General features: G+C 37.7%; 4 protein-coding genes and 1 pseudogene across 4 annotated transcripts in view; 3 read left to right on the plus strand and 2 right to left on the minus strand.

Annotated features, from left to right (window-relative positions):
• LOC136265099 (collagen alpha-1(XI) chain-like) overlaps positions 1–7,366 on the plus strand; it is an 18,985-nt gene extending 11,619 nt beyond the window's left edge. The window contains exons 7-8 of the mRNA XM_066059886.1: positions 2,113–3,255; positions 6,641–7,366. Of these exons, the coding sequence (XP_065915958.1) occupies positions 2,113–3,255; positions 6,641–7,164 (1,667 nt within the window). The 3' untranslated portion in view covers positions 7,165–7,366. The remainder of the gene's footprint in view (positions 1–2,112; positions 3,256–6,640) is intronic.
• A 1,243-nt stretch (positions 7,367–8,609) lies between these two features.
• LOC136264927 (bone morphogenetic protein 10-like) lies at positions 8,610–9,434 on the minus strand. Its single transcript, XM_066059693.1, has one exon. It carries the CDS (start codon positions 9,432–9,434, stop codon positions 8,610–8,612), a length of 825 nt encoding a protein of 274 aa, XP_065915765.1.
• Positions 9,325–21,629, minus strand: LOC136265102 (RNA-binding protein 8A-like). The gene is given in 6 exon segments (XM_066059889.1): positions 9,325–9,463; positions 14,222–14,358; positions 20,429–20,458; positions 20,460–20,569; positions 21,033–21,122; positions 21,525–21,629. Coding segments are annotated over 5 exon segments (363 nt in total). The 5' UTR covers positions 21,115–21,122; positions 21,525–21,629; the 3' UTR covers positions 9,325–9,459.
• An 11,266-nt stretch (positions 21,630–32,895) lies between these two features.
• LOC136265103 (collagen alpha-1(III) chain-like) lies at positions 32,896–46,443 on the plus strand (annotated as a pseudogene).
• Positions 46,444–50,762: 4,319 nt separating this feature from the next.
• On the plus strand, positions 50,763–59,223 carry LOC136265100 (short-chain collagen C4-like). The gene is made up of 5 exons (XM_066059887.1): positions 50,763–51,049; positions 52,794–52,923; positions 52,983–53,018; positions 57,917–58,096; positions 58,406–59,223. The coding sequence occupies exons 1-5, from the start codon at positions 50,771–50,773 to the stop codon at positions 58,927–58,929; spliced, it is 1,149 nt and encodes a 382-aa protein (XP_065915959.1). The 5' UTR covers positions 50,763–50,770; the 3' UTR covers positions 58,930–59,223.
• Positions 59,224–72,089: the final 12,866 nt, after the last annotated feature.

The following is a 72,089-nucleotide window of genomic DNA, read 5'->3' on the forward strand; positions in this document are numbered from 1 at the left end:
CTTCATTGCTTCCAGGAATTGGTACTGCAGCAAAGTTTATAATAGAAAAATATAAATCACACAGTATGGTAGTACAGTATATTAGGGATCTGGAAGATTTTGGTTTTTCTGGCCAAAAATATCACCCAAAACCAGCTTCAGAATTGCCTTGGCAGTGTTGGTTAGGTACATGTACGTATAATCAAGCCCAAAAGTGCCTTCAGATTGCCTCCATTAGATTGTTATGAAATTTAAAAAATTATTCAATGAAATTGTCTACTGACTAACTGCCTGATGCCTTCAAGCAAGCATAACTCGATAACTATTTCACTGTTTGACGTCGCTTTGTTTGGAGATGTGCCTTTTGGCATACTGCAGTATGTACAATGCACACATCATGGACTTACCTTTGTCATCCTTGTGTCCCATTTCTTTGACAATTTGTGGTAGCATGATGCATGACTTCCCATTTGTAAACAGGAATCGTCCGTATTTTCTGTGGCGACTGGATTGATTGCAGAGGTGCTTCTAATACTGTTCTTCATTTTCAACACTGTGTAATGGGCTGAAAATAGTTGAAAGTGAAGCATAATGGACACTCCACTTTTGAGTCAGTAATTGATAGCTGGGGCATGTGTTCAGACCACAATTTTACCTCTGGCACCATCCTTTCTTTTGATGTGATATACATGGGTTTACCAGTCATAATATTATTGCAAAAAAAAAGTAAACAAACAAGTATAAGGAAAATTAGGAATTGTAAATTCGATTAGGGATCATAGCAAGAAAATAGTAAGGAAACAAGGGAGTTGCCTACACCTGCAGAGATACTAGTGAACATTCAATCCCTAATTCAGTCTATATTTATACCCATGACCAGGGGTGGATCCAGACTTTTTAAAAGGAGGGTTCCACTCTAACTTCAGAAGACCTAAAAAAAAAGGTCATCGCCTGCTGACAATAGCTGCATGCCCCTCACCATAGATACCCTCACTAACTATATTTCCTTATTTATAACTCCACACATTGCTCCTCTTAAGAATACTGTAACTGCTTTATTAGAGTATCTCAATCTTGACTGCTCTATTAGAGTATCTCAAGTAAGAGAGGCTCTTTCAAAAGGGGGATTCCATGGAACCCTTTGAACCCCCCTGAATCCACCCCTGATGACTAAATTAGGAATTAAATGTTCACTAGTATCCCTGCAGGTGTAAGCAACCCCCTCCCATTTCCCAACTTTTTCTATGATTCCTAATCAAACTTAAATTTCCTAATTTTTCCTTAACTTGTATACAATAAAAACAAATTGAAGTTGTGCTTCTTCTAAAAACCAGGCACCCATACAGTTAATGCTATCCCTTATAATAGGCAACAATGCATATAATTAAAATAGTAGTGTATTTTGTAATACATGAATTAGTTTGTAATTTGGTAATTATGTTGCTATGTACTGCTAAGGAGCGTAAGCCAACGTAAGACCTTCTCAACTGTTTTATCATGTTTTCTCATGCAAACTGTTTAGAGAAAGTTTCGAGGCTGCCCATCATTTTCGTTCATGTAACTACAGGATATGTCCCTCTCATCTCAAAGGAATTCGTTACTTCTGGTTACCTACAAAGTTAGATGTGTCATTTATCAGTTGTTTTACTCCCATATAGCCCATTGTGAAAGGTATTCATAATGTATTCTTCACCCACATTTCAAGCTAACACAGATAAAACCACCTCAAAGTGAAAGCTTACCTACCAGGAAGGTTTATATTGACACTGTACAGACAGTACAGCCTTCATTTCTAGCATACAGGCTGCTTTTAGCATTTGCTCATGTGGGTACAGACAGACAAGCAAATATACAAACAAACATACAACCACAAAACCATGAAAATTATTTACCACAAGAATTTCCAGGTATACAGTAAAATATTAGGAAGTACAGTGTTAAAACAAGGAAGCTAAATCTTTACTGACATGGTAATTTCTAGGTGGTTTTTATTGAAGGCATGGGCTTAAGTAGGAACTAAATTTGCATGTCAAGTGATGATCTTTTCTTGTTCCAGCACTTTTTATTGTCTACTGGCATATAAAATTGCTATAATTAAAAATACTTTATAAGTAGTCAAATATTGTATTTCAGGACCATATGGGCCACCAGGACAAGATGGAATGAAGGGTGCTCTAGGATTAGAGGGTCCACGAGGATCACCAGGGAAACGTGGAAAGAGAGGAGAACCAGGATTAGTTGGGCAAGATGGGTTACCAGGACTTCAAGGAGACCAAGGGATTCCAGGACTAGATGGTCCACGAGGATCACCAGGGCAACGCGGAATGAAAGGAGAACCAGGAATAGTTGGACAGGATGGCTTACCAGGAGCAAAAGGAGACCAAGGAACTCCAGGACTAGATGGTCCACGAGGATCACCAGGGCAACGTGGAATGAAAGGAGAACCAGGAATAGTTGGCTTACCAGGAACAAAAGGAGACCAAGGAACTCCAGGACTAAATGGTCCACGAGGATCACCAGGGCAACGTGGAATGAAAGGAGAACCAGGGCATGATGGGGTACCAGGACTTCAGGGAAAGAAAGGAGACCAGGGGACTCCAGGACTAGAGGGTCCACGAGGGTCACCAGGACAACAAGGAATAATAGGAGAATCTGGACCACAAGGAAAAAGAGGAAAACCTGGTGACCCTGGATTAGAGGGAGCACAAGGAATACCAGGAACAGTTGGAGAACCTGGCTTACCAGGGCCACGAGGGTCACCAGGGGGACGTGGGTATAAAGGGGAACAAGGTGACACAGGACCAGCTGGACCACAAGGAGCTAGAGGGCTGAAAGGAGAAACTGGCTTTTCAGGACCACGAGGAAAACAAGGACTACAAGGACCACTGGGTCCACAAGGATTGCCAGGATTGGAAGGAAAAACAGGATCACAGGGACCTACAGGGAGACAAGGATTGAAAGGAGAAATGGGTCAGCCAGGACCCCAAGGAATACAAGGACTGGAAGGAGAACCAGGACCTGTAGGGCCACAGGGAGCTACAGGGGAACAGGGATTGAAAGGAGAAATTGGTGCTCCAGGATCACAGGGTCTGCCAGGAAGCCTAGGGTTACAAGGACCGCCAGGACCAGTTGGAGTGCAAGGTAAAAGTGGTCACCCAGGCCTTATGGGGCCAACTGGTCCTCCTGGAGATCAGGGTCAGCCTGGAGAACAGGGTTTACCTGGAGAACAGGGTTCATCTGGTGTTGTTGGACCACAAGGCCTTGTTGGTAGTCCAGGTAATTTATAGATAGTGTAGTGATGTGCAATATGTACCATGGCCATGAACAATTTGCCTAATATGCTCAAGCCCAAGTGCCACAGGCCCAAGTATATAACAGGAAACTCTCAAGTGACCATTGTATAATATATCCACACAAAACTGTTACAGTCAAGGTGTGAAAAAATGGTGCGGCGGCTTTAAAAGCCTGAATGAAAAAGTTGGGAAATCAAAGGTGGCGGCCAAGAAATGGCTGCATCGATGTTAATGCTAACAAATTTTTAACATTATTTGCATTAACATCATTGCAGCCATTTCTTGGCCGCCACCACCTTTGTTTTCACAACTTTTATCATTCAGGCTTTTAAGGCCACACCATTTTTCACATCTTGGGTGTTTTTGTGTGGATTTCACTTCTTTTTGTACTTTATAGGGTCCTAAAACCAGCGTATGGCTGACTTTGAGGTTTGTTTTTACTCAACATTTCTTTTCTATGCAGACACGATGATTATTGAAGACAGATTTATAGCTAAATGTATTGCATTGCATGATTTAATTCAATATTTGATAATATTATTGTAATACTCTAATAGAATGCACATTTTTTGAGGACTTTTAATAGAACATTCATAGAATGTTCTAAAACTCTAGAAGTTCTATCTATGAAATTACAAAATTAATGCTTGATCATAAGCTAGAAACTACATTTATAAGGCAGAAATTAAGTGAGGTGATCAGCCAAGGTAGCAGTGGTTCAGTGGTTAAGGATGCAGGTGTTAGGTATGGAGGTCCCTGGTTCCAACTCTGGTAAGGTTTTTTTTCGACATTTTTTTGCACACCTTTTTAACCCCATGGTGACTGCTCTATTATAGTATCTCAATCCTGCGATTTTACACTTGTTTTGTTTTTTGTTTTATAACTTTGTCACTGTGACTCTGTTGCTATTCAAACTATCAAAAGGTATTGCTACGATGATCAGCCTATCTACACACCAATTTCCAAGTTGTTCCTATACTCAATTTACCCTGTAGCCATGACAGAAGTTTGATCTTTTTATGTAAATAAAAGCTCATAACTCCTTGGATATTCCTCAGATTCACAGCAAACTTGGTACGTGAATCCACTGTTACACGCTCTTCATTTGTGCCAATGATCAAGGCAATCGAGTTGCATGTTTGCGTTTTACAGCAATTTTTACAAAGTGTGCGAAAATAAATTGAAGCCTCATAGCCTCCGTACTGCATAAGAAGAAAAAATGAAGAAATCAAAACAAAACTTTGAACGCCCATATCTCGCAAATGGCTGTTACAAATTTAATCAAATTTGCTGTGTGGCCTACCCTACCTGGTGGACAATTACAATGCAAAAATGGTATGCTTTGGAGAAGGGGCCATGGAGCTATGCATGCGTGCAAAAGTCGATTTCTTTCTTCCTGTCAATATACTTACGGTGCGGTGTACCGACTTTCTTGGCCGCATGACACACTACCATGTCTTGATACCACTCAGTGTGCTTACCTAATAGGTGAAAAGCAAACCTATATCCACCACATTTGTTTCATACAAAGGTATGTAAACTTCAATCATGGGATTAAAGCATAGAATATGGTACTCTGACTGGTTAAGGCACTAAGGTAGAGTACTATTCAGTAACGTCAAAATTATCAGCCATTCATTACTATGTGCATGTAAAGGTCTGACTGAACAATATTGTTGGCAATTTAATTAACATTTTGTGTGGGTTGCATTTGCAAAACTGCATTATACATTAGCAAAGCAGTTTTAAGCTTTTGATAACCTCTAATCTACAGTAACTCAGACCCATTGAAATATGTGGCATAATGTACCCATTTGCTACGTGAATATGTTTAGTGTAAAGACCGCCAGCATTCATTAGCACGTGAAACCCTATACACTAGTTTTAAAAGAAGGCCAAGCATTGCCAAGTGGGACAACACATTGTTGTTGTTATAATTGAGCTAGTAATCCACACACACACACACACACACACCACACACACACACACACACACACACACACACACACACACACACACACACACACACACACACACACACACACACACACACACACACACACACACACACACACACACACACACACACACACACACACACACACACACACACACACTGTGATACAGTTTACTCACCCTTGAAATTGAGTTTTGTGCCTATGCTGCATCCATATCATCATTTTCTATGGATTATTTTCCCTTTCTACTGTGCTGATTGGAAGCCCTCTTATATATCAAATTAAGTTAGTTAACAAACGATAATCCATGCACAAAAGGAGATTTAGATCACCAAGTTTCACTCCTCTAACATGTCTCGTATCATTTCCTTCTACCCCTATTCTACTGTTTTCAACCAACCTTAATTATGAACTGGATGGCAAGTTTAGTTTACTGATCAACATACAACAGATAGAATATTATAATGCTGCCTATCAGAAAAGCTCAAGGCTCGGTGTAACAAATCACAGCTACATAATGCTCTTTGTGATCTACAATCATACCTCTGAATGTACGTTTTACCAATGTGTCGTCCTCTTTCTGCATATTCAGCCTTACACAAAATCCATTCTTCTTTAGCTAGCATTATGGCCTGCCATGCATCACTACGGGCAACAACAAACTTACTCCCATATCTCTTTGTACTCAACCACAAATATATAGCTTATTTTTAATGGTCTGATTTTTGTAGCACCATACTGAAATCAATCAGCTAAATCTGCTCCAGCCGCTTCACATTATGCACGTTTTAAAGTACTCCACCTTCTTGAATGGTGCCATCATCAAACCATTTTGTTTCTAGCATCTCACCTATAGTCATCAGATGCCTACCCTTAGCTATAAACTTGCCTTGGTCATCCACACTCTCATCCTGAAGACTCGAAACATCCCTAAAATACCTCTTCGTGCCAACTACGTGATCACTATTATAGCCAGTTCCACACATCACTTTCATTAATCATGTCCTTGGGTTGTAAATTATCTGTGGGTACTGGGCAGGTAAATTAATGGGTAATATATAAAGCTTGGAATGAAATCACCTTTCAACAAGACCTTTTCATGTGGTACCATCACTAACATGTTTAGAAAATTAATTAATGCCACAGGGAGTTAAAGACATAAAAAGATTAATATGGCCATAAGAAGGCCACCAAAGGTCAAATCTGTCATGGTAGTATATCCTGTCATGAGAATTACTATAATTTATGTGGAAAATTTCATGGTAAAGTGTACAATATTTTGGTTGTGTCGCTATATACTTCCACTGTTAACATATAGGTTAATAGAAATTAATATGTATGCTCTGAAATTGAGTGAAGCAGAGATGATGCATGCACCTGTCTTATAAATGTGCATTTCTTAATATTCAGGAAAAACTGAAGCATTGTACATTCGCTGGGGCCACAGTGAGTGTCCAGAAACTGCAGAGGTGATCTATTCGGGTAAAATGGCTGGTGCTAACCATGCAGAGAATGGAGGAGGTAGTAATGCTCAGTGTCTACCAGTAGATCCAGAATACTCAAATGATGTCAGTATCACACAGAAGAGGGCTTACATATATGGAGCAGAGTTTGACAGTGCTGCATCTGTTGTAAACCACGACATCCCTTGTGCTCTTTGTCTTGCTAATCGTTCAACTACTTACATGGTGCCAGCTAAAGTTAATTGTCCCAGTGAATGGACCAAAGAGTACAAAGGATATCTGATGACGTCACTTGGATATCAGCCAAAAGTTGACTATATGTGTGTGGATGAGGCTTTCAAGAATGCTAAACAAAGTGGTAAAACTGATAAAGGCTTGATGCTGTACCCAGTGGAAGTCAAGTGTGCATCTCTCCTTTGTCCTCCTTATAGTAAATCAAAAGATTTAACTTGTGTAGTGTGCAGTAAATAACTATTCTATATACCTTCCCTAGACTTGGTGTGTACTAGTTGCATTATGTAGTGTACTAGCTGTGAATAGTAGTAGCTTCCTTACTATACAGATATAGGGTGTGTGAATTTATGACTGCATGTACTGCATTAGCTATATGGACTAATGTATACTGTTCAATGGATGTCTGTACTGTTTTTAATCAATTTTGTTGTTGTTTTTTTTTTGCTAAATTTTACTGTGGGGGCCTAATTGTGATTGATTTCACAGTTATGCACTATACAGAAGGAGAGTGTACTGGTATCAGTGAATATGATTATTACTATAGCTGTTTGCTATGCTTTTTTTAAGTGTGATAGAGTATCTATTAGTACTGGGCAATTTAGATTTTTCTTATGTCATATGTCATGGCAAAATTTATTAACAATATAAATATTTATCATGATATACAGTTAGTACCCGTAACAGTTGATAGCTTACAAGTTACAATACTTAGTCTTAAGGTTGAATCTATGATACCTTTTTGTCATCTTTATCTATTACAAGTGTAATTTGCATTGGCTCTTTGAACTATTGTTTCACTGCCCACTGCATTGCATCGACCATTGTAAACATATCTACTTATGCATAGCACCTTCAAAATGGTAGAAAAGCTTTGACCCCCAAGCGTTGCACTGCACCCTTATTGAGAGTGTATTTGATACCATTAGATGTTCTGGTAACATGTACATCCAGTCTAGTATCCTTTCTACCATTTTGGCAAAACTAGAGACACCATTTTGCAAGTTTACATAGTACATGGTTAGGTCACATGAGTTCCATCACGATAATAATTTCTAGCTAACATAATAAATATATCATGGTACAAAATATATTTGGTATATTACCCAGCACTAGTAATTATAATTATATGACCAAAAGTTTGCTAAATTATGAAGAAGTTGAGTTAGTTTCTGACTTCTGAGATCTATACTAAGCTTATTAGAATTACAACTGAAATTGAGTCATATTGAGTATGGGCTTTGAATTTGATATTTGTAATTACTGGCAGTGGAATACTTTATTAGTCACAGCATCTGTACAATGTATGTACCAGCATTTATAGCGTTATATATGTATAACGAATACTGATCAAGGTCTTCTGTATAACATGGCTAGTACATGTGTATAAACATGACTTCATGTATGACAAGTTTAGTGCATGTAACATGCTGCTCATTGTCATTGGTGGGTGTGTGTGTGATGAAAGTTAACATTATGTGTGGTGTGCGATATAGTTTAATCAATTTAATATAGCAGAGTCTAGTAATATAGTATAAAATAAATGAATCATGAATGTATAAATAACCAGTGCAAAATTCTATTTGTAACTTCACTGATGATATATAAATAATTCATGACAATTAAAATGTTTTTTAGCATATAAAATGTTTTTTATCAGTTCAAATAAATCATTTGTTCAAATATTACATACAGCCACATGTAGCAGCTTTAATCGGGACATCTTTCTTAACAATGTACTCATGAAGCTCATCATTGTAGAACACCATACTGATCATCTCATAACTGTCAGGCACACAGCATCTCTTGGGTGATCCATCCAGACCCTTAGTCCTGTAGTTGTGTAGAGAAACAATTATTGCATGGTCAGTAACTGATTTTACTGGGAGTCTTATACAGTGTCCTGCACACGTTCCAGCGTTGAATGATTCTGGGAGCACGAGGTGCATACTACCAATGCTTACCATAGTGTGGTTGACTTCTAGATCTTGAAGATGACATGATACATGTGTTGTCTTTATAGCATTTTCCGTTGAGTTAGTTTCAGTTTTATTTGCTTCCTCAGTGGGTTCTTCACGTTTTGCTTCATGGTTCTCTCTGTGGCTAGTTGGGATTTCTTCATCCAAATTCAATAATCCTAAGAATTTGGAGCTGTATTCATATGCAAATACAACAAGCAGTGGTTGGGTGTTTGGTATATCGTCTTGTTCCCCTTGAGAAAAAGTCCCTGTGCAAGATAGTTGCTGTCCTCCACTAGACAAGACAACTAGCAGCTCATGGTTTACCCATCCCTGCTTCCAGTTTTCAACTAATGAAGTGAGGTCAAAGCTTTTCCATCCTGGATTGGACTTGATTTGTTTGAAGCTAAGCTTGAAAGATGGTTCAAACTCTTCATCACTCAACAAATAATAAATATCAACATCATACTGATCAACTGCCATTGGGCTCTTCTGCAGTAGACGAAGTTCAGCATGAATCACATTCTCTTCATCCACCTTGTCTTTGTCCATATCAAACTTGTAATAACCACAGCCATCATCTGTAAGGAATAGGTAGTTCATCATTTGAATGCAAAATGTGTACACTCAACAATAACATGTCTCCCTTATACACAATTGCAATTATTTTTTTGGGTACTGGTATAGATGTGCACATGTACATATACAGTGGTGCATTTGCTTTTGGATTGGCTGACTTACCCTCTGCTCTGTTCTCATAGGATCGCATTGTGTTGGCTTCAGTCATCTGGTAATAAAATGGTAATGGAGTTGGTCCATTTAGCTTCATGTAGATTTCATTCACGTAACCATGAATGGGACTGGTCCAAGTTCACAGAACCACTGTTAGCAGTTGGATCTTGATTGGCATCTCTGCGAAAATCCTTCACTATATGATTCTCTTTGTCCAAACCCGAAATGAGTAGTGAGTAAGCTTTTGGACAGCTAAAAGCAAGAAGCAGTTGCGGTACTACAACCAGATATACTGATAACTTCATGTTTCCCTGCTGGATCTCTTCTTTGTAGAACTCCTGAATATGTTGAAGTAGATATAGTTCACTTCTATCAAGCTGCTCTCTTTTATACTAATTTATTAATGTATCATATTTCTCTGATGTAATGAGGTATGTAATTACAATTGACTGATTGCTATAAGTTGCAAGCATTTAGCTATATTGTGCCTTCTCTGAATTTTACACCCAAAATTGCAAATGGTTAATTCTAATATAGAGATCTTTCCTAACAAAAACTCAGCCTTAAACACTTGAATTTAGATACTCTTAAAATTTACTTGCATTATTGTATAATTAATATATTTTTAGCTATAGCAAATTTTATTAGATGTGATGTACTCTTACTACATTGTCATGGCATAGTACGTAATAGCAATAGCCTTAACCATTAGTAATAACTGCACAAATTTGTTGAGAAGCAATAGTAGTGGTAGGATGACTGCATGACTTATTACTTGGTGCTATACTTAAGTGCTAATGGTGGAAGAACCCAGATGGTGCATACCATATTTTGCAATAGTTCCAGTACTTCATTACAGGATGGGGTCCTAAGGATGACACTAGCAGCATGCACACATTTAGGAGAAATAAAATCGGAAGGTACCTACATACATTGTAAGTGCATTTTTGTAACGTAGCAACTTACGTAAAATACTAGGTATAGTAATGAATTACTGAATGGTGTCATTGATAGCAATTTAACACTTCAGTTAATGCATGTCTTGTAGAAAGGTTCAAATGGATTGGATTACTGCTTTTTTAACTCCTATCAAGAGTAGTGATTACATACCTATACACTCTGGCTACACATACATCAAGGCTGGACTGCCACAATGAGCCAATAATAAAAGGGAGTGCTACCACCTACACTGTATAGTGCCATGTGTGAGCCGGTGTAAGCACTACAGCCACTGCCGTAGCAGATTTTCACAGCCCAAGCCAGTCATGTGAGCGCATGCCTAGCTAAGCTAATATAACTACACACTAATAAGGTAGCTCCGTATAGTAGTTACGTCGTCATGACATACACTAATTTATATGTTTCTAGACAGACACCAACCATTCTAACCTTTAATGCAGTAAAAGGATGTGCAACCGACTTCACGTTACCACTTGCTTATCCTCTATTATATTCGTGCGTCTAATGATCGAAGCACGTGATGACCAGTGCGGTGGACGTTCTTCCAGCTCTACTGAAAGGTAGGTTATTATTATTATTGGGGTACAGGTAAGAAGGCAAAGCCTGTAAAAACCTGATCAATTGTATAAACGAAATTAGACTTTACAACATATAGAAAGGTAGTGTGACAGCTAGGGAAGTTACACAAGTCAGTGTATGTATGAAGCAATATCTTAAAATCAACTCTTGCAAAGTGCTAAAATTGCTTCAGAATGTGGTATACAAACACTAAAAGTTCAAAATTTTCCTGGGGGGGGGCATGCTTCGCAGCACAGTCACTCATCGTGCTTTGCACACTCATCACAATCCCTGAATCAAAACCTGGCTTGTTGCCTGACCAGCCACTAAAAGCTTCCGCCAGCCCTGCACATCCATGACAGTGGTGACTGTGACATTAGAAAATTTCATGACACACCACCACACTGTGATAGAACGGACACACTTATCAAACTATTTTAAATGAACAGCCACTTCATTTCATCAAATATAAAATAGTGTCATTTAAATGCCACGGCATTAGTTCTAAAAATCAATGTGGCGACTATTTTGACCATCACTCGATGCTCATAAACAATGTTGAAGCCCTTATTTTCAAAATCAATTGTTGCATCACTCAAGTGCAGCTACTACTGAAGATGTGGCATCAAAGGAGGGTGGAAACATTTTAGGCATTACTTGAAAACATTACATTAATTGCATAGTTTGCTTGGAATATCACATGAACACCAATACATAACCAGCAAATGGTGGGGATCACTGGGGATCATTAGCTCTTTTGATTACGTTTCATGTAAGGATTCAGATGATGTGCTTTGCTTTACAAAAACACTTAGTTTTCTACGTAAAAACTGACGAAACACCTTCACGCATATGGTAGCAATTCTAACACTAGACAAGTATGTATATTCAAAAAAGATGCCAAACCTTGCTACATAATCCACACATTTTAGTTCATCCCAAACCAATGGTTTTGTATAATTCATTTTATTGGCACTTAACCACTTCCACCCTCTCCTGGTGCGGCATTTAACCAAAGCACTCCAGTATTTTCATGCATGCATGAATGCAAACCCTACATACACATGGATGCGCCTTTCCACACAAATTACGCATGTACGCACGCTCTCGCTCCCTCCCCACACAAACGTACACACAACCACACACATGTGCAGAGAACCAGTTATGTATCCAAACAGATGGTCATCTGTAGGCATACAGTTGACCTCTTTAAACCGACACCTGCATAATCCAGAATCCTCTCTAATCTGACCAAAATGTCATTTACCAACACTTTCGTATAGAAAACAACCTCTGTAATCTGATACCTCTGTACTCTGCAATCCAACACAAATTTGATTCCCTAGACTTGGAAACACATTGTTTTCAACCTTTGTAATCTGAGAGAGAATAGCAGCAGCATTAAAAACAAATAGTTTTAAAGCAACCAAAGCATTTAATTGGTTCACAATAATAGGGAAAAAAGTTGCAATACTTGCAAACTCGAAAATTTACAAGTATAAGGAAAAATTAGGGATTCTAAGTTCAATTACGGATCATAGAAAAAAAAGCAGAGAAACAAGGGAGGTCTCCTACACCTGCAGATATACTAGTGAACACTTAATCCCTAATTCAGTCTATACCCATGACTATATTGTGGCTTATGGACTCTACTACACACAGTGACCATACAGTGTATGCCTCAAGTGCACATCACAAATGTTGTGGTCAGATCTCACTACAGACCATGAATTAAATGTTCACTAGTATATCTTCAGGTGTAGGCGACCTCCCTTGTTTCCCAACTTTTTTCTATGATCCCTAATCCAACTTAAAATTCCTAAGTTTTTCTTCATACTTGTTTGTTAACTTCTTTTGTAACATTATTATGACCATGCATACTGCATCTGGTGCCTAAGCTACAATTTTCACCTGAATGTGCGCCTTGGTTATTAATTACTGACTTGAAAGTGGAATGTCCATTATGCTTCGCTTTCAGCTATTTTCGGCCCATTATACAGCGCTACAAATGAAGAATAGTAGGAGCTGCAATCGATCCAGTCACCATGAATAATATGGATGATTCGCGCACCCCAACTATCAATTACTGACTCGCAAGTAGAGTGGTTAATACACTTCACTTTCACCTATTTTCAGCCCGTTACACATTATGAATGAAGAAAAGTATTAGAAGTGCCTCTACAATCAATCCAGTTACCACGGAAAATACGGACGATTCCCATTTACAAACGTAGGGAAACCATGCATTGTGCAACCGCGAATCGACACCTTGGATTGTCAGCAAAAAGAAATGGGACACGAAGGAGGACAAAGGTAAGTCTATGATGTGTGCATTGTACGTACTGTGGTATGCCAAGAGGCACATCTCCAGACAAAGTGATGTCAAATAGTGAGAAAATCCCTTGCTGTTACTAAGTTATACTTGCCTGAAGGCATCAGACAGGCAGTTAGTCATTAGAAAATTTCATTAAATAAAATTAAAAATTTCATAACAATGTTATGGAGGCATTTAGGATCGCACTAAAGGCACTTTTGGGCTTGGTTATACCTAAGCAATACTTCCAAGGCACCAGAATGGTATTCTGAAGCTGCCTTTTCTAACCCTTTGGCCAGAAAACCCCAAATCTCCATGATCCCTAATATACAGTACTACCTTACTGTATAGTGTTGCACCAATATGAGATTTTGTTGAAATTCCGATAACCAATATTAGATAATATTTTCAAGCTGATAAACGTAGCTGATCCGATGTAGCACAGCATGTCTATTTTGTAGCAATTTTTACTAGAAATTTGATTGTGAAGGACCATTATAGCAGCAGTATTGCTACAATAACAGCTGACAGTACACCAAAGCAGTAGTAACACCATTGTAGTGCAGGAAAATGTGACTCAATGCATTTGTAAACATAATTATAGATATTGTACAATGTCAGATTACAAGAGATGACTTGATAATCCAATAACCTCCTTAAAGTTATGGCTCCCATTGAGTGTTGGATTAGGGAGGTTTGACTGTACGGCTGATTTAAACAGCAGTACTTGACTATATTACACATCACATTATACAATGTAGGGTATTTAACTAACCTTCTTCTATCTTGTGCTGGTGGTTTGACAAAGGCCCAGTCTACTGCAATGATTTGGCCTAACAAGTCGGAGTTATTAAGATTATCAATAGCAGCTTGTGCCTCCTTGTATGTCTCATATTCTATCAGAGCATATTCCTACAAGGAAGGATGGTACATTATGGACATGATAACGCAGCGAATATTGTTGTACTGTTGGTGAACTATAAAACACAAAAATGGCCTCAACTGTACAATGGCCATTAGTATAGTGGCCATGTCAAGTAGGTCCCAAACATACCTTTTCATTGTAAGGTTATATGGACATTTTTTACACAACTATATACAGTGCTCCCTTGGTTTTGCAATAGAATTCGTCGCGTTTGCATTACAATTCGGCATAAACAAAACGGCTCCAAGAAACCAACCGTTCATTAAGAGATGAATTATTTATGCCATGGAGAGTTACACTTGAGACACTAGAAGGTAGTTGGAGCTGGTAGTACGTGAAGTTGATAGCTGTCTGACAAGTTAATTAGCTTGCTCGAGAGTGAACACACCCATCACGAATGTTGTAGTAGAGTTTGGAATGTTGCTGGATAGGCTGTAGAGGAAGAAGTACTACCTTATAAAGAGTTGTTTACTACTGTTGTACTTGAACAAGTTCTTGTAGCAGCTGCTACACCATGGTTTCGTGTTTTCTCCAGCTGTCATTCTTGTTACGGACAAATTTAACTGCAAAAGCGATGAATTCTATTGCAAAAGCGACGAATTCAATTGCTTTCAATTGCAAACGGGACAAATTCAATTGCAAAAGCGACAAATTCAATTACAAACGGGACAAATTCAGTTGCAAAACCGACAAATTCAATTGCAAACGGGACAAATTCAATTGCAAAAGCGACGAACTCAATTGCAAACGGGACAAATTCAATTGCAAAAACCTGTATTATAGCCTAAAACAATGCATTGTTCATAGTGTTGTTTTAGTCTATAACTAAAACTAAAGTATTTTTAGTAAGACAAATATGTATTAGTTAACTAAAACTATAACTAAAAACAAATCCATATTATAACTAAAACTAAATCTATAACTAAAAAAACAGCAGAATAATTTACTAAAACTTAATCTAAAACTAAAAAGAATAAAGAAAGATAACTAAAACCATAACTAAAACCAAATGGTTTTCATGTTTTTAACTAAAACTATGACTAAAACTAAAACAACAAAGACAATATAAATCTATAACTAAAATGAATTAAGAAGGATTACAAAAACTAAAACTAAAACTATTGAAGAAACTAGCTATGACTATAACTAAAACTAAAACTCTTTACTAAAACAACACCATGTTGCTCAGACCATTGCACATATAAGCTCACGTACCTTCTACAGGTGGAACGAAGCACAGAATGAAACTGTACTGCTATATGTAGCATAAACACATCAATATCTGCTACAGTTTGTGACTTGATGGTGGTTTAGTTAACTATCACTAAAACTAAAAGTACTTTTAGTAAGACAAATATGTATTGGTTAACTAAAACTATAACTAAAACTAAATCTGTAACCAAAATACAACAGAATGTTTTACCAAAACTAAATCTAAAACTAAAATACAACAGAATAATTAAATCTAAAACTAAAAAGAATCAGAAAAGATTACTAAACTATAACTAAAACTAAAACGTTTTTATGAATGTTAATAAAACTATAACTATTATTAATAACTAAAAGATTTTCACATTTTAAACTAAAACTAAAATAACACAGAGAATATAACCATAACTAAATCAATAACTAGAAGGAGTTAAGAAAAATTAAAACTAAAATTATTGACGAAACTGACTATGACTATAACTAAAACTAAGTCCTTACTAAAACAACACTAATTGTTCAAAGGTTTGTTTACTGGGCTACTTGGAGAAGGTTAAATGAATGCTATAACTACATCACCTTACTTGTTATGAAGCGATGAACAACAGCAAGTCTCGTCTTCGTGTTTCGACATTCTTGCGACGTTTTTCATTTTGATTGTGGGTTTACTCACATGATTCTTATATGACCTAATAAAAATTTTATGACAAAACAAATGGAACTTGTTGCAAGGTGATAGAACAACCACCATCGAGTTACAGATGATTTTATAAACATATGTAAAGGATTTGCATGTTTCCTTACCAAAAAGTTACTTACACGGCTAGTTTTGGATTTACCATTTAGTGTTAGAGCTGGGTGATATACCGGTACGTACCGTAGGAGAAGGTATTTTAATGATACCGTTACTGCACTGGATGAATTTAGAAATACCGCTATACCGTGTAGAGTTAGATGGCAGCTGATTCATAGCATCATCCTATTATTTCCTGCTATTACCAATGTGAACATACTTTTCCATTGTAAAAGATAACCTTCTAATTGCACTAATGCCATTTTAGCATGTTTCACCAAACTTCTATCACCCTTTCCATAAGAAAGTTTCACTTAATATTACTTTATTTCAAAAATATAACCCATACCATGGTATGTATTTGTACCATGATATTTTCTATAATACCGTACCAGCTTTGACAAATCTCATACCGCCCAGCTCTATTTAGCATTAGGGTAAAATGCTAGGTATCATTTTAATCCTTGTTACATCACAAGTAGAATGATGTAAATTGCATAGCCATAGGATGGATGCTTCAAAAGTTACAGCACTTTGTGCAAGGCACGCGTATTTGGGCCAGTTTTCTGGCCTATGCGGGTTTAAGGGTTAAAGTAATTAAGCAAGGGTCTGTATGAGGTTTGGATTTTTCTGGCTAAAAATATCACCAAAGCCCAGTTTCACAATACCATCCTGGTGCCTTGGCAGTATTGGTTAGGCATATTCAAGCCCAAAAGTGCCTTCGCATGACCCTAATGCTTCCACTACAAAATTTTAATACTTTTTTATTCAATGGAATTATCTGACTGACTACCTACCTGCCTGATGCCTTCAGACAAGTGTAACTCGATAACGGCTACAGCTACAGGCTTGACTTTTCACTGTTCAACATCGCTTCAGCTTGACAGGTGACTTTTGGCATACTACAGTACATACAATGCACACATCATGGACTTATCTTTGTCCTCCTTTACGTCCCATTTCTTTTTGCTGACAGCCCAAGGTGACGATTCACAGTAGTATCATGGCTTCCCTACATTTGTAAACAGGAAATGTCCATGTTTCCATGGTGACTGGATTGAATGCAGAGGCACTTATCCTACTATTCTTCATTTGTAATGCTGTGAAACAGGCTGAACATAGCTGAAAAGTAAAGTATAATGGCGACTTCACTTTTAAATCAGTAATTGATAGTTGGGGCCCGCGTTCAGTCAAAAATATTACCTCTGGTGCCATTCCTCTTTTTGATGTGATATGCACGGGTTCACCAGTTGTAATATAATGTTACAAAAAAAGTATACAAACAAGTATAAGGAAAAATTAAGATTTTTTAAGATTGAATAGGGATTATAGAAAAAAAGCAGAGAAACAAGGGAGGTTACCAACACCTGCAGATATACTAGTGGACATTTAATCCCTAAATACCCCTAGGGATTAAATGTCCACTAGTACATCTGCAGGTGTAGGCAACCTCCCTTGTTTTCCTATTTTTATCTATGACCCCCTAATCAAACTTAAAATTCTAATTTTCCCTTATACTTTATAAATGAATGGGCTTCGATTATCCAAACTTTTTGACTACCTGAACAGGGATTTGACTTGAAAATCAAATTATTTACCCATATGGGCATGACTAGTGATCAAATTCCCGTGTAGCATGGCTTTAGGAAACAGGACATTATTATTATCCAAAAATGTGCAGCCTCAGCTTGAGGATTAATGTACATGTATAACATACATACAATATAATTTACAATACGATTGATTATGGAGATACTGATTGGACTCTCCTTACTTTGGGCCATATTCGTAGTCAAAAAACTGAAAGGAAAAGGAAAATCAAATATACGAAGCTTGTCTTGGGTTGGGTAATCGAGGAAGCACTGTGCTAGCCAAACATAACGAAACATTAACTTATTGTGGTTTACTGCCATTAATGCTGTTGCTGTTGGCTTTCAACTAGGACACATGAAGCATCAAAGAACATGGTTTACTGTTGCTACAAGTCATGTGTTGCAGAAGATAGAGATACTCTAGTGATATGGTGTTGTGTGCTAGTTGTGCTGCTAGGCTAGACATATATATGGTATTTGATATTTAATTAAGTTGTGTATCAATGGTTTAGTGGTGGACACAAGCCAAGCCAAAAGTAAACTGTGAGATTTTAAGGTTTCTGAGTAGTGTCAGGCTCAGCCAAGGGGTAGTTGGTGGACACATACACGGACGCAGACATTTTCAAAAAGCATTTTTACATTTATATAACAGTTAGTTTTCATACCTAACGCTGTTTTTACAGCAGCATCCGCTTCCAGACCCAGGAGTCAATCTTGTCATAGCGCTTATCCATATATAAGCGCATGTGCGAAGGATACACTAGCACATTAAAGACCATATAGTGTTGTATATGCGCTCTAGAAATCTAATTCAGAGCCACAGAGATTAATCTAGCATGTCCCAACCTAATCTCGTAGGCCAGGTCCTTGAAACCCTCCAAACTTGGTATAAGCGCCTGTGCCTTATGCTAAAAGGGGTAAGATTGTGGATTTGGCCTGCTAAGCTAAGTTGCATGGGGCATACAAGCTAATCTCTACAACTATATAACCCTGTATTAGACTTCAGAGCATGTGTACAGCACTATGTGGTCTTTGGCATGCTGTGGAGTGCTGGTCTAGTCCTTCACACGTGCGCTTATAAATGGATAAGTGCTATGACAAGATCGACTCCTGGGTCTGGAAGTGAATGCTGCTGTAAAAAAAGCATTAGGTATGAAAAATAACTGTTATATAAATGTGAAAATGCTTTTTGAAAATGTCCGTGTCCGACCGTATCCACCTTTTCCAACTACTCTCAGCCAAGGGTAGGTATAAACAGTGAACATAGGATCCAAGGACCCGGGGAGATTCAACTTTTCATGGAATTTTACATACTTCACAATGTTAATATACATTTTGTGCTTTTACTACTACACACCTGCTAGTAGTCTCAGTGGCCAATCTCACATGGTCAATCCACTTTCTGTCCATTGCAATTGCATACACTGTGTTAGAAATAACAAGCGCCTCTGAAATTTGACTGCAGTAAGCTACTCGTGCTGCACAAAGAGTGCACTAGCCACCAGTTAATATAAAGTTCAGTGCACATGAAAATGGCTTCAGTGAAGCAATTACTACAAGGTACACCAGCAGCTCGATAAACCACGTAGCACACGAAAGTAACAACCTGTTAGAAACTAGCCCTTGATTAGTACTACAGTTACTGAAGGTGTGAAGAATGAGTGGCCTACGAGGCACTAATAATTTCTGAGTGCAAAGAACTGACGTGTGGGTTGACTGTGCACACAACTGTTTGGTCCTTAAAGGGTTTAGAGCGGTGACAACTAATTTAAGTGTTTGCTGTAGGGAAATACTGCCAAAATGGGAGACTCAGCCAGATCCTTTAATACAACAATCATTTATTGAGAACGTAATTCAGAGTTATAATGATAGTTGTTTTCCAGGAATAGAACCCAAAATACAATGGAAACAGAATATATGTTTCAATCAGCTTTTACACCATTCAAAACCATGAAACATTTGCACTAGACTTGTACTATAGACATGTTAGAAACCATTTTTATAACACCTAGCAGAAAGTTTTATTTAATACTCATCGAGCAGCATGCATACTTTGTTGAATCCATCTACTGTAGCCAAATCACATCTTAGAATTGCTTCTAGTTATTGTGTTTGGAATGACTTATTGTACTCATCAGTTGTAAGCGGACCGACGTGTTAATACATGTAGTAACCATTTTTCACAACAAAGAGTAGTGTAGACGCACAATGAAAACGTATGCTGTGGCGATTAAATAAAATGTTGGCATGAATAATTTCTAAAATGTTTATAGGTATATAGAAAGGTCTACTATAGATTTGTAATGGCCGTGAATAGTGTATTAAAACAATTTTAAAGTAGGTGTGCATGCTATGTAATTGGTTCTGTTATAGTATACGAGTTTTCCAGACTGTTTTACAGAAGCAATAAAGACTCCAGGCTTGGGATGGTCATTATTATGTAATGTTACAATAATATTGACTTACTTTAAGGTAGCTGGTCCTGAGGTCCAGGTTACAATACATGTATATTCTTAATCATTCCATACTCTGAGAACTTGTCGTACACATCATCTTCCTGAGCTTCCTCATGTACTCCAGTGACAAACAAGATCCAACCCTCTATTGCTACGATGAGAAAAAGTGTTAATAGTGGCCACATCTTGTTAACCCTATATTGTTTATTTGTGAATTTACCTTAATGGTTTCCTTTATACTATTGAACTTGATGACTTATAAAATACAATGGTACATAGCGGTTTGTCTCTTAAGTCATTGCTATGATTACAAATTACCTGCATGGGCAGAGCACCAATATTTGTGGAGCTACAGCATATCATTAAGGAATATTTCAAGGCATATTTTGGCATTGACTATGATTAAATGTCTGCATGAAGATTGTTTTGTGCCTGCAACTGAGACAAGTCCCAGCTGTAACAAGCATTGTCAGTATTGACGTCAGTATTGACATACATGTTGCAAATATTTGTTTAGAAACAGTATACCATCAAGGATGCTACAGGTATACTACTGCAATAAACCATTTACTGCTACTTAACAGACAAGCACAACAATTATAAGATCAACTAACATCTCAAGACTCCACCAGTAGGTCCTTCATCAACTACATCTGATACACCTCGACCCTTCTTCCTAGTAGCCTTAGCCTTCATGGCTGATACTACATAAAAATACAGCCAACCATATGTAAAGTACACATAACACAATCAATGACTCATTTCTGAGCAGTTTGTCAATATCTAGTTATGCAGTGATGTATGATAACCACATCCCATTCTCTCCCAATACATTGAATGGCAGTGTTATGAAATGGTGTGCAAGTATTATAATGTGTTGTCAAATAATAAACTTTCTTCACCTTCCAAGTTCTTAAGAGTTCATAAAAAAATTAAATTTTTAACGCTAGCATATAAAACACTTAGCTATGCACGATCATTCTGCATAGACTGATTACAATCTATGCATTTTGCAATACACGTGCGCTTTGATAATTCCTACAGTATAATCTCTCTACCAGAGTTTATTTTGCTACTCAAAAAGTTTTTAGTTTATAACGACTAACCGTCATCGTAATCGCCTTGCTTGAATTCATCGTAGTTGGCTTCTAGTCTCGCGTGGCCAGACCCTTTCCGCGCAGCCGCTCATCGATAGGAAATTATAAGCGCCGCTCTACTTGTAGCGCGGCGCTTATAATTTCCAATCGATAAGCGGCTGCGCGGAAAAGGTCTGGCCACGCGAGACTAGTTGGCTTCTACTTCTAACTCGCCCGCCATTTTTGACTACACCACTACTCTTTCTAAATAACGCATGTCGATGAATAAATTTTGATATCACGTGGATAATCACGAGACTGTCACATCAGAATCATTGGGAGAGTGGCGATGTCTGATAACAAGGGATATTCGGTGCTGCCTTATACGAATACATTTCTGTCGCTGCTTGGTATTGCTTTATTCGTGGTATCCAGTTGGCATTTCCAGTCCTCGATAAACGCACAGAAGAAACAGCTGTTGCAGCTGACTAGCCGGCAATATGTAATGGATAATCGGGTCACTATGTTGTCAAACATCCTCGTGAAGAACGGACTAGCGACACTGAATCGAAGGGTAGTAAAGAAGGAAGTAGAGTTACCATACGCTGAAGTAAGTAACCGCTTTTGATTAGTCTGCTTCATACAACTCAGTGAATAGCTAGTCATTAGCTAGCAATTGCGGTAGAGTATCATCATTGTGTGCAAAATTACTGACTGATTCCTTCAGCCAAGCAAAGCTGTAGTAGGGTAAATACTACAGGCTTGCTTGGTTTCAGAATCTCTGCACGCTTGTTGCTTTTACAATTGCAGCAGCTATAATGCATGCATCATGGACTTACCTTTGTGTCCCATTTCTTTCACTTGTATGGTGCATGGGCAGATCAAAGGCTGCTGCCAGTGTTACAAATCAGTTGTATTGCAGTTTACAAATGGTTGTATGTAAATGCAGCTTAGTACCTCCTTTTAGCCACAGAGTCTGGCCACTAATTAGTTCAAAGATATTATCAAAGGAAACCATACCACCATAGGAAGTCACAACCAAGGCAATGAATTTGCTGATGCATTAAACTGACAGATCTCTGTATTACTGCTTTGCTTCTGAATGAACGCTGGGAAGATTTTTGCTTAGGTTCCTTCGCTTGTGGCAATCACTTCGTACAGGCTTTGTGTTCAGCCTCCAGTGGCTAATTATAACTGATAAAGCAGATGAAAACAACAGCAACAAGCAGTACAATGGCTGGGCTGAATCAGCATCAGCTAGCTAAGTCTAGCTTGCAAAGTCTGGAATTAGCTAACTATCAAGACAGTAAAATTGTTCCTTGGACAGTATCATACAGTACGGTAGTACTGTATATTAGGGATCATGGGTTTTCCTAGCCAGAAAATTTATCCCAAAACCAGCTTCACAACTCCATCCTGGCACCTTGGCAGTATTGGTTAGCTATAACTAAGCCCAAATGTGCCTTCAGTACGATCCTAAAGAAATTGTTATGAAATTTAAAAAAAAAATTATTTTGTGGAATTTTCTACTGACTGCCTGTCTGCCTGCCTGCCTGCCTGCCTGCCTGCCTGCCTGTCTGCCTGCCTGCCTGCCTGCCTGCCTGCCTGCCTGCCTGCCTGCCTGCCTGCCTGCCTGCCTGCCTGCCTGCCTGCCTGCCTGCCTGCCTGCCTGCCTGCCTGCCTGCCTGCCTGCCTGCCTGCCTGCCTGCCTGCCTGCCTGCCTGCCTGCCTGACACCTTCAGTCAAGCATAGTGGAAAAGTGGCTATAGCTACAGCCCTAATTCTTTTGCAGAAATGTTTCTAGTTTGCTTAAGAAAAAACCTATGGTATATTGATAAGCAGTGTTGGGCCAGTTACTTTTTACAAGTAACTAGTTACATATTACATATTACTTGCACCTGAACTATTTAGTTACAGTTACATATTACCTATAAAATAAAGTAACTGTAATATAATATTACATATTATATTACTTTGTGTCCACAGCCTTAAGCTGTCATGTGTGAAACTACCACCTTATCACGTGACACGATTGCGTTGTTGGACAATGTGCAAATCTTGATTATAAGTAAGAAGCTGGTGAATAAGCCTCATTCAGTAGGCTTCATCACTTCGTTGTGGCTAGGTGTTACTCAGTGAATTACTAACGAGATTAGTAACTTCGTTACTTGTAGTAATAATATTACATAATATTAGATTCGTTACAGTAACTATATTACTTAGGTAACGTGTTACATTTGTAAGTAAAGTAACTTGAGTTATATTATCTGTTTTTATAGCGTATTTCGTTATATTACTTAGTTACCACAAAAGTAATAATATTACATAATGCCTTACACAAGTAGCGTTATTCCCAACACTGTTGATAAGCATACAATGCTTGCGCTATTGTCTTACCTTTTATCCTTCTTTACCATGGCCATCAGTCAAGGTTCTACCGCTGAGTGTTAATAGACTACACTACAGCTTCCATACCAGTGTATATTGCATCAAACTATTCGAATACACGTGGTCACCGGTTGTACCAAAAACACACGCGTACGTGACTCACTGTTGATATCGATCAGAGAGAGCAACTCGAGGCTCACGGCGAACTATATAGCAATGTGTAAGTCAACAAATATAGTTTATTTAGTAACAATGTTAAACCGAGTTGGGTCATCCAGGTCCTGCTTTACAGATTATTCAGGTCTGATCCCACGTGCTAAATTAAATGTGGACATGTTACTACACGTCATGGCATAGCTCTGCTTCTTTTGTGAGCCACGCCCACTTACGTAAATTATTTTCTAGATATATGCATAGATTATCTATGATATGGTAGCCACGTCCATTCATCAGTGTGTAGGTATGCACGAATCCACATTGTTTGCAGGCTTATGTAGAGCCACGCCAACTGATCAGTTGTTATTGTATGAGTCATAATCTCATATAATAGTGCTGTGAGTAACTCAGCAGATATTTAGGGATCATGAACTTGCAAACAAACTTCACAAACAAGTATAAGAAAAAATTTGGAATTTTAAATTAGATTAGGGACAGTGTATAATGCTGCAATAAAAAGTACTGGATTGGAGTAGTACGTAATGTCCAATAAGAAGCGAATATCTCTACTGTACACAGTAGAGATATTTGCTTCGTATTGTTTTACAGTATTTGGACATTATGTACTACGTACTCCGATCCAGCTTGTTTCAGTACTTTTTATTGCAGCATTATACACTGTCCCTAATCTAATTTAAAATTCCAAATTTTTTCTTATACTTTTTCTTATAATTGCTTTTCTTGTTCAATAATTCCTGTAAAAATTCTTATAATTGCTTTTCTTGTTTAATAATTCCTGTAAAAACTCTTATAATTGCTTTTCTTGTTCAATAATTTCTGTAAAAAAGTTATAATTGCTTTTCTTGTTCAATAATTCCTGTAAAAAAGTTAACCCAGCTTATGGCTGGCTTTGTGACTTGCAATACAAAAGGAAGTGATATCTAAACCAAAATGGTCAAGCTGTAAAAAAAGTGTGGCCCCCAAAAAGGCTAGGGCGACAAAAGTTGTGAAATGAAAAGTTGCAGCAAAGAAATGGCTGTGATGGTAGGTTAATAGCAAAAATTTTAGTGATGACAATTCAGATGATAGGTTGATGGAAAATTTTTAATAACAACAATTCAGGTGAATTTGTGTTGCCTCCTCTAAGTTTCACTAGAATTCAGCTCAAAATTCACCATCACAGCCATATCTTGGCCGCCACTTTTGATTTCACAACTTTTTTCATCCTGGCCTTTTTGGGGGCCGCACTACTTTTACAGCTTGGTTGTTTTGGTTTAGGTATTCTTAGCAGTTTACTAAATGAAGAATACATTGTGGCTTTCAATTAATGCTAATTATAATTTCTGTGTACTACTTATAATTGACCGGGTGGAATGGCAAATTTAATGTACATGCAGAAAAATCATTATTCTACTACAATAAAGTACCATGCGCAAAAGCAGCCAAGCTGTGAAAACAGGGTATAGTCTTCAAAAACCCAGTGTTTAAGATAGGTGGAGGTCAGGAAATGGTTAAATGGCTGCAGTGATGAAATTCAAGACACACGGGTGACCAAGAAAGCTAGCGTGCCTGCAGGGTAAAGCAGTCACATGAATAACTTGAATTTGGTCTGTACATAGGTTAACCATCACAGTCAAACCTTTTATGACTTAAAACAAATTGCACTGACAGCTACAAAGATACAAGGAGAAACTAAAATCACGAGGTCCGAATACAATTATGGAGAATCAAACAAAGGCACAAAATAATTTGTTCAGGGTTCAAGCCAAAGACCCCCATATCCATTTCCCAAGCCCTGAACTGCTGCTGTCAGCTGATCGGCTCACTTAATCTTTGTAGCTATTTGTTGGCTGCCACCTCAAATTTTTTCACCCGGCCAGGCTTTTTAAGGCTGCACCTTTTTCACAGCTTGGCTGTTTTTGTGTGGATATCGCTTCTTTTTGTAATTGCAAGTTTCAAAGCCAGCCTATGGTTGGCCTTGATACTTCCTTTAACTTTTTTTCCCTTTAGTACAAGAATCGTCGAAGACTGTGGCTATATGTATTTACAAAGAACCGAAATAGACGAATTTTGAAGGTGCACATATCCCAACAGGAGCTCATCGAATCCTATGGACAAGGAAGCGTGTAACTCCGTACACTACCAATACTACAGGTGAAATTCAAACATGGCGTCCAGTGTTACTATGTACAGTATATAATTAGTTGCATCATTCTTACATGCAACAAGGATACACCGAATGGTCCGGGCTGCTGCTCCATCGTCTTATGTAAAGCTGCTTCGATAGGAAGATCATTGAATTGAAGGTAGAGCTTGGAATAGCCAAGTGGCATGTTTCATGTGATTAGTTACTGTAGAAAGACTATCCTGCTAAGCCTGTGCTACTATTCCTCCGCCATGCCATAGAACTTTGTTTCCATAGCTTCACTTTGTCACAGTGGAAACGTGACATACTCAAGTATCCGCCTCCACATAATATCCTAATAAGGAAATTTAAAAAAGTTACTTATTATGTAGTACACGGCAGCCATGTTTGAATCTCACTGTTTACAGAGTTACATGCTCCCTTGTCCATAGGATTCAATGTGCTCCTGCTCCCAATGATAGCTGGGCAGATTCAACTCCAACTAGGAATGGGAGATGCCCTACCCTGAGGAAGCGTCCACAGCAGAAATGGTTAATTATACTGTTTGAAACTGCTGTGGAGCGTGAGAGGTGAAGTCAAATTTGGATGATTTAGCTGCCTCTCTTAGTGCAGAGCTTATAAAGATGTGTAGAAGCTGTGGATGAAATAATGACAACCGCCAGTATCAAATGTCTAGGGACATCTTTTACTATGGTTCTAGTCAATAATTGACCACTGTTGTGGCTGCTATGCCATATCATTGGCTACTATTACCAAATGGCTACTATTAGAGTATCTTGATCTCACTTATGCTACACATACTTCACTTTCGAATCATAACTCAGTGGTTTGTAATCCAATTCTTCTGTACTATTGTAAGGATTTTCTTTGATGATTATTTCAGCTATGTACTGATTTTCAGCTCATTGCTCTAAGCGGTTTGCCTGGTAGGTGTAAAAACTAATAGTTTTTTATTCACAAAATTCAATTGTATGATTGTGACACAGGTTAGGTTTTTTGTCATATCTCCATGATCTTTATCTCGATTCCTTTCAAACCACAAAGAGGCACTCCTATGATGGTTATTCCATTTACATAGCAATTTTCAACTCATTCCTCCAAGGGTTTTACCTTGTTTGAGTGACAGAATTTCGACCTTATTTTACACAAATAATCAGTCACAACTCCGTGAATATTCATCGGATTCCTACCAAACTTGATGCTGAAATCTGCTTTAATGAGCCCTTTAAGTGTGCCATATTTCAACTTGATTATAGCACACATTTGTTTTATGGCAGATTTTGTGAAGTGTGCGAAAAGAAGTAGTAGAAGAAGAAAACGAAGAAATTTTGGTGCTCATATCTCGGAAATAGCTGGAGAAATTTTCTTCTAATTTGGTATGTAGACTCCCCTAACTGGCCAGCACTTCAGTAGCAAATGTGATTCCAATCGGATAAGGGATCACAGAACTACATGTGTGTGAAAATCGTGTTTTCTTTCTTCCTGTCAATATATCACAGTGTGGCACGCCAGTTTCTTGGGCCGCACAACACACTACTGTGTGTCTTGATTCATATAGTTGTGTTCAGGGTGAAAAATCATACCTGCAGTCATGGGCGATAAGGTCAGTTTTCCCAAGGCTCCACATCAACATTTAAACTCATGTTCTACTGTTAGACCCACCAGTGTTGAATGAAGGGTGTTAGAACAGCATGTAAACAAAAAGTAGTTAAGGAATATATATAGAAATCAAATGAATATATGTTTTTGTGATTTGACTTTTTCCTTTTGGTAATTATAACAAAAATATACCGTATAGCTGGTAATTTTCGAAAGGTTTTATTTTCGGATATTTCGAAAAGGCCCTCCTCTTCGAAAATAAATTCCCACGTCTGGTTGTTTTTCGAAAATAAATTCCCACAAGTGAAAGCAACCGTCCAATTTTCGGCGATTTGTTTGTGTATTCCTTGAGTTTTAGCTCAGTATTGCTGATGATAATGGATTAATGGGTAAACTGTATCATCACTGTACCAATAACCAGAAAACAGGTGATACAGAATGGGAATTGATGTTGTCTGCTCTAGAATCTATGGTAGGATAGCCAGCTATGCCGGATCGAGCGGCGTGATCGTGTCAGTGAATTTACTCCACTCGAGTCTTCTCTCCAGTACACAGGAATGAGGATTATTCCATCAGTAAGTCAGTTTTCAGCAAACATTCACGCATCTTCATAAGTTGTGACACGAATTTCCGTTCATTTGAAATCCATCCGGACTTCGAAATATGCACTCTTCGAAATTAAAATCTTTCGAAATTCAGATTTTGCTTCTTGTGCGAAAATTTCTATTTCGAAAATAACCCGCTATACGGTATACCACTGAAAAAAAATCTAACGAGAGCTTCAAGAATTTAAACCAGAAGTTTTTTAAAACAGAAACTTAGTTGTCAAATGAACCAAATTTTGGTGTAAAAAATTTACTCGATATAGGGTCCATGTTTGTATCAAAATCAAAAGGTGCCCAATTTTTTGTTGATTTGGCATGGAACGACCCAATCCACACAAAAACAGCCAAGCTGTGAAAAAATGGTGCATCCTTGGTAAAAAATTTATGAAATCAAACAAGAAATGGCTGCAATGATGTTAATACTAATAAATTTTAACACAGCCATTATTAGCTTAACATTATTGCAGCCATTTCTTGGGCGCCACCTTTGATTTCACAACTTTTTTCACCAAGGGATTTTAAGGCCGCACCATTTTTTCACAGCTTGGCTGTTTTTGTGTGGATTTCACTTCTTTTTGTACTTGATAGGGCTCCAAAATCAGCCTATGGCTGACTTTAGGGTTTGTTTTTACTCACATTTCTTCTTATCTATACACACACGCAATGATGATTACTGAAGGCAGACTTATAAATGCATGCTTTAGTTCAATATTTGGCAATATTATTGTAATCCTCTAATAAAGTGCACATTTTTTGATGACTTCTAATAAAACATACATAGAATGTTCAACAATCTAGAACTTCCATTGGTAGATCTGTTGCATGCTTTACTTCAATAACAATCTATGTAGTACTTCTACTGGTAGATTATGAAAATTATAAATGTATACTATAAGCAGAATTTTCATTTATAAAGCAAAAATTAAGTGAGGTGGTCAGCCAAGATAGCAGTGGTTCAGTGGTTAAAGATGCAGGTGTTAGGTGTGGAGGTCCCTGGTTCAAACTCTGGTAAGTTTTTAAACCAGGCGCGCACCCACAGCCGGCCTTTGGTCGGCTGTGGGCGCGCGCCTGGTTTACTGAAATTGTTTTCGTAAAAGTGTGTGTACCTATCTACCTATGTTTGTCCGTACGCACCCACATGAGCAAAATGGTTAAATAATGGTAAAAGCAGCTTTTACGTAAGAAGTAATAGCGAAATGAAGTCTGCATTAAACTTCTGCACAGGTGAACTTTGCTCTGAGGTGGTTTCTTTTCGGCGGACTGAAATACGGGTGTGGCGACTTTCCTCAGACTACCTTCCCCTTGAGGTTTTCAGGCGTTTAGCAACTGAAAAACAATGGTGCAGGTCTCGTACACTACCAGGAATAGCCTATCGCTTCAAGCTGAAAGGGGGCATATCCCTTAGGTACGCGAACGAAAATGAAGAGCAGCTTCTAGGCTTTGTCGAGAGAATTTGTGGGAAAAACATGTTAGTCACAATATAAAACAGTTTAGAAGATACTTCTGTGCGTAATACGTTGGTAAAAGCGCTTTGTTTAACAAACGCTTCCTTAGCAGTGCATAGCAATGTAATTGAATGAATTACGAACATTTCGTGAATAACAAAATACGAGAGTTAGCTAATAGTATTATTGTACAACCCAAAACTACCTTATTGTAAAATGGTAATACATAGTTGGTTAATTCATAGTAGCATATACTGTCTATAGTTAATTCCAGATGAGTTAGCTAGCTAGCTAGCTGCATGGCGCCTGGTTTTTAGAAGTAGCACAACATCAACTTGTTTTCCGACATTTTTTGTGACTGCTCTATTAGAGTATCTAAATCCTGTGGTTTTACAATTGTTTAGTTTTTGCTTTATAACTTTGTAGCTATAATTCTATTGCTATTCAAACTATGAAAAGGCACTGCTACGATGACCAACCTATGTACACACCAATTTTCAAGTTATTCCCATACTCGGTTTACCCTGTAGCTGTGACAGAAGTTTGATCTTTTTTACATGAATAAATGCACACAATTCCTTGGATATTCATCAAATTCACAGCAAACTTGGTATGTAAATTCACCTTTATATGTTCTTCATTTGTGCCAAAGATCAAGGCAATCGAGTTACATGTTTGTGTTTTATAGCAAGTTTTGCAAAGTAAATCGAAGCCCCTGTAGCCCCCCTACAACTTAAAAGAAGAAAAAATGCAGAAATTAAAACAAAGCTTTGAACACCTATATCTTGCAAATGGCTGGTGCGAATTTAATCAAATTTGCTGGGTGGTCTACCCTACCTGGCGGACAGCTATAATACAAAATGGTGTACTTTGGAGAAGGGGGCTATGCTAGCGTGGAAATACTGTTTTATGCAAGCGTGAAAATACTGTTTTCTTTCTTCCTGTCAATATACTCACGGTGTGCCGCACTGGCTTTCTTCGCTGCACGACACACTACCATGTGTCTTGATATATAAGTTACAGGGTATGAATTAATATTGGTGAAACAGGTATTCCCTTATGTGACTATTATGGCTTGAGCCTATTATGCTTTTGAACAATGCTCCAATTTTTCCCTATTATGTTCCAGTTATGCCCTGTTATTCCCCAAATCATACAGTATGATAGTATCATACAGTACAATAGTACTGTATAGTAGGGACCACAAAAGGAGTAGGCGTGGCCCACAAAGTAACATCACCCAAAAACCAGCCTCAATTTTTCCTGACGATGATAAGGCAGTATTGGTTAGGCAAAACTAAGCCCAAACAAGCCTTCAGATTGACCCCAAAATGTTTTCAACAAGTTGCTATGGAATTTTAAAAATGTATATATTTAACAGAATTTTCTACTGACTGACTACCTGACTGACTGACTGATGCCTTCAGACAAGCGTATCTCAACAATGGCTACAGCAATTCAAAACCCTGTATCAGTCATTGTACTAACTGTACATGTGTAGGTAGATGTAGTCTATTTAATTACTGTATGTATGTATGTTGAGGGCACTGCCAAAAAGCAGTATTTTTATACTGAAGTGCCTGACCACATTCATAAGCCTAGAGGCCAAACAAAGCAGCGAATGGCCACCATTTTACGCCATAATAGCAAACTCACCAGTGGGATGTGCCTTTTGGGGTTCCAACGAGTGTAGGCCCTCTGTGCTTTGTCTTTTCTTTTGTCCTCAATCAGGCTATACTTGTCTTCTTCATCCAATGAAATCATATCGAGGCGTTAATTTTCCATATCAACACTTTCTTTCAGCAACATTTAGATGCCACAGAATTATTTCAGAGCTGTATTTCAGAAGTGCTTCAGTCCCCACAGCACTACTATAAGATATATGTAACTTGGTGATTGGGATCCCGTTCATGATAGGCTCACAGGCACACCCACCAATTAAAGATCTAGGTGGACTAATAGCGATAGAGTACGGAGGCCACACCTCTTAACAATCTGACTATTTACTTAGTAGTATAAGCAAGATGACCTCACCCCTCATTGGTCTAGCTATATAGCTAGCTGCACACCCCTTGGCTGACTCAAGATATACTAGCTAATATCCACAACTTCATGATTGGGATCTCATTTGTGGTAGGTTTGTGACCACACCCACTAATTAAAAATCTAGGTGGACTAATAGTAATAGAGTATGGAAACCACACCTCTTAACAATCTAGCTATTTACTTAATAGTAGCAAGATGACCTCACCCATCATTGGTCTAGCTACGTAGCTGCACACCTCTTCTATACTTTAATACAACAGTCATGTATAAACAGTCACAAGTTCATTGTAGCTAGCTGTGCTACAACAAAAAAACTAAACAAACTAGTATTTTTTTAAAAATTGTTAATTTAAAGATGAAGTAGGGATCCATGCAACAAAAGCAATGAAACAAGACATGATTGATGTTCAGCATAGCTCGGTGGGAAGTCCCTACTTTGGCATTGAACAAAGTAATTGTTATAGATAATGTGCCAAAGTAGGGACTTTCCCACCAAGATATGCTGTAATACCATCATTCATCTCTTGTTTCTCTGCTTTTTATTGCATGGATCCCTACTTTATCTTTAAATTAACTATTTAAAAAAATACTAGTAGTTATTAATTCCTGTACTTTCACCTCCCATATCATTAAAAATACTCCATCAGACCAGTGAAGTAACTACTCTAATAGAGTAATCAGAGATACAGTTTAGGACAGTTGAAAGCAGTGGGCTTGCTGTAAAAATTAAAGCAAAATGCAATGTTAGAGAACTGTCATTTTGGCTATATATTGTAGCTCGCACTAATTTTCAGAAACTCTTTATAAAATCTAGATCTACCAGTGAAGATGGTTACAAAAATTAACTAGCTGTTCTCTTGTTTTCATTACCTGTGTATAGATTGTAAATGAAATTTTATCAATTCCACCATGCTTTTGTCTTATAGGTTTATAAAAGCATGGGTAGATATGCATGCATGTAGTGGACCTAGGCCTACTCTAATTTTTACAGGATCAGGCTCACGGCATGAAGGGAGTGATATATGACCGTTACCCTGATTACCGATCTTGCACATGCATAGGTGCATCTGGAGCTCGAGGACCTCCTGGTCCAAAGGGTGAATGTGGATTAACAGCAAATATGGTTATTTGATCTTCATGTTTTTGTAGGTTCTAAAGGTGAACGTGGTTACTATGGATCTACAGGTACAATGTAAAAGTGCATGTTTATGTAATCTTCAAATTGTATTAGGTTCTAAAGGGTCTAAAGGAGAACGTGGTTACTATGGATCTACAGGTACAATGCAAAAGTCCATGTTTATGTAATCTTTTTTATTAGGTTCTAAAGGGTCTAAAGGAGAACGTGGTTACTATGGACTTACAGGTAACCTGCTTCATAGCGTGGTCATTCTATGGTTCTTTATTTCATATAGGCTCTACAGGTAGATGTGGACGTGTAGTTTGTATTATGTGCATTGTTTACATCATGGTATGAATTACATTAAGTTGTGGTGAAATCTGTCACTACAGTGGAACCTCAGCTATCCGGACCCCACTTATCTGGATTCTTAGGTAACTGAACCATGGAAATGACTGCTCTATTAGAGTAGTGATTGTTCTATTAGGGTAGTTGAAAAACTGATAATTAAAAAAAAATCTTTATGCTGTTTTAAGTTATTTATACACAGTTTCAGAGATACGGACTTTTCAGACCTGTGGACCACCACTAGTCCCAAGGAGTTTGGATAACTGACGTTCCACTGTATTGGGTGAAAAACTGTCAAGAAGTTACTTTGTACAACAGTGCATACTGTATAATTATTATACCACTGGCTACACAAGTATAAAATGACCTGGGACTTTGTTTATCCAAACCTATTGGGTCCAAGCCCTGTTCTTAACTTTGGATATTCTGTAACTTTGAATCATTAGTCCATGCACGAAAAGCAGTCATTACATAATGTGGTATGTAGTAACTGTATAGTAGTGATCATTGAAACTTGGGCTTTCTTCCCAAGAATATCACCCAAAATCAGCCTCACTTTTCCTTTATAACAGCTTGGCGGTATTGGGCAAGTATAACCAAGCCAATAAATATCTTCAGAGCAACCCTGGCCCAACCAGCCCTTCCAACAAGTTTCTAATTTAGCTGAATTTTCTGCTAACTGACTACCTGACTGATGCCTCCACGCAAACATAACTCAACTATGGATAAGACTATGGGCTTGATTTCTTCACTGTTCGACATCACTTTGGCTTGAGACACCAACCACAGCAGCTACAATACACGCATCTGGATACCTTTGTCCTCTTTTGTGTCCCATTTCTTCCTCCACTACCACATTGGTGTTGAGTGGTAGTAACTCATGGCACAACTTCAATACTTTATTTCTATAGAGTGGCTGGATTGATTATAGAGGCACTTATCATACTGTTCTTCACTTGTAATGCTGTATAATGGGTGGAACATACGGTAGCTGAAATTGAAATAAAATGGTCACTTCGCAATTGATAATCGGGATACTTGTTCAACCGTAATTTCTGTAGTGAGTGGATTGTTTGCAGAGGTTCTTCACATACTCCTCTTCATTTATAAAGCTACAATATAGATAGCTGGAAAAGGAGTGGTGATTGATAATTGGGAAACATATTCAGTTGTGTGGTTAATGTTTCCAATGCTATTCTTTTCTTTGATACAGTATGTGATGGTAATGACAACAAGTATAAAGAAAAAAATAGAAATTTTACATCAATTGTGTAAGGATCACAGATAAAAAAGTAATGAAACAAAGGAGGTCATCCACACCTGCAGCTAACATTTAATCCCATGTAGCTAAGCTATATAATAACTATTGACATTTTTAAGTAGGAATTAAATGTCAGCTATATAGTATAACTGCAGTGTAGATCGTTTCATTGCTTTTTTTATCTGTGATCCCTACTCAAATGTAAATTTCCTTACACTTGTTGTGCGTACTTGTTAACTGATGGTGGAGCTTAGAAATACCTTCCACAAATCAATGGACGGTCAACAGAATACAAGAGGATTGTGTACTTCAATGCAATGGTTATGGGCCGTGATCACCACCAAAACTAACCAATAGTTACCACCAAATCATCAAAGTAACTAATCACATTCCCAATCCTTTGAATGGCTGCCCTTCAGCAGTACTGCAGCTGTCAAGCCAATAAATTGCAACCATTTCCCTTCAATTATTAGTCATGTGCAGAACTTCAGACTGTTTGGTTAGCTGAGTACTTTGGATATTTTGGGTCCAGAGAAATAGGTCCTACTGTATGCATGATTTCATTAGTGTGGATAATGAATAATATTTATTTTACGTCTTTACACAGGTTCTAAAGGTGAACGTGGATACACAGGTCTTCCAGGTAAATGGCTGTGTTTCATGCATGGATACATATGTAACAAAACATAACACAGCAAATTGAACTACTAAACTTGCACAATATTTCTAGAACAGTAACTTATTATTAGTTTACTTTTTAACCTCAAATATACACTGGTCCCCCAAGGTATAATAGTTATCCACACAAAAACATCCAAGCTGTGAATAATAGTGGGGTCTTTGGAAGCTTGGGTGAAAAAAGTCTGTAATTTAAGGTGGCAGCCAAGAATGGCTGCATTGGCGTTAATGCTAATAGTGGCATTATTAAAAATGTAGTAACATCTATTTCTTGGACACATGACACACTACCATGTGTCTTGATTGTCTTGCAAATAATATAGCTTGTATTACGATACATGCGGGTTCTAAAGGTGCAGGTGGAAATGATAGTCTTGCAGGTACGGTACATGTTTTATTACATACACAGTATAAGGCAGTTGTTCCTCATTAAGGGATTTAAATTGTTCTCATTCCAATTGCCAGACTGAAAAACCCGCATTGTTATTTATTGTCACCCTCTCTCCCCGAGTCATGCAGGAATGGGTAATTTGCATGCCTGCTGCCTTCCTTGGATGCAGTAGCCATCTCTTAAACTCCCTAGTTTTTTTAGCTTCTATGAGATTCATTGGCTTTTTTTCATGCTTGGAAGTTTTTGTCATTCTTTTGAAAAATCATAGTAGTATAATTTAAATAATGCTGATTGAGTGCTTGTTTATTAAGTGATATTATACTCCAGTGTTCTACTAACTTAAAAACTGTTGTGTAAACTGCTTTACATTAAAGGTATAGTAGAATCCCCCAAACAAAATGGCATCCCATAATGCTGCCACCAAAATTATCATAAAAATAATTTGTATGATGAAAATTACTTTTATGGAAGAATTTTTGCTTTTCTAAGATAACCTCAAATCTGCTGTTAAAAATATAAGAAAACACGCAAGGCCAGATATTAAATTGATAAAAATTCACCCAAACCCATTTTTTGTTTGCTTGCCAGCCTGCCTGACCACAGTTGAAAGGCTAGTAGCTAAGCATCACATGTAATACTTAACTTATGTCTAGTATATGTCTTGGATTCTGACAAGCGTCTGCCGTCTGCGTGTTGCCTTCCCATCAAGCTAGTTGTCATGTTCTAAACAATATTTAGGCATTAATTTTCTGTATCCACAGTTCCTTGAAACGTGTGTTTAGATGCCACAAAATTGATTGAAGCGCTTGTACATTTGGTCACTGAAAGCAGAGCATGACAACCGTGCCCCTAAATGATTTTAGCTAGACTTAATCATTCAGTACACTGCACATCAGCGTTGAAACCGGGTTGGGTCATCCGGGTCATCCGGGTCACATTTTCTCCGGGTCATCCGGGTCTGACCCGGTTTACAATTTATCCGGGTCTGACCCGGATTGGATCACGTGAGAAACGAATGTTGTTGAAACCATCATAATAAATGAGACATGTATATACATTTACAAATTCAGTAACCCTCGGTCACATGCGACCACAAGGCTGGTGATCAAGTGATACCAACGTGGGCATGGCAAGGGAGAAAAGTAATTACAATTACAAACAAAAACAGCAATTACGAAACAAAACAAAAATATTAAATTACAAGTACATTATCACAACCACTCTCGGCAATCCCTTGCCATAAAAATCCTCTGGGATGCAGTCATACAAACCTTCGAGGCATCATCCAGCATCCGTCGAACCAGTGACCTTGTGATATTGATGTCCTTATCAATAAAATGTAGTACATTGTAAGTGTTAGTGACTGAAAATTGCTGGAAGTGACCTAAAACGCTGATCTCAAGAGTCTCATAAAAGTTGGTAACATTTAACCGATCTAGCTCTGATAGAATTTGGTGGTATTCAGCCTTATTTTGTTTGCGAGATTGTTCGTTTGACGACGTGGAACTTATAAACACTATCGCGTAGCTCTTTCGTGAGCCACGCCCACTTATCGCATTACCACATATGCTCAGCCATGCCTATTTGTTAGTAAGTGCAGTATGTAGCACGAAACTGAGGGTATCTATGGTGAGGGGTAGCTATTGTCAGTATGTGAAGACCTTTTTTTTTTTTTTTTTTTTTTTTGGTCTTCAACCTACAGCTAGGCTGAAATTGCAATATTTACTCAACACGAATCGAACGCTCAAAATGTAGACTCGTTCGCTCACCCGAGACTAGCCGAAACACGTCTCGGCTTTAATTAATCCGGGTCACATCCGGGTCACATCCGGGTCAGTGGGTCATCCGGGTCAGCAGTAGTGACCCGGTTTCAACGTTGCTGCACATGCCTGTTCCCAGGTAAATAAACATAAGCTATACATATTTTACCATCACAAGAATTAGGAATTTTAAGTTTGATTAGGGATCATAGAAAAAAAAGTAGGGAAACAAGGGAGGTTGCCTACACCTGCAGATATACTAGTGAACATTTAATCGCTAATTCAGTCTATACCTCAAGACCAAGACTGAATTAGGGATTAAATGTCCAGTAGAATATCTGCAGGTGTAGGTGACCTCCCTTGTTTCCCAACTTTTTTTTTCTATCATCCCTAATCGAACTTAAAATTTCTAATTTTTCCTTAAATTTGTTTGTTTACTTTTTTTGTAACATTATTATGGCTATCGAACCCATGCATACCGCATCAAAAGAAAGGATCATAGTGGCACCAGAATTAATGGTTTCGTTTGAATGGCATGCGCCCAAGCCATAAAATACTGCTTTGACAGTGCAGTGGCCATTATGCTTCACTTTCAGCTATGTTCAGCCCGTTACACAGTGCTACAGATGAAAAACAGTAGAAGTACCTCTGTAACAATCCAGTCACCATGAGAATACGACGATTCGCGTGCCCCCAACTATCAATTACTGCCTTGAAAGTGCAGCCACCATTATGCTTTGCTTTCAGCTATTTTCAGCCCATTTCACAGCATTACAAACGAAGAACAGTGATAGAATCGTCTCTGCAATCAGTCCAGTTACCACGGAAAATATGAACGATTCCCGTTTAGAAACGTACTGTTGGGAAGCCATGCACCGTGCTACTGCGAATAGACACCTTGGGCTGTCAGCAAAAAGAAATGGGGCACAAAGGAGGACAATGGTAAGTCCATGATGTGTGCATTGTGCATACTGCGGTATGCCAAAAGGCACATCTTGGGACAAAGCGACGTCAAACAGTGAAAAAAAAATCAAGCCCATAGCCTTAGTCGTTAATGAGTTATGCTTGCCTGAAGGCATCGGGCAGGTAGTTAGTCAGTAGAAAATTCCATTGTATAAATTTAAAAAAAAAATTTTTGTAACAATTTATTGGAAGCCTTTAAGATTATACTGAAGGCACTTTTGGGCTTGGTTATACCTAACCAATACTGCCAAGGTGCCAGGATGTAGTTGTGAAACTGGTTTTTGGGTGAAATTTTTGGCTAGAAAAACCCAAATCTCCATGATCTCTAATATACAGTACTACCGTACTGTATGATTACTAATTATTGGTTTTCAATTTTACAAAATTCCCACACTCATCTTGGCATCTTATCATCTTGATAATATCCATTCATCCAACTTGAGGCGAAGAACTGTTCATACTTGATGACACAGTGAAAATTGCTCTCTTAAACTCAACAAATATAGTCATTCTTCCAAATATCCCAGATATCATTACTTGCTGCTGATCTCCCTTCCAAGTAAATTTGTCACAGAATCCTTGACAGGATATAATCACTGTTAGTTACATTCACATCAACATTTGTCATGAACTGGGATTAGAATAAACCCTGAATCGAATTCATCATAAACATGTGTCAATGGATGTACATGCATATGTTAATAATTGCTTCCACTTTGTAATAAGTTGCTCCCAGACTTGGTGTCAAATACATGAGTATTGATTTTGTATTTAATTGCATTTAGATGCAAATTTTGAGTAATTGTATTGTAGTTTGGAAACTGGATGTATTTGTATTACATACTTTCCTAATCTATTTAAATACTTACAAATAGATTTTAAAATCAAATGAATCTTTGGTCATGAAGAGTATCAAATCAGTTATGCATAGCTTGACAACCAGCACTGCTTTTATGGATTCTAAAGCATTTACTTTCCTGTCACCTTGCTTACCACAATGGGAGGATCCACTTAAGAAACTAAATTAAGTTAAATATTCCTAGCACCCAAGTGTGCCGGCTTTGTCTGTACCTGTTGAGAGACTTTTGTGTATTGCAAGGAAAATATTTCGACTGGAGAGCTGCAGGTTAATGAATAAAATATTTAAAGAAGTGATGTTTATATTAGATCATCAATAGAGGATATGTGTGTATTATTATTTGAATGAAAATAATAAGATATGCAGCGTGCCCAAGAATTTTTGATGGTGAATGACTATAGTGAATCCCATTCAAAAGTACGGGTAACAAATGCAGCTTGGAGAGTAACTTGCCACATGAACTACGGATGGGCTCCTCCTTCCAGTTACCCTGTTATACATGTAAAGGAATCTGTCGCTCTGGAGAAACTTTCATAACCGGTTTATTTTCTGCAATTTGCACTTTCTATGCATATCTGTACCTACAATTCATTCGTTTACCGTCCCGATGTAAGAAAACATCACATTTTTATTATAATGTTTTTGGTTGTAAATTTAGTGGATATCCTCTATACTACTATAAGCATACAATACACATATGTGGTCTGGTCTGACAAAACCAGGCTTATCACCTATTTACAAGTATTGAAGTACGCCGGTTTTAAGTTTTCAAAGTATTGTAGCTCACCAATGGCTTTAGTTACGTGTACAAAATTTTCACGTGTTTTTCACCAATTCCTTACCTTTAATACCATCCAGTGAACAAATAGCCAACAGCCAAGTTTCCCAACATTTTAGATAGATTTTTTTACCGAGGTTGACTGTGGCTCGGCTGTATCAGGTGAGCATTACAATGGGTGGTGGTGGGGGCGGTGGGAGGGCAAGGGGTTAATCAAAGAAAACGGAAGAGGAAGGTGAAGGGATGAATAAGACCAAGTTATGGGCCATTCAGGACTTAAACTTGGCTAAAATGAAATTAAATGAACAGTACTAGTCTTTATCCAACACCACGGAGTTGTATAGCCACACACAGCCATCTACTTGTTGGCCAGAGCTCCATTTAGGCCCAAGACCACTCGTACAGCTTGCCACTGAGCTTGGAAAATGCAACCAGCATAAGCAGACCAGTTAACCCAGGCTGGTTGTGACAGTGAAATCTGATAATGTGGTCATGTAGCTTTGTGTTTGTGACGAAAAAATCAAACCTGTTGTTGTGGGTGATAAGGCCGGTTTTGCCAGACCCGAGTCACATATACCCCTGTACTTGCACAGTGATAGCTTGTTGCCTTACAACTTATTTACATTTACAGTAGTTACATTATGTGTATAGATTAGAAGATAACATACATACAGTGTAGATAGACAATCAAATATTTAGTTGAGTCAATTGGTAAACCTAAGTATTTAAAACTGTATTTAAATACTGTCCTGACGAAAGTATTTAGATGATCAAGGCCATTATATTAGAAAGGCTTTGATTAAGTTACTGTTTCTTTAGGCCATGGTGGCATTCTGGTAAGGCTAAATGGTAGTCATCCATGTTACTGACACACCAAATAATGAGAAAGAACCATCCATGCCTTGCATTAAACTCATAACGTGTATTAGTAAAGATTGTAACATACTGTTGAAGAGACCTTCTGAGTAATGGTACAGTCATAAATCTTCTACACATCATGACTGCAAATCATACTGCTCCAAGAGAGCCAATCCATGAACACAATGAGATGTTCTTATTAGGCGCATGCACTTAACAAGGTGGGAAGTTAATAAGCGTATGTGCTAACAACCAGAGTTTATTTCAGTATGTTTTATAGTAAAAATAGAATTTTGCAAGTACAATTGATTTTCGGGGTCACATACACTGTATACACTTGTGACTGTTCTAGTTAAATATCTTGCATACATTGGGGTGACTGCATTGTTAGATAGCCAAGATAAATTTCCATTGACTTTATTTGGTTTTGTGGGATCTGTAAACCACAAACACCTGGTAACATTTCTCTCATGCACTTGCACTTGCACTCCAATCTAATCTTTCTTTATTTGCAGTTACAACATCTCCAAATGGCTATTAATAGAATTGATCTAAATATAAATATGTTGAAAAAATTCTAAGGCAATTGGAGGCTCAATGTGAGGATACAGTATTAATAATCTATGGAAACTTGTTCAGTAAATAGCTACTGTCTAAGTTTCTGATGCAAGTTATTATTAAACTAAAGCTACCAATATTTGGAGTACAGTTGCTATGCAAATCCTTTGTGCGGAGCATGATTTCCATGCTGCAGAAAACCATTTTGTTTTCTTAAGCATAGTGAAATCCATGTTGTTATTGGCCATGTACCACATGGAATTTTAAGCCTAGCACAGTTGATAAACCTCTAGCATTTTTTCTCTTTTACAGCTGCACCTCATGTTGGAGATTTATGTTTGTCCATGTGCACTTATAATAAATAATATACCCCTGTATGCTATGCACTTATCAACCATGATTAAGCACATGAAATAACTATACACTTAATGAGTATATAATAATTATATATACATGCAGTTAACAATCAGACTCTACAGTATGCATGCCAGACAAGTTTACATCTTCTCAGCTGTTTTATACTTTGTCAACTGGATAAGCGGTGTATTGTTAAGGCCATACAGTTCATTGCATACTGTATTTTCATGCCCACACTTCCAAGTTAGAAGATTTTTACAAATCCAAATAAATAGTCATTAATAGACTGCATTGTTGCTGAGGATCAAGCCACCACTGGGTCATCAATCTCCACCTGCAACTGTACTGGTGGACATTTAATTCCTTCTTTTGGCCTGACAATTATGTGATCAAATTTGCAAAATGGGTAACATCTAATTCTATGAATTGGAAGACCATAACTCCATGATCAAAAGGCATGAAGTGCTGAAATTTTCTCTATCCCTTAAGCTATGATGGTGCGCACTACTGACCAAATTTTAAGTCAATAGTATTTTTCAATCTGAAGTTATGGATTGTCAAAGTCAGTAAATTGGATGTGTGTGGAAGACCCTTTTTGCAAATCCGGTCACATATAGCCTTGTCCAAAGTAGAGATAAAATGTCTACTAGTATAGTTGCAGGTGTAGATGACCCCTTGTTTTATTGTTTTTTATTTCTATCAGGGGTGTAGGGAGGAGGGGTTCCAAGGGGTTCAAGAACCCCCCCCCCCTGCAACATTTAGACTTTAGAGTTTACAGTGGGACCCTAATATACCATTTAGTGTGGCAAGACAAAATGAATGAGTAATAGTGCAATTGATAAAGCTTGCATTCATCTCTCAGAGAAGTATTTACTAAAAACTTGTTAACAAGATTGATATACTCTAATTGAGCAGTCAGGTAGATACTCTAACAGAGCAATCACCTATACTCTAATAGAACATGCATGTAAAAATCCATAATATGTTAAGGAACTGCAGGTTTTCAGACATTCTAACATTACTTATATATACTGCTATAGCTTTGGTGTGAAGATATAGAACTCCAGTAATTTATCACTTGGGCATGCAAAATGAATCCATCATGTGCTAGCTACATTTTGATTGTAAGTCATTCCATTTGTATCAGTGGATTCATGGTTCTTATATCAATGTACAGATGTCTATATGTGTTATACTATCTGTTTCCACTAGGTAGCATTATCTAGTACTATAGCTTCAACCCAGGGACACTTATATGCATTATAATTAATGTACTATTTGCATAATATTATAGCAATTTGCTGAGTTTTGATTCATTAAAATATTGAAAGTCTCTCAGCAGGTGGAACTCGATACTGCTGTTGGAACCTCCCATCAAAAATCCTGGCTTACACTCCTGTCTGATCTCTATTGTAATATTAATTGTGCAACTGAACATATGCCTCAACTATTGAAAAGTAAAGTGGCCATTCCACCTTGTTTTCAACTATTTCCACTCATTATACAGCATTACAAGCAATGACCAGTGCCTCTGCAGTCAGTACAGAAAATTGCAGGCAATTCTCATAATAGCCAATACTTAAGCCAAGATCTGATACCACAATAAACACCTATATGAAGTAATGGAGGAAGAACTAGGACACAAGTGAGGGCGAAGGTGCGTGCATTGTACATGTGACTGCTGTGGTTGGCAAAAAAACAACAACCAACTTTGAAAAGTGAAGAAACTAAGCCCATAGCTTTGACCATCAAATTATCCTAGGCAAAGACATCAGTGAGTTAGTAGAAAATTCAGTTGAAATTAAAATAATAATTGAAGGGTTTGGGGTTACTCTGCAGACATTTTTAGGCTTAATTAAGCCAAATCAATACTGCCAAGCTGACATGAAGGAAAATTGAGGCTGGTTTTTGACTGATATATTTGGCCAGGAAATCCCAAACCTTACTATAGAATTAAGGTCAATACACTTGTGCTGGTGTAATCATTAATGGCAAAAGGTATTTTTATGAAGATGTTTGGCATAGATTTTGAGGGTGTCTTTTGGATTACTATTAATGGTTAGCCAATTAATGTTTTTCAGGACCATATGGACCACCGGGACAAGACGGAATGAAGGGAGAGAAAGGTGCATTAGGACTAGATGGTCCAAGAGGATCACCAGGGAAACGAGGAAAACCTGGGCAAGATGGGTTACCAGGACTTCAAGGTGTGAAAGGAGACCAAGGAGCTCCAGGACTAGATGGTCCACGAGGGTCACCAGGGCAACGTGGAATGAAAGGAGAACCAGGGAAAGATGGATTACAAGGACTTCAAGGAATGAAAGGAGGACAAGGTGCTCCAGGACTAGAGGGTCTGCGAGGATCACCAGGGCAACGAGGAAAACCTGGGCAAAATGGGTTACCAGGACTTCAAGGTGTGAAAGGAGACCAAGGGGCTCCAGGACTAGATGGTCCACGAGGGTCACCAGGGCAACGTGGAATGAAAGGAGAACCAGGACAAGATGGATTACAAGGACTTCAGGGAATAAAAGGAGGATGAGGTGCTCCAGGACTAGAGGGCCTGCAAGGATCACCAGGACAACGTGGAATAAAAGGAGAGCCAGGACAAGATGGATGTCCAGGATTTCGAGGAGTGAAAGGAGAGCAGGGGGCACCAGGACTAGAGGGTCCAAGAGGATCACCAGGTCAACAAGGAATAGTGGGAGAATCTGGACCACAAGGAAAAAGAGGAAAACCAGGACAAGATGGGCCACAAGGATTACCAGGACCAGAAGGAACAGTGGGAGAACCTGGCTTACCAGGACAACGGGGGTCACCAGGGGGACGTGGGTTTAAAGGAGAACCAGGTGATACAGGACTAGCTGGACCTCAAGGAATTAAAGGATTGAAAGGAAAAATTGGCTCTTCAGGACCACAGGGACTACAAGGAGCAATGGGTCCACAAGGATTGCCAGGTGAACAGTTAATTACTAAAACTAAAAGTACTTTTAATAAGGCAAATATGTATTAGTTAACAACTACGTATAAAATGCAAATTCGTATTACAACTAAAACTAAACCTATAACTAAAAACAATGGAATAAAACTAAGGAAATATCTAACGCTACAACTAAAACCAAAAAATTTTCTTATGTACAACTAAACTAAAAGGTTTTTATATGCATAACTAAATTTATAACTAAGAGATTTTCATGTTTTTAAAACTAAATCTGTAACTAAAAGAAATAAAGAAAGATTAGTAAAATTATTAATGAAACTAACTAGCTATGACTATAACTAAAGCTCCTTACTAAAACAATGCTGTGTAACAGGTGAACAAGGATTAAGAGGAGAAGTTGGTTCTCCAGGACTACAAGGAGAACAAGGGATAAAAGGAAAAACAGGCAATCCAGGAACTGTAGGGCCACAGGGAGTTACAGGGATACAAGGATCAAAAGGAGAAATTGGAGCTCCAGGATCACAAGGTCCGCCAGGAAATCAGGGATATCAAGGACCTCCAGGAGCAGTTGGAGTGCAAGGTCAAAACGGTCATCCGGGCCCTATGGGACCAACTGGTCCTCCTGGAGAACAGGGTCTACCTGGTCAACATGGTTTGCCTGGAGAACAGGGTTCACCTGGTGTTGTTGGATCACAAGGCCTTACTGGTAGTCCAGGTAATACATAGATTTAGCTACGAGATATGAATACATCTTGAGAGGGTGGTGATACTTATGTAATTAGTTTCTTTAGTTTAACCACAAAACATGGACACCATGCATTTATATACCACTAGCATGAAGCTATTAATATGATTGCTTCAAAATTGAGTACATATAAGTACTTACACATGCAGTTCTTACTAATGTGCATACTGATGTTGTACCTATATATCAGGGAAAACTGAAGCATTGTACATTCGTTGGGGCCACATTCATTGTCCAGAAACTGCAGAGGTGATCTATTCTGGTAAAATGGCTGGTGCTAACCATGAAGAAAATGGAGGAGGTAGTAATGCTCAGTGTCTACCAGTAGATCCAGAGTACTCAAATGATGTCAGTATCACACAGAAGAGAGCTTATATATATGGAGCAGAGTTTGACAGTGCTGCATCTGTTGTAAACCATGACATTCCTTGTGCTCTTTGTCTTGCTAATCGCTCTACTACTTACATGGTGCCAGCTAAAGTTAATTGTCCCAGTGGATGGACCAAAGAGTACAAAGGATATCTGATGACATCTCTTGGATATCAGCCAAAAGTTGATTATATGTGTGTGGATGAGGCTTTCAAAAGTGCTAAACAAAGTGGTAAAACTGACAAGGGCTTGATGTTGTACCCAGTGGAAGTCAAGTGTGCATCTCTTCTTTGTCCTCCTTATAGTAAATCAAAAGATCTCACTTGTGTGGTGTGTAGTAAATAACTATTCTACATAATATACCTTCCCTAGACTTGGTGTGTGCTAGTTGCATTATGTAGTGTACTAGCTGTGAATAGTGGTTGCATTCTTTCTTTACAGCTATAGGGCGTGTGATTTTTATGACTACTACTACATTAGCTATACAGAATAATGTATACAGTTACATAGATGTTTGTTTGTGCTTTATTTCAAATTTTTTTTTGTAAAAAAGTTTTTTGCAAATTAACTATAAATTTTACATGTGGGGACCTAACGTGCACATCTGTGTTACGTACATAATACAGGAGAATGTGCTGGTATCAGTGAATATTATTACAACAGCTGTTTGCTATAAATATGACCAAAAAGTAACCTGTTTTGTAGTGTGCGTTATATGAAATAACATGGCTTTTCAGGCACCAGCACGAAAATGAGTAAGTGTTATACGTTTATATATATATACACCAAGTGTTTATAGCGTGCATATGGTATATCTAATGAATACTGATCATGACTTTCTGTAACCTGACAGACCGTGGCTATTACATGTGTAAAAATACAGCATTTAAAATGACAGGTTTAGTGCTAACATGCGACTCGTCATTGCAGTGCATGTGTGTGTGTGTGGAATTGTGGATTAAAACTAGGTCGTAATGCTGCTAATACGCCATTTCTTCAATTTCCAAATTTCTGTTCTGCAGCCCAATGTTCTGATTGGAGCTTTTCTAGGCCTGAAGAATTCAATACAGCACAAATGACAAGAAATTTAGCTTTTATTAGTTAACAAGACCAATTTTTGCAGGAGAAACATTCACCTATAGTATTTTTAGTTTTTAAAGAAACATTTGTAGCCCCAGAGCAGTGCTGTTTAAACCATACACCTCCTTGTACAAGAATTTTTAAGGTATTGAGATATGATTCCTGTGATATAATGACAATAAAAAAGGGCTACTTGTGGCTAGTTGTAGTTATGCATGTGTGCATTTATTTACAGTTCACCATTTGACGAAAACACAGCATAATTCATATATAAATTCTGACTGTATTTATTCCGTCTATGTTTAGGTGTTGGAGCTAGTAGTCCAAAAATTCTATCTTGGCTCAAATAAAAACAGACCACAGCCCCCAATAGTGAATAACATTAGAGTCATTTATAAATTTGAGGTTTGTTTAGTCTCATTATAGGGAGTTTTTAAAAATAGTTGTTCCAATACTGAATAAAGACGGGGTTAGAATAGGTAGTATTGGAACACTATTTTTGCTGTGAAAGTACCTCAAGATTTAATATTGTGATAGCTATTTTTCAAAAATTTCCACTTGTCCACTTTGGTGGCCTGTTGCATTATTGGACTTCAACAATTTTAATCTTGATAGCAAATTGTAATTATTTAACATAGGAATGTAAGGCAACTTTAAACAGTTGTTTTTCTTTTTAAACTTTCAAGCTTATAATCTTATAATATATATATATAACTGCTTCCAGATCTCAACTCTTTTTACAATTTTTAGTCCAATGTTTAGTTTAATACAATCTCATGGTATCTATTAGACATGAATATCCCTGGGTACCATCCTCCTGACCCTCTTTGCTGTACATGCTGACTGTATACTTCACACACTGGTGAGAACTCTCTGTATACCACTCCACTGTCACTATATATAACTCCTTGGACATTACTAGTCTAAATCATGACAATAATTTATACAGAACAATAGCAGATACTCAACTTCCCAGTGAATTAATGTAGATCGATTAACTACATGCTTACATTTCTAGTACATCATACCTTAATACATGCACATTAATTTCCCAAGTAAGAAATTCACACACTAATTTACCTGCTGACTAAAGCCACCCACAGTTGTCCGTAGCCCCATAAATGAGCATGCCCGCATAATCAGCTTTTAGATAATTTATTCTGTTGTACCATAAACCTTAATTGTGCCAAAAATTCTTGCTCTGTTAAATGCATTACCACAACAGTCACCTATCACTAGATGATGATAATAAGCCATATGTATAGGCCTGCCGGAGTCAAATATACTCAAAATGTTGCTTAAAATGCTTTCAGGAAATTTCCATTCAGTATACCCATTATATGCTTGCATTATGCTTCTTGGTTAACAACATTTCTTGTACTTATCTTGGAGCATTAGAGTATTTCACTACAAAGTGACTGTTCTATTAGAGAGTATCGATCTAAGGAACTACGTACAATGCACATTGTTGTAGTTTGCAGTTTCCTCTGACTGCTCTATTAGGGAGTATCGATCTGTTTTCATGGAATTAAGCTCCATATAGTTTAAAATATCCACCTAATATGCTAGCATTATGCTGGCATAGCACTCCCTGACTCCAGCCTATTATGCTTTTTATTATGCTGGCATATTTAACGCAGGCCTAGCCATATGTCTAGTAAGCATGATAAAAAGTTCACTATAATCATAGCCATGCACTCAGGGAATTTTATGAACACACGTCTATAGCTAATGCGATATCTTATAAATTAAATTGTCAGTCATAAAGCTGTTACCCCACGGTACTTAGACTAACTATCATTGTATAGCTATAATCATTCTGTTTGAATTTGACATAAGTGGCATCTGCAGTATTCTGCACTTCCAGGGGCATGCTAGGATAGGTTTCAAATTGCAGTATATAATTATACTCATTATATTTTAATGTTGCAGGGTAATTCTCAAGGCACACCCCTTAGTCACCGAAAAACCTCTAACAATAATATTGTAAATTAAATTTGTCAAATATAAGAAAGGAGTGTAGCCATAGATAGTATATTCTACGGTATGTAGAATATACCAGGGGCGGATCCAGAGTTTGGAAAGAGGGGGGGCACCTTTCTGAAAACCAGTTGAAGACCAAAAAAAAAAAAAAAAAAAACAAACAAAAAAAAAAAAAAAAGGTCACGACAATAATAACTAGTTATTCTTACCATCTATATCACGTCTGTTATGTAAAATAAAATCCTATTTATAGCTTCATAGGTAAGCTACACTGCCTCATGAACATTGTGACTGCTTTATTAGAGTAATTGACTGCTCTATTAGAGTATCTCTATCTTGTATGCAATTTCTTGAAGGGGGGGGGGGGCATTTGCCCCAAATGCCCCATCCTGGATCCGTCATTGTATACTATCTGTAGTGTAGCTAAGTTTTCTTCAAAACCTAACCTTGGAGCTACTGTATTGTTGTCTTTTAATTCCTCTCTTTTCAGTTTTCTTTCTTTAAAATGTTTGTGAGTCTCAATCTTTATCATATTTTTTGGTTACTAGTGAGATTCTATTTGATCTATAGCTGGGGACTCAGGAGAACATTACCCCATGCAATACCCCTTATAGCTGGAATGTGCTATGTGTGTTTCACACAAGAGAAAACTCTGCAATTGCACCCTTCACTGAAACTTTAATTTACCACACAAAACCCTTTCTTTGCTATTATACTATTCAGACATTAAGTTTCAATCATAAGACTATAGAGAACAAAGTACCTCAAATTATATTATTATGCTCATTTATTAACCAAAACATTCATCTCTTCCCCACCTACTTTTCTTTGTGTTAGCTAGGGCTATAGTATTAAAAATAAGTTTTTAGCCAATGATTTATACATGAAAAAAAGGGCCAATCTTATTTTAAGAGTTTAAAAGTAGCTATGACTATAGATTGTGAGGCAATTTCATTCAATTCAAATGATGAACCACAAAAAAAACACTTTGTCACGGTGAGATAGAATAGCTATTGTAGTTGAGGCAAATAGTAGACTGTACAAGACTTGTATACAGTCTACTATTTGCCTCGTACAGTCTACTATTTGCCTCAACTGAAGACAAAGCATACAACTTTATAGATTATCCTGTGGTGTATGTTGCCCCACAAGATGTATAGTATCTTATATTCCCTGACTTTTCTTTTAATTTTACCTAATATATTAGATGCTACTGTGCTCAAAAGTTTAACCCATTATTATACCCATAATTATGATACCTTATTTCCCATGCTTTTTGAATGGATATAATAGCTACTTTACTTTGACTTGCATGGAACTGTGTAAAAGTATAATTTCCAATGACTTAATTCAATTTGGCTGCTTTGTGCATTACATGCAGTGTAATGTGTATAATGTGCTCTAATAAAACAGCCGTATCAACGCTATCTGCATGCATGCATGCATGTCTGCTGTATTACATGCATGCAGTTACTGACTATTGTATTACAATAGATTGACATTAATTTTTACAGTGAACTAATACAACTGGTTGGTTATTCTGCCTATTATTGTGCTTGCATGATGCTTCAAATTCAAAGCACTTAAGATTATGCCAGAATAATTAGGCTGCATGGCCAGTATATAGCTACTTCATCACTTGTGGCTAATAGCCGCTTTGAAAACTATTAGTGCTTGCATATAGTTTGGCAGCTATAACTTGTATAACTTAGACATTTCATAGGAGATTCCTGAACTCCCTGATCTATAATTCATCCACATTATGTATCTCTGCACTACTGTATTGCACAATAATGCAAGGCGTGCTGTGCACGTGAGCTAGGTCGCACTGAGTCACGAGACTTGTTTATGAATAAGCTTAATAATTTGTGGGCGATGTCTGATAAGAAAGGATATTCGGTGCTGCCTTACATGAATGCGATTCTATCGCTACTCAGTATTACTTTGTTCGTGATGTCTAGCTGGTATTTCCAGTCCGTGATAAGTACACAGAAAGAACAGCTGTTGCAACTGATTGATCGCCAGATTGAAATAGACAGTCAGGTTGCCATGTTGTTGAAAGACAGGCAGTCAAGTGTAAGGGCCGCTAAGAGGGAAATTCTGCCAGAAATACCTACCGATGCAAAAGTAAGTGTTAATAGCCAGATCCGAGTCAGTGCCAGCATGCCACTGTACACAGGTTCTAATAGTTCTTGCGCGTCGACAGTTTTAAAGCAGAAGTCACGTGTGGTAATTATAGTTTGAAGTTCAAAAATGAATTGATTTGATTGGTCAAAACCCTATGCACGTGATTTCACTGGTTTTTGTTGTCGTGCAAGAACTATTAGAACCTGTGTACGTGCAATTGAATCAGGCGGGTAGGGGTCACGTGTGGTATAGGTAAGAAGTCAAAAGCCTGTAAAAACATGTCCTCATCATGTGTTTACTAACTTTACTGAACCCATTGTCTTAAAAATTACATTCAGAAATAGTCTATGGTAGGAGTTCAATCAAATATGTGACCAAATCTTGGAAAACCTACCTTTTGGGCACAAGCAAACTTTTTGGGAAAACTAAAATGAAAATTTTTTAAATTAATTTTTTTGCATATTTGGATAAAGCAACTATTAAACCTTAAGCTTCTTGCTGTGAAGTTTCACACCCATAGCTTCTTTTTCCTAGGAGATATGGATGGTTATATCAGACCATGTAGTAATTTCACATGAGTGGGACAACAATTAACTTACAAATTGGGTGATTTGTTCAGGTGTTGGAATGGCTAAAATTTAGTCTTAGACAATGATATGAGCCATTTAATTGTAGAAAAGCACCAAGAATATTTCATTAAACTATCAGAAATGTCTTTTAAAGTATTTTAGATGATAAGAATGGAATTATTGGTAAACAAAGTGATTTGTCACCATTTGTCACCCTTAATCACTCACAGAACCATAAAAGTTAGTTTGTAATGTATAGGACAGAAAATTATCTATATCTCAGGAATGCTATTAAGCTGAAATTTTAACACAAGATAGATGAGCACCCAGTACCTCATTTAGGCTATAAAACAGAAAATTGACCAATGTGCCAAAAGGTAGGTTTTCTATGCAAGATCAGGTCACATATTCAATCCCAGATCTAGAATGTTAATTTCCTTTAGGGGGTGCATTGCATGCCCCCCCCCCCCCCTAGAAATTTCATGCTTTCCATTTTGCATATTTATTCATATGTGTCCCTATGAAATGTAAAATTTGAAATGTGTAGTATTCACAGTTGGGATAGTTACTTCAGAAAAGTACCTAGTTACTAGTTACACATTACTTTTATCCCATGTAACTTCGTTACAGTTACAGTTACTTTTCAAAAGGTAACTAAGTACTCTAGTTACTAGTTACTTTTGTAGTATAAATTATGACTTGTTTTTAGCTTTTGTAGCATGAATTTTGCACATAAATGTATCATTAGAGATGCAATACATATGTGCTGCACTTAAAAAAAACAATTCTGTTGCTCTTTTAGGTCGGTTTTAACTAATGCTACGTCTGTTACTCAAGCTGAATCATAGAGAACAGTACACAGAATCTGTCTACTTAATGTGGCTGTAGCATATATGACACTAAAATTGAAGTGCACTTGCTTTTGAAGCATAATTAGTTATAGTTACAATGTGACTATTATAATTAGTTATTATTGTAACTTAGTTACTTTTCAAACAATCACTCCTAGTTACAAGTTACTAGTTACAAAGCAAATAACTAGTTATATTACTAGTTACTTTAAAAGTAATCTGTTACGTAACTTAGTTACAAAAGTAACTAGTTACCCCCAACTCTGGTAGTATTGCAGGTATATGTGAACAACTACTGGTATGAAAAAATTTTTAATTACACAGATGCAGGCATCTTTCTCAGACTTTTTCCCTACTAAACCACCATGTTCATGTAAAAATGGATCTGAAGGTCCATCTGGTCCTCCAGGCTTACCTGGTCCAAAAGGTGATCGTGGGTACTATGGAGATAAAGGTACTTTGATAAACTTCTGCTATATGTAAAACCATTTGTGTATGCACATACATGTATAGGCTCTAAAGGTGACCGTGGATACACAAGTGCTCCAGGTAAGTAAATGCATTGTGCAAGTCATGTAGGTGAAACTAGTTTGCATTATATTATTGTCAAATGTGTTTAACATTATACGCTTAAAAGGAGCACATGGATACACTGGTCTACCGGGTAACTGATTAATCTTGTAGCTCATAAACTACATACAGATTAAAGCAATATAAAAGAGTGGAGGATAGGGCTAGGAAAGCCGGGTCTACTGTAGACATAAACGTATGAAAATTCTCAGTACAAACATAACTATCTCCATTAATATTGTCTAACTACCAAAAGTCTGTAGCTTTCACTCTGATTACCTGCAGTCACAAAGGTTTGGGTTCCACAAACCAAATTTCAACTTTACATACAGTTGCATTGTCTGTTGTCCCAACATCTAATCAGTTATTTTGGAGGGGGAATTGCTATCGGGGTGAAATTGTGAATCTGTAATTTCCTCATATTTGGCATTCAGGTTACAAAACCTGGCTAGTAGAAATTTCATTACACTATAAAAATATTACTACTTCTGCCACAGTGCATACTCACTATTTTTAAGTAGTGACCGGGTGACCATCAGTATTAAAACAGTAAGTATTTTGACCTTCACAACCTATACCATGATCAGTGATAATTTGGCTAAACAACTTAATTTTGACGAATCAGCATGCAAAGCAAGTTGCAATTGACAGACAAAATTTTGGCAAATTTACCATGTAGTTAATATGGAACTATATACTGAATATACCTGATTGGCGAATAAAGTTTGGCGAAATTCCTCGATTTGCCAAATTCGTTAAACTAGTTACTTCAAACTTTAGTCATTTACGGTAATTCAAATTCTCCAATATTATGTGCTAGGGGCCCTCCAATTATGCTGGCATAATTATGAGCATAATAGGTGCCTGAAAGCATTGAGCATAATGCTAGCATAATAGGAAGAATATTTCAGCCATACTACAAATCCTTGATGGTTAAACTACATAATCACAGAAAAAGATCAATATACTCTATAATAGAACAGTCAATAACTCTAATAGAACAACCAGGCAACTGATTGTTATACTAGAGTATATCGATCTTTTCCATCACATGCAGTTTTGAAGAGCAAAGTTTTCAATATAGGCTTATGGAACTTATTATCCTTCAATATTTCATTCCGAATTTCTCTCAAAATCTCTTTATTATGCTCGATTTTATTCTTTTTATGCTCATCCTCCTGTCATTTTCTACGAAATTAGATCAACCACACGTTTAAGTTAGTTTTGATCCTGTACAAAAAGCAATAATTTATACATAACTGTTCATGTACTTACATTCCATCTTAAAAATAAGGGTACTCTGGCTGTATGTTGCATTGCAAATGGTTGACAAGTAATATAAGCTACAGATTTTGAGTTAGCTGAAATTTAGCACTATATATAATGACTGTATATGCACAGAAACAAGAACTTAATTGTATGACTACATTCCTGTACTATATACTAAAAAATTAATTTCTCTGGTTTAAATTTAGATTTTACAACTATAGTATGTTCACGTTGAGCTGAATCCTCAAAGACATTTAATAACTCATGGATGCAATTACACACGATCTTGAAATTTGGCTCAATTGTAGTACTGCTTGATCCGCTAAAAATATTTCAAAATCATTTTGTTCAAATGTTTGACATAATATTTACAGCCAATCAAAATTTTCACAATACATTTCCTATGGGAAGCCATATAAGTACAGCGTCCATTACGGCCCTTTCCCGAACTTGTAATGGAGCCAAACCGTACATGTCTGTTGTTGACTCCTTTGCTGTTACCAATAATCATCTGGTTGGCTGAAATGTTAACTCTATTGAGAAAAAATCCACTTTTAATTTTTAGCTGTTTTTCAGGATTCAGCTCAGCGTGAACATACTATAGTCTCTGAAACTATAATACGTTTGAGAAAGTAAGCATTTGGTTGCCTCTCTTTAGCAAACTAATACTAAAAGTGTGCCATTATGGTCAGGATCTTGTTGAAGTACCAAGTTTGGGGCTGCAGGACACATGAAAGTGTGACGTTATGAATAATGCAGTAATCTTGGCATTATGGGTGCATGATTGTATAATTTGTAATTAAATCCTTTATTATAGCTAAGGCTACAGGGTTTTTCACTGGTAGATACTTCAACTACAAAGAATTCCTTTGGAATACCACAGTATGTACAATGCATGGACATTGTTTTCCTTTTTGCCCCACTTCTTTTCGCTGACAGCACAAAGTGTTGATTTGCAGTAAAACATAACTATTCCAGAATACCATTTGCAATCAAAGTTCCCAAGCATAATTCCTAGGCTTCAACTAGTAGTAGGAATTACAATGAAAATATGAAATGTTAATTCAAATTGTATTTTGCCTAAAAGTATAGAAATATTAAGTATAGAAACATTCTCCTTTCATAGTATAGTGCATGAAATTTGAAAGTAAAGATTATAACAAAATCAATTGTGCCATTTTTGGGGAAATTTTTAGTGGTAGCTAATAGCTCAAAACAGTAAAAATGGACATGGATTCCTCTTATTTGAACAGACTCTTACAAATAATCGCATCAATGTGTTTACTAAACCTATTGATCATATACCACTTGAACTCAACCACAGAAATAAAAATAACTTGAGTGGTTAGTAGAGAGGCTATGTAGCCTCAATGTCTCTCATTTACTAGAGGCAAGAGTTCATAATATATATATATATTATGTACTCTTGCTAGAAACCAATAAGTATTACTGCTGTGTTTTCTATACAAATGGTTTAGTCATATTTCACATACATGCACACAAAATTCAGCTATATTTTATCACACACAGGGTTAGGACATGACACATAGGATGTAGAGATGGTGGAGGAGGGGGGACCATACCCCCACCTCCACCTCCACTTTCACTGGACAACGCTTAATTGTACTGAGGTACTCTAAAACAACAGTTAATAACTCTAATAGAACAGTCACTTTTTAAAACTTTAAATGTGACCAGATTTTACAGAACCGATCCAAATCGCACATCAGGCAAAATCAAACTAACACCACCAGTGGATAGCTACACTATCGTACTACAAGTTTTGACCCTCAGCACTACCCAAACTACACGAGGCTGGTATTTACACACGTCTTTTCTGGGTGGTGTGGAGTGCTCAAATGGCGGTTTCAGGCCTTGTGAAGGACCTGGCCTGGCAAGAGTCAGTGGTTTACTGGTGGACAGCCTTATAATGTTGGCCAGACGTGTTCTCTGTTGACTTTGCTACATATCAGCCACTAAGGAGCCAGCACAGCCCTGTAATCTCGTGTCTGGACTCCAATCGTGGTCTGCCTCCATTTTGAGGTCTAACTTTTGCCCTCCCCGCCACCCCCCAGCCTCCACCCCTTTGTGAGCACTCGTGATACTACTTCGCTCGTCCAACTGCTCAGATTTTCTATCTTATTTGGCGGGAAACTGTACAAGCAGCTACAAGTACTGGAAGTGGCTTGAAAGGTAACAGATTGATGCATCTTTTGTGTAAATTTCATACGCGTGCTTGCTATCCTTGGAGAGTTATGCTGGCTTCAATTCTTTAAAACCGTTTATCTCGGAACTTCTAATGTGCGATTTGGATCGTTTTTCCAAAATCCAGTCACAAATGACTACTCCAAAAACATTTCTTGGGGGCAAGCCCCCAGATTCCAACATCCATAATTATTATCTTCAAACTCTACTGTATAAATTTCAATTTTTAAGCCACACCCCCCCAATGTTTTACCTGCTCTACCTTTCCTGACAGAACATGAGCAAATTTTTAAATGTATGCCTATTTCAGAAGTTTTTGTGCAAACAACCCAAACAACCTAATTTTACACAGAGCTGAATTTTGAAAAAAGGAAGGTAGCATAACATATATAAATTAATTTGTAATCATTGCAAAATAATCAATATACATACCCTAGTAACAGAGCTGCTGGTGGGTGAAATTTTGATCACAATAGGCAAACATTCATAGGTATATAGATCCCATAGAAAGAGTACACTACATGTGCAGTGTCCTTCCACAACCTTGGCTAAGAAAATTTATGACATGATATGATGTATCAAACTTAACATTGTAAATTGATGGTATGACTCTTGTCATCATTTAGTGTGATCATTGTATTTGATCTTCATACTAAGTGACTGTAGGAGTCATACCTTCAGTTTACAGCAATCCATGCGCTGTCTTTAGCTCATTGTACTACTTTTATATTCCGTCATAATAGCTATGTGGAAGGTACTGTTTACTTCACATGTCTGCAGATAGTAGTACAGTATAAATGCTTTTTTAATCTAACTTACTAAACTGTATACTGTATAGCGGGTTATTTTCGAAGCAGGTATTCCAGTTTTTCATCTTTGAACAACAACCTTCAAAATAGGTATGGCCTTACTGTAAAGTGAAATAACTACTTGGCTTGTGACCAGAATTTATAAACATGTCTAACACAACTAGTACAAATTTTGTTCTTTTATTTTTTGCTTACCAACCAATCAAAGCTTTGAAAATATTCAAACAACAAGTTTTCAAATACTGTAGTTATGGCCTTGTCATGAAGTTTTCCCTCTACTAATTCACTGTCAGTGTAATTGTGCTTTTAGTAAAGCTCAATTGACTGCACTTATAGCTTTATATTCATAATGACTGTATGTGTGAGATAAAAGTGACACTATACTATATAGATAATTTTCAGTGAATTTTTGCACCCTCCAACTAACCGATGATTGGCTATAATATTGTACATACACATATTGTATATAAATAAACTGGCCAAAAGTACACCTGTATTAGGTAAGGCAGACTTATTTTTCAACTGTATAAAAGTTACCATATGCTTTGTTGTGATGTCTTTGCATTTACTTGTTCCTTCTGCTGTTACTGTTAGGGGGAAAAGGATCAAAAGGAGAAATTGGTGCTGCAGGGCCACAGGGCAATCCAGGGTTCCAAGGACTAACCGGACCAGTAGGATCGCAGGGTCCTAGAGGACATATTGGTTATCCTGGCCCTCAGGGTCCACCTGGAGCAAAAGGTGTTGCTGGATCACAAGGTCCTTCTGGCAGTTCAGGTAATAACAGTCAGTGTACCACAGTGGATTAGATACCACAACTTTTGAAGAAAACTTTACAATTAAATAAATTTTATTTATTTTAGGTAAACTCTGTAAGGTGACTGTCACATTTTAGCCGACAAGGCCGTTGTAATGCATGACAGAGAACCATAAAAGAGACATTTTAAAAACCACGCAAGGAAACAGGTCTGGTCATGCAAGATTTAGCCACAAGTGCCCATGTTATTACAAAACTATCAGCTATGTACATATTAGTTGCATTATTATTACTGAGTAGCTACTGCATAATTGTTATCTACCATTCAGGGAAAACTGAAACACTGTACATCCATTGGGGCCACAACGGTTGTCCAGAAACTGCAGAGGTGATCTATTCTGGTATAGTGGCTGGTGCTAACCATGCAGAAATGGGAGGAGGTAGCAATGCTCAGTGTCTACCAGTAGATCCAGAGTACTCAAATGATGTTACTATCACACAAAAAAGGGCATATATGTATGGAGCAGAGTATGATAGGATGGTGTCCATTATAAATCGCGATATTCCTTGTGCTGTTTGTCTTGCTATTCGTTCCATCACATACATGGTGCCAGCTAAGGTTAAATGCCCCAGTGGATGGATGAAGGAGTACAGAGGATATCTGATGACATCACTTGGGGATCAGTCTAAAGTTGATTACGTGTGTGTGGATGAGGCATTTAAAAGTGCTAAAAGAAGCAATAAAACTGACAAGGGTTTGTTATTATACCCAGTGGAAGTCAAGTGTACATCTCTTCCTTGCCCTCCATATAAAGAATCAATCCCACTGCCTTGTGTAGTGTGCAGTAAATAACGATAATCTACTAGCTTCCTTAAACTTGTTGCATTAGCTATACCCAACACGACACTTTTATGACTGCTATGACTGTAAATAGTACACATTTTGAATTTGTTTTGGCAGTTCTCAATGTGTATTACTGATTCCAAAACTTATGCATGGGCTGTACTGTGTTAAATAATTAAACATACTAGCCAACTGGTGTAGTAAACATACACATAGTTAATTGCTAGAATTTTGTATAGACAGAACATAGCTATGAAAAGTGATACCTTAGTTTTTTTTGAAATGTTATAAGGTTCGCAATGAATGATAGTCACAATAAGTATGATGCTGGTAGTGGGAGACTGTGTGTTATTAGTTTATAGTCGCATAGTTATAGTATGATACTTTAATAAAACATTCTTTTAGTATTTGTTATGCAGCATGCTTTTGTATACACTTCTACATATAAATGTTACTTTCAATCATGTTGGCAGGATTATCAATTGTTAAACCTATATATATATTATGGATACACATGATTGTAAAGTGTTTGCCATATGCAGTGCAAGGAAGGCTCCAGGAGTTTAAGTGACAAGTTTCCATTCTTTCTCTTGCATGTACACTTAAATCTATGGGGTCTGGGGGCATGCTCCCCCAGGAAATTTGGTAATGATTTTCTCCAAAATATCTTTAAACATATGTTAGAATAGGTTACTTCTGCTAGCTAGCACAAAATCAGGAGTAGACTAAATAGTTAAGAGGTGGAACTATGGGAAGTTTGAAGCATACATCACACATGGATGCCATTATCTTGATACAGGTAAACCAGGTAACTTTTACGTATGACTTTTTCTATTGGGTAGTTGAGTGCTCTATTAGAGTATTTTGATCTGAATTTTTCATATCATGGCAAAATCAATTTTAATTTACTGACCAGCTTCTGGAAACCTCAGAATCCTCCATGGACCTGCCTCTACAATTAGCCATGTATAACAAAATACAGAAGGAATGTTTCAGATTCTGGGCCTTGTGGATTGTTTAAGCGCTGTCCAGGAGCTGTTTTAAATCATCAAGTTCTCAGTATACTGCATCCATGTATAGTGTGCCATATATTTATAGCATAGACTGCTTTAAAATGAATCTGTAATTGTGATTATAGTGGCTATCACATGTATATAAACATCTAAATTGTGGCCTTGACAAGTATTATGTATTTTGTGAATGAAGCAAGCAGATCAACTTCATTGCAGTGACTTATTATGTGTAACTTTTCATTGTAGTGACTATTATTATGTGGAACTTTTAATAGCACATAGTGTTACTATTAGTGTACCAGGGCTGCAAAGAGCAACTGGGGAACTTTCCCTAGCAAAGCTTGAAAGACACTTTTTTGAAACTTCACTTAACCTTCAGCTCACTATAGCATCAATTTTAATAACAAAAAAGTCTACCCCTTAAAATTCTATATTAATGAGCTGTCAAACTAGCTGAACTGTTGTCGGCTTACTATGTACTTATTTTCATAGCTGTAATCTTTTGTAAATATTGTATGTTGATTTCTGAGTAATGTGATGGACTACAATCAGCTCAAAATGCCTCTAGATTGCATTCCACAATTTTCTTAGGGGAGGCATGCCCCAGTCTCACTTCCCCCCAGCATGAGCATGCATGCTATTAATGGTTGCAGGGGGCATGGTTTGTATATATGTACTTCAACTCTATTCTGTGCCATATAAAGTAAGGATACTACAGGTCATCATAGAATGGATTCTGCTATGAATTTAATAGAGTAGCTGCCATAAAAAGTATGAATGTAAACTGGTCAAAATTCTGTTTACCGCTTCACTTATTAAGAGTTCATAATATTTGCATGTCTAACTGGAGTACATACAGTAAACACAATGCTGCAAGTAACACCTCAGGCTCTTAGAAGAAATGCCTTAGCTTTTCAATGCCAATCATCACCTATCAACAGTTCTTTGTCATCAGTAGTAGAGGTATACATAATATGATCAAAGTGAACTTGCAGCAGTGTATTTGTACTGGCAGTTACACTCTCCCCCATACAAATATTATGAACTCTTGCTTATGGTATATAGTAAAAATGATTTAAAATCATGAAATAAAATTAATGGCATGCAATAAGCTCATCAGTTCAAAAATATCTTTTAATCATTTTATTTGTTTAAAGGTTGCAGACAGCATACCTAGGGTGACTTTTTACATACCTGAACTCTCTAAAAGATGACTTGCAATGTAGTTGATGAACTCTCTACAGCTGGGTAACTTGTTACATAGCTGAACTCACTACAGGCTATATTAATGCAGCTGAAATTTCTGCAGCTAGACTTGTACTCTCTACATGGTAGCTTGTTATGTATAAGAACAACTGGGTGACTTGCAATGTAGCTGAACTCTCAACAGAATGACTTATTTGTGGCTGAACTCTGCACAAAGTGACCTGTTGCATAGCTGAGTACTCTACAGGGTGACTTGTATTGCAGATGAACTCTCAACCAGATAAATTGTTTGTAGTTGAACTCTGTACAAGGTTACTTGTTAAGTATGCAGCTGAATGCTTTAATAGGACAACTGTGCTATTAGAGCATATATCTCCATCTTGCACTTGCTAAACCCATAATTGGATTTTGCATTATAACTCAGTGACGTTTTTGATCTGGAGTTGCACCAGGGTAGTAAGTATATGGAGCAAGGGGTCTGAGGGTCACAGCCCTGCAAGAACTATATACAGATATTTTATATGTTCAAGACTGAGAGGCAAATGGTTCAATATCTTTAAACTACAATTGATCACAAGCCTGTAGTTATTCTCAGAAAGTGAATGATATTACAACATGAAATCTGATCCAAAAATAGTCAAGTTGTGAAAAGGGGTGCGGCCTTCCAAAAATACACCAGTATGAAAAGATGTGATATCAAAGTGGGTGGTAGACAAGAAATGGTTGCAATGATAGCTATTATACTGTCACTTAATTTTGTACTCCTTTGAAATTAATTTTGTATTCTTTTATTTCTTATTAGCTAGGGACAACAAATTGCAGCAAAGCTTACTACTCTATTAAAGTATCTCAATCATGTGATTTTTATGTATGCTTACTATATAGCCTGACTATTTATTTAAAAAAATGTTTTTTAGCTACTGCTCTAATAGAACAAACATTTGTCTGAACACTTCTAATACATTGCACATAGAATGTTAGGGTTTCCATGGATAGATCTATGCTGCAACTTCCATTTATAATTCGGAAATTAAGTGAGGCGGACAATTGACAGCAGTGGCATAGTGGTAAACGGTTTAGGCATATAGGTGTGGAGGTCCCTGCTGAACTGACATTTTTGTGCATGTTTCTTACTACACGGTGGCTGTTCTATTAAAGTATGTTTGTTTACACAAATTTGAAGATAAAAGTGCTATAATATGTTACTTAATCCTCCAAATGTGTAAAGGCTTGCATGAGGTATGACAATTTTTGTGAGTGGTACAAAATTAATGGAATTACATGACAAACTTTGAAGATGCATATCACAAAGATAGCTGGACTGATTTAGCTCAAATTTGGTATGGAAGATGTCCCACCCCAAGGGATATTCCTTAAAAATAGGCTATTTTTGTGTATAACTATTACTGAGGTACAAATGCGTGAAATTTGTGCTTTCTTGGTTCCTGTAAAATACATACCTGTCTGTTGCACCCCTGAACAGAGATGGCTTTCCTTGCCATATGGCACACTATCGTGTGCCCTGATATATATATATCAAGACACACGGTAGTGTGTCGTGCGGCCCAAGAAGCCGGCGCGCCACACCGTGAGTATATTGACAGGAAGAACGAAAACGTCATTTTCACACCTTTGTATCTCGGTGATCACTTATCTGATTGGAACCAAATTTGCTACACAGTTGCCCGCCAGCCAAGGGAGTCTACATTCCAAATTTGAAGGAAATCGCTCCAGCCATTTCCGAGATACGAGTTGCCAAAGTTTCGTTTTTTTTTCTTCGTTTTTTTTTTCTTCTTCGTCTTTTCGCACACTTGCAAAAATTGCTATAACAAGCAAACGCGTACTCCGATCGCCTTGAAATTTGGCACACAGAAAGGGAGTCCAAAGGCGAATCCTAGCATCAAATTTGGTACAAATCCGATGAATGGTTCAGGAGTTATTACCGATTATTCGCGTAAAACAAGATCGATTTGTTGTCACGCCTACAGGGTAAACCGCTTCATGGAATGAGTTTAAAATTGCTATGTAGATGGAGTAACCATCGTAGGAGTGCCTTTTGGTGGTTTGAAAGGAATCGAGATAAAGACCACGGAGATATGACACAAAACCCAACCTGTGTCACAATTACGCGATCGATTTTTATGAATAAAAAAGTATTAGTTTTCACGCCTACTAGGCAAACCGCTTAGAGCAATGAGCTGAAAATCGGTGTATAGCTGGAATAATCTTCATAGAAAGTCCTTGCAGTAGTACAGAAGAATCGGATTACAAACCACTGAGTTATGATTCGAAAGCCAACTCCGTGTAGCAAATGCGAGATCGAGATACTCTAATAGAACAGTCACCCTAATAGAGCATTCGGCTAATTTATTTACTCCATTATAGAATTTTATTACATCACAAGTTATTCTGTAGGGAATTCAGCTGCAAACAGTTAATCTTATAGACAGTTCAGCAAGAAGACAGTCACCATGAGGAGAGTTAAGCAAATATATCACTATAGAAATTCAGAACATTATTACAAGTCACCCTGAAGAAAGTTCAGCTATAAACAAGTCATGCACTGTGTAGAGAATTCAGCTACAATTAAGTCACTCTCTAGAGAATTCAGTTACACAGAATTCAGCTACACACAAGTGACTGTGGAGAGAGTTCAGCTACAAACAAATTACCCTTTAGAGTGATCAGCTACAAACAAAACACTTTGCAGGGTGTTCAACTGCAACAAATCAATTACCTTTAGAGCGATCAGCAATGAACAAATCAACACAAATCTACCTGTAGAGAGATCAGCTAGAAACAAATCACCCTGAAGAGAGTTCAGCTACAAAAAATCACCCTGTAGAGACATCAGCTAGAAACTAGACACAATGTAAGGAGTTCAGCTACAAGCAATCACCCTGTAGAGACATCAGCTAGAAACTACACACAATGTAAGGAGTTCAGCTACAAACAAATCACCCTGTAGAGAGATCAGCTACAAAGTAAGGAGTTCAGCTACAAGTAAATTACCCTGTAGAGAGTTCATCTACAAACAAATCAACCTGTAGAGCAATCAGCTAGAAACAAATCACTCTGAAGAGAGGTCAGCTACAAAAAATCACCCTGTAGAGAGATCAGTTAGAAACACATCACCCTGAAGAGAGGTCAGCTACACAAAAATCACCCTGTAGAGAGATCAGCTACAAACAAATTGCCCTGTAGAGAGATCAGCTACAAGCAAACACCCTGTAGAGAGTTCAGCAACAAAGAAACCACCATGTAGAGAGTTCAGCTACAAACAAATTACCCTGTAGAGAGATCGGCTACAAACAAATCAGCCTGTAGAGAGTTCAGCTAAAACAAATCAACTTGTAGAGAGATCAACTACAAACAAATCACCTTATAGAGAGTTCAGCTACAAACAAATCAACCTGCAGAGAGATCAGCTACACACAAATCAACTTGTAGAGAGATCAACTACAAACAAATCACCCTGTAGAGAGATCAGCTAGAAACTACACACAATGTAAGGAGTTCAGCTACAAATAAATCACCCTGTAGAGAGTTCAGCTAAAACAAATCAACCTGCAGAGAGATCAGCTACAAACAAATCACCTTTTAGACAGTTCAGCTACAAATAAATTACCTTGTAGAGAGATTGGCTACAAACAAATCAACCTGCAGAGAGATCAGCTACACACAATTCAACTTGTAGAGAGATCAGCTACAAACAAATCACCCTGTAGAGAGATCAGCTAGAAACTAGACACAATGTAAGGAGTTCAGCTACAAGCAAATCACCGTGTAGAGAGTTCAGCTACAAACAAACCAACCTGTAGAGCGATCAGCTAGAAACAAATCACCCTGAAGAGAGGTCAGCTACAAAAAATCACCCTGTAGAGATATCAGCTAGAAACAAATCACCCTGAAGAGAGGTCAGCTACAAAAAAATCACCCTGTAGAGAGATCAGCTAGATACAAATCACCCTGAAGAGAGGTCAGCTACAAACAAAACACTTTGCAGAGAATTCAGCTACAAACAAATCAGCTTGTAGAGAGATCAGTTACACACAAATCAACCTGTAGAGAGATAAGCTAGAAACAAATCACCCTGTAGAGAGTAGCTACAAGCAAAACACCCTGTAGAGAGTTCAGCAACAAAGAAACCACCATGTAGAGAGTTCAGCTGCAAACAAATCACCTTATAGAAAGTTCAGCTACAAACAAATCACCCTGTAGAGAGATCAGCTAGAAACTAGACACAATGTAAGGAGTTCAGCTACAAGCAAATCACCCTTTAGTGAGTTCAGCTACAAACAAATCAACCTGCAGTGAGATCACCTACAAAAAAGCACCTTGTACAGAGTTCAGCTACAAACAAATTACCCTGTAGAGAGATCGGCTACAAACAAATCAACCAGTAGAAAGATCAGCTACACACAAATCAACTTGTAGAGAGATCAGCTACAAACAAATCACCCTGTAGAGAGATCAACTAGAAACTAGACACAATGTATGGAGTTCAGCTACAAGTAAATCACCCTGTAGAGAGTTCAGCTAAAACAAATCAACCTGCAGAGAGATCAGCTACATATAAATCACTTTACAGACAGTTCAGCTACAAACAAATTACCTTGTAGAGAGATCGGCTGCAAATTAATCAACCTGCAGAGAGATCAGCTACACACAAATCAACTTGTAGAGAGATCAGCTACAAACAAATCACCCTGTAGAACGATCAGCTAGAAACTAGATACAATGAAAGGAGTTCAGCTACAAGCAAAATCACCCTTTAGTGAGTTCAGCTACAAACAAATCAACCTGCAGTGAGATCACCCACAAAAACGCACTTGTACAGAGTTCAGTTACAAACAAATCACCCTGTAGAGAGATCAGGTAGAAGAATTCACCTTGTAGAGAGTTCAGCAACAAAGAAACCACCATGTAGAGAGTTCAGCTGCAAACAAATCACCCAGTAGAAAGATCAGCTAGAAGAAGTTACCTTGTAGAGAGTTCAGTTACAAAGAAACCATCGTATAGAGAGTTCAGCTACAAAGAAATTACCCCGTAGAGAGTTCAGCTAGAAGAAGTCACCTTGTAAAGAGTTCAGCTACAAAGAAACCATCATGTACAGAGTTCAGCTACAAAGAAACCACCTGTACAGAATTCAACTACAAACAAATTACCCTGTGTAGAGATCAGCTAGAAGAAGTTACCTTGTAGATCGTTCAGCTACAACAATTCATCCTGTAGAAAGATCAGCTAGAAGAAGTCACCTTGTAGAGTGTTCAGTTACAAAGAAACCATCATGTAGAGAGTTCAGCTGCAAACAAATCACTCTGTAGAGAGTTCAGCTACAAAGAAACCGCCATGTAGAGAGTTCAGCCTCATACAAACCACCTTGTAGAGAATTCAACTACAACAAATCACCCTGTAGAGAAGAAATTACCTTGTAGAGAGTTCAGCTACAAAGAAACCATCATGTAGGGAGTTCAGCTACAAGAAACCACCATGTAGAGAGTTTAGCTGCAAACAAATCACCTGTAGAGAGTTCAGCTAGAAACAAATCACACCGTAGAGAGATCAGCTGGACGAAGTCACCTTGTAGAGAGTTCAGCTACAAAGAAACCATCATGTAGAGAGTTCAGCTGCAAACAAATCACCCTGCAGAGAGTTCAGCTACAAACAAATCACCCTGTAGAGAGTTCAGCAAGACGAAGTCACCTTATAGAGAGTTCAGCTACAAAGAAACCATCATGTAGAGAGTTCGGCTACAAAGACACCACCATGTAGAGAGTTTAGCTGCAAACAAACCACCTGTAGAGAGTTCAGCTAGAAACAAAATACCCTGTAGAGAGACCAGTTAGAAGAGGTTACCTTGTAGAGAGTTCAGCTACAAAGAAATCATCCTGTATATAGTTCAGCTACATTTCAAGTCACCCAGTAGAGAGATCAGCTGCAAAAAATATCTTGTGGGGAATAATGGGCATGTAATAAATATATGTATATAATTTGTATAATTACTAATAAAATCAAAAAATAATTGAAGTACTAAAATTCTTCTTTAAGTTCTTCTTCCTGTAGTAAAGAAAAAAACACATGGGTTAAAAAAGCCCCAAAGCCAGCCATAGGCCGGCTTTGCAGTATACAAATACAAAAAGAAGTGATATCTAATCAAAAACAGCCAAGCTGTAAAAAAAGGTGCGGCCCCCAAAAAGGCCATGGTGAAAAAAGATGTGAAATCCAAGGTGGCGGCCAAGAAATGGCTGTGATGGTAGGTTAATGGTTACATTTTAATAACGACAATTCAGGTGAATTTTGTGCCGCTTGGCCTTGGCACCAAATTCACCTGAATTGTTGTTATTAAAATGTAACCATTAACCTACCATCACAGCCATTTCTTGGCCGCCACCTTGGATTTCACATCTTTTTTCACCATGGCCTTTTTGGGGGCCGCACCTTTTTTTACAGCTTGGCTGTTTTTGATTAGATATATATATATATTGAGCATTTAGATTTCGCATAGCAATACAGCATAGCATAATAGATAAAATTGAAAACATAGTATTGGTGCGTACCGTAATAATCAACTTATGTATTTTTGGGGTACAAGGAATAAAAGGTTTACCGGAATCACCAAGTAGATGAGGATCTAAGGGAAACCTGGTGAACCAAGAGGAGAACCAGAATGAGAGGAACTACTAGGAATAATGGGAAATCCTGGCTTACCAGGAACACAGGATCACCAGGAGGATGTGGGTTTAAAGGAGAACCAGGAGACCAAGGAGTCGAGGACTAGCTGGACCATGAGGAGCTAAAGGACTAAAAGGAGTAATTGGCTCTTCAGGACTTCAAGGAGCACCTGGGGAACAGGGGATACATGGTCAAAATGGGGCTACAACAAGCAATGGGTTCACAAGGATTGCCAGGAGACAGGATCACAAGGACCTACGGGGGCAAGAGTTGAAAGGAGAAATGGACCCTTCAGGACCTAAAGGGGTAATTACAAAGAGAAAAGGGGCTGGAAGGAGAATTAGGACCAGATGGTCCACAGAGAATTGGGAAGTCCAGGTGTAGTCGGAACAAAAGGAGAAACCAGTGAACCATAACCCCAAGGGTTACAAGGAGAACGAGGACTGAAAGGAGAATAAGGACCAGTAGGGCCACAGGGAGCTACAGGGGAACAAGGATTGAAAAGAGAAATTGGTGCTGCAGACTTCCGGGACCAGTTGGATTGCTAGGTCAAAATGCCACCCAGGCCCTATAGGATCAAAATCAACTGGTCCTCCTGGAGAACAGGGTTCACCTGGTGACGTTGGACCACAAGAACTTTCTGGTAGTCCAGGTAAAAGATATAACTACACTGTATATATGTCTAATGCGATATGCAGTGAAAGTCTATTGAACTAATGTAAAAATTACTCAAATTCAGTCATTGTTAAAATTTTTTTAAGGATGTAATGTGTTAGCTATATCAGATTGGATGAAGTATATAGAGACACTGCATGATTCTTAATTTGCATATTGATTTCCTATCAACCAGGAAAGTCTGAAACATTTACATCTGTTGGGACCGCAATTATTCCCCAGAAGCTGCTGCGGTGATCTATTCTGGTAAAATGGCTGGAGCTAACCATACAGAGAATGGAGAAAGTAGTAATGCTCAGTGTCTACCAGTAGATCCAGAATACTCAACTGATGTCAGTATCACACAGAAGAGGGCCAATTTGTATGGAGCAGAGTTTGACAGTGCTGCATCTGTTGTTAACCACGACATCCCTTGTGCTCTTTGTCTTGCTAATCGCTCTACTATTTACATGTTGCCAGCTAAAGTTAATTGTCCCAGTGGATGGACCGAAGAGTACAAAGGATATCTGATGACGTCACTTGGATATCAGCCAAAAGTTGACTATATGTGTGTGGATGAGGCTTTTAAGAATGCTAAACAAAGTAGTAAAACTGACAAGGGCTTGATGCTGTACCCAGTGGAAGTCAAGTGTGCATCTCTTCTTTGTCCTCCTTATAGTAAATCAAAAGATCTTACTTGTGTGGTGTGCAGTAAATAACTATTCTACTTATATACTTTCTCTAGACTTGGTGTGTGCTAGTTGCATTATGTAGTGTACTAGCTGTGAATAGTGATAGCATTCTTACTATACACACTGCTTGAAGATTCTTAGTTTACTAATTTGTTAAGATGCCTTACTGTACTTATACTGATAGTAAAGTGTCAGTAAACTTAAGTATATGGAACATAATTATTTTACTAAGTTTTAAACTCTCAGTAAAACATCAGTGAATGCGGGTTTACTGAAAAACTACTAAAATAACAAACAATTAACTGTTCCATATACTGGGGATATACCACTGTAGTAAACTAAGATACTTCAAGCAGTGACAGTGTGTGATATTTATGACTGTACTGCGTCAGGCTAATGTATACTGTTGCATTAATGTCTGTTTGCATTTCAAATCAACTTTTTGGGAAATTTGTTTTAAATGTTACTGTGGGGACCTAACTGTAATTGATTGCACATCTGTGTTTAATACATCAAGACACACGGTAGTGTGTCGTGCGGCCCAAGAAGCCGGCGCGCCACACCGTGAGTATATTGACAGGAAGAACGAAAACGTCATTTTCACACCTTTGTATCTCGGTGATCACTTATCTGATTGGAACCAAATTTGCTACACAGTTGCCCGCCAGCCAAGGGAGTCTACATTCCAAATTTAAAGGAAATCGCTCCAGCCATTTCCGAGATACGAGCTGCCAAAGTTTCGTTTTTTTTTTCTTCTTCTTCGTCTTTTCGCACACTTGCAAAAATTGCTATAACACGCAAACGCGTACTCCGATCGCCTTGAAATTTGGCACACAGAAAGGGAGAACAAAGGCGAATCCTAGCATCAAATTTGGTACAAATCCAATGAATGGTTCAGGAGTTATGACCGATTATTCGCGTAAAACAAGATCGATTTGTTGTCACGCCTACAGGGTAAACCGCTTCATGGAATGAGTTGAAAATTGCTATGTAGATGGAGTAACCATCGTAGTAGTGCCTTTTGGTGGTTTGAAAGGAATCGAGATAAAGACCACGGAGATATGACACAAAACCCAACCTGTGTCACAATTACGCGATCGATTTTTATGAATAAAAAAGTATTAGTTTTCACGCCTACTAGGCAAACCGCTTAGAGCAATGAGCTGAAAATCGGTGTATAGCTGGAATAATCTTCATAGAAAGTCCTTGCAGTAGTACAGAAGAATCGGATTACAAATCACTGAGTTATGATTCGAAAGCCAACTCCGTGTAGCAAATGCGAGATCGAGATACTCTAATAGAACAGTCACCCTAATAGAGCATTCGGCTAATTTATTATAGAATTTTATTACATCACAAGTTATTCTGTAGGGAGTTCAGCTGCAAACAGTCAATCTTATAGACAGTTCAGCAAGAAGACAGTCACCATGAGGAGAGTTAAGCAAATATATCACTATAGAAATTCAGAACATTATTACAAGTCACCCTGAAGAAAGTTCAGCTATAAACAAGTCATGCACTGTGTAGAGAATTCAGCTACAATTAAGTCACTCTCTAGAGAATTCAGTTACACAGAATTCAGCTACACACAAGTGACTGTGGAGAGAGTTCAGCTACAAACAAATTACCCTTTAGAGTGATCAGCTACAAACAAAACACTTTGCAGGGTGTTCAGCTGCAACAAATCAACCTTTAGAGCAATCAGCAATGAACAAATCAACACAAATCTACCTGTAGAGAGATCAGCTAGAAACAAATCACCCTGAAGAGAGTTCAGCTACAAAAAATCACCCTGTAGAGACATCAGCTAGAAACTAGACACAATGTAAGGAGTTCAGCTACAAGCAATCACCCTGTAGAGAGTTCAGCTAAAACAAATCAACCTACAGAGAGATCAGCTACAAACAAATCACCTTATAGAGAGTTCAACTACAAACAGATTACCTGTAGAGAGATCGGCTTCCAACAAATCAACCTGCAGAGAGATCAGCTACACACAAATCAACTTGTAGAGAGATCAGCTACAAACAAATCCCCCTGTAGAGAGATCAGCTAGAAACTACACACAATGTAAGGAGTTCAGCTACAAACAAATCACCCTGTAGAGAGATCAGCTACAAACTAGACACAAAGTAAGGAGTTCAGCTACAAGTAAATTACCCTGTAGAGAGTTCATCTACAAACAAATCAACCTGTAGAGCAATCAGCTAGAAACAAATCACCCTGAAGAGAGGTCAGCTACAAAAAATCACCCTGTAGAGAGATCAGTTAGAAACACATCACCCTGAAGAGAGGTCAGCTACACAAAAATCACCCTGTAGAGAGATCAGCTACAAACAAATTGCCCTGTAGAGAGATCAGCTACAAGCAAACACCCTGTAGAGAGTTCAGCAACAAAGAAACCACCATGTAGAGAGTTCAGCTACAAACAAATTACCCTGTAGAGAGATCGGCTACAAACAAATCAGCCTGTAGAGAGTTCAGCTAAAACAAATCAACCTGCAGAGAGATCAACTACAAACAAATCACCTTAAAGAGAGTTCAGCTACAAACAAATTACCCTATAGAGAGATCGGCTACAAACAAATCAACCTGCAGAGAGATCAGCTACACACAAATCAACTTGTAGAGAGATCAACTACAAACAAATCACCCTGTAGAGAGATCAGCTAGAAACTACACACAATGTAAGGAGTTCAGCTACAAATAAATCACCCTGTAGAGAGTTCAGCTAAAACAAATCAACCTGCAGAGAGATCAGCTACAAACAAATCACCTTTTAGACAGTTCAGCTACAAATAAATTACCTTATAGAGAGATCGGCTACAAACAAATCAACCTGCAGAGAGATCAGCTACACACAATTCAACTTGTAGAGAGATCAGCTACAAACAAATCACCCTGTAGAGAGATCAGCTAGAAACTAGTC

Source organism: Dysidea avara, chromosome 8, assembly GCF_963678975.1.
Source record: "Dysidea avara chromosome 8, odDysAvar1.4, whole genome shotgun sequence".
Lineage (NCBI taxonomy): Eukaryota > Metazoa > Porifera > Demospongiae > Dictyoceratida > Dysideidae > Dysidea > Dysidea avara.

Bases quoted from the DNA above. Each gene is read 5' to 3' on its own strand.
- LOC136265100 (XM_066059887.1), top strand. From the start codon at position 50,771: ATGAATAAGCTTAATAATTTGTGGGCGATGTCTGATAAGAAAGGATAT. The intron at 51,050-52,793 runs GTAAGTGTTAAT...TTAATTACACAG, and splicing joins AAATACCTACCGATGCAAAA to ATGCAGGCATCTTTCTCAGA. The intron at 53,019-57,916 runs GTAAGTAAATGC...TGTTACTGTTAG, and splicing joins TGGATACACAAGTGCTCCAG to GGGGAAAAGGATCAAAAGGA.
- LOC136264927 (XM_066059693.1), bottom strand. From the start codon at position 9,434: ATGGACAAAGACAAGGTGGATGAAGAGAATGTGATTCATGCTGAACTT.